Source organism: Arachis ipaensis, chromosome B1, assembly GCF_059453495.1.
Source record: "Arachis ipaensis isolate K30076 ecotype BB chromosome B1, ASM5945349v1, whole genome shotgun sequence".
Taxonomy (NCBI): Eukaryota; Viridiplantae; Streptophyta; class Magnoliopsida; order Fabales; family Fabaceae; genus Arachis; species Arachis ipaensis.
The window spans coordinates 119671675-119743763 of record NC_142436.1 but is presented as its reverse complement, the minus strand read 5'-3'; the positions used below and the strand labels follow the sequence as shown (position 1 = coordinate 119743763).

Sequence of the window (72089 nt, the reverse complement as noted above, 5' to 3'; positions counted from 1 at the left end):
AATTAATCAGTAATAAATCGATTACAAATTTAAAAATTTGGCCAAATAACTATTTAACCAATCAAATCGATTCAATTTTTTTATTGATTAGTTTAAAATAATAATATATACTTTTTTTAATTACATATTTTACACAAATATATTATTTTATTATATTCATTTCTGTCCGATTAAATTTGGATTGAAGTTTTAAATTTTTAAATTTTTAATTTTACTGGTTTGATCACTAATTCAATTTTTAAGACATTGATTTTTTTTAGCTTTTTTTTATGCCAAGATTTTTTTTAACAAGAGAACTCAATACAATAAGTAGAGCAAAAATAACAACAAACAAATAGAAAAATTAAAAAAAAGAAATTAAAAAAAAATTCATCAACTATTTTTTGTGCTCCTCTTTTTTATAGTATATTTTTGATTTTGTACTTCTAATTTTGTACTAATAGAAATATCTTCAACCATTCCAGTCTTATTAAAATTCTGTCAATTCAATTGCAAGATCGCTAAGCGGAAGTCCATTTGTATATCTTCTTTTATCCAATTCTTATTAAAACTCTGTTAATCTGACAGTATTCTTTCTCCCCTCCACTTGCACAATCTCGTTGAAATCTCCCATAAATGCTGACATAACTCTATAATATAACTCAATTTCTCTCACACAACAAATTTCTCTTCTCTTGTATGAATTCCATATACTACAGAAAGCATAATTGAAATTATTTTTAGTAAGACCCCTTCAACACACAACCAAAACTCCCCTTTATGACAACGACTCATTTTAAACATTATTTCATCCCAAATTAACAGTAAACCACTTGAGGCACTCTCTGACTCAACATATTCTCATCCCGTAGCATCACTCTCCCGAATTCTTATTACATCAAACTTCATCATTACCCGCCACTTAATCTCAAACAAACCCAACGTATTCAACTTAAATTTTTTCTTGAGGTTTTTGACCATACTCAATTTTCCATCACCCATTGACCCCCTAACATTCCAAGAACAAATTATTTTAATAAATTATTACACACTTTTTTTTGGGCATGCAGCGTCTTGCTTTCTCTTTCTGTTTTGCCAATCTTCTTTTTTGAGTAATTTCTTCATTATGTGCTTGGAGAATAGCTATAATATCATCTTCTTCATTGTATAAAATTGCACCTGATTCTAACTTGAGGTCCCAAGTTTTTCTATTTTCAAGCATCTGCTCCTCCAAAATATTATTTCTGTTTTCCTTACTTCCTTCGTTCTTGTCCGAACCACCATCATCAACCACCCTCTTCCCAACGACTTCTTCATCGTGTTCTGATAGCTCTCCCTGTCTCTTTGTCAATGTTATTTCCTTTGTGCCGAACCCATACTTCCCTATCTCTTTGTCAATGTTGTTTCTTTTGTGCCGAACCCATACCACCAGTGGCGGATCCAGAAATTTTATAAGAGGGGGTCAAATTAAATATAAAATAAATTAAAATATAACGTAATAAAAAATTAACAAAATATAATTTATAGTATATTGGTCAAATTAATAATTATATTATATAAGAATTAACATTCAACTATACATACTTTAAGATTTTGGTATTTTTGAATTTGGTCTGTGATATTTCATATAACTAAAATTATCAATTTATCATCTGAAAGTAAATTTTAAAACATTCTCTTTTTCAACCTATACAATCATATAATCTGCTAAAAATTTATCTTTTGTCTTATTTTAAAATATTATTTTAATAATTTTTATTGTTTAAAAAATCTATTCAATTATTTCTGTTAAACAAAAGTTTTTTTTATAATTATTACTTTTTACATTAATCTAAACCTAAATTTTTCAATAACTTTTCAATTATTTATATATTTATACGTTTTTATTATTTTTTAAATTTATTTGTTAATTATTACTAATATATTATAATACACGATATAATTTATACATATTAAATTACTAACTTATAAATTTCTTTTAGTATGTAATACATAAAAATATAGGAAAATTATTAGGTGTACCGGAGAATATCAGTGTTCCAGTTGTTTTAACCGTTGATTTCAATTAATATATATTATATATATTTTTTATAATTAAGATCAACGGTTAAAACAACTGGAACACCGATGTTCCTGGTACACCTGATAACCTTCCAAAAATATATTTAATCTATAATATATATATATATATATATATATAAAATAATAATAATAATAATAATAATAATAATAATAATAATAATAATAATAATAATAATAATAATAATAATAATAATAATAATAATAAAAATAAATTAATAGTGCTAATTTTTTAAAAAAAAAATTAGGGGGACCATGGCCACCTTAGGCCCCCTTGGATCCACCAGTGCATACCACTATTATTCACAATATCATCCCTATCACGCGTTTCTTCATCAACGTCTTTTGCACCATCATCATCAACATATACACCCAACCCACCAGTCCCTCCATTCAATATCACTGTCGGGAGAGTAGCGGCTTGGTTCTCCGCCACCAACTCTTCCTCAATCTCACGACCCAACATAGGTGGCATCAGGGTTACGCATTTTCCTTGCCACGTCGAACCTCCTTTACCGTGGCCAGTCTTTAGCTTTCCTCCTTCAACACCGATTCGGTCTCCCTCGATCTTCTCCGCGCCAGTTTCCAACGCAAGTTTTACAGATGCAGCTTCCTGCACACTTGTCGTAGACCCTTTTTTAGTGTGTCCATCCCTATCGTGAAAACTGTGCTCTATTTCCATCAAACCTGACTCAGATTCTAGACCCAACCCAATATCACTGAACCGGTTGATTGAGGAAGCCGGGTCCAAAGATCCTTCTCTATCTTTTTTGGACATCTTTGAATTGTTGGGCCTAGTACCAAGCCTACAAAAAACCTTCTTTTCCTTATTCCTTTTGCCCCTCCTTTCTAATCCATTAAAGTTACCTTCATAAATCTATGTTACTGTATCTTCAGAATCATCTTTATAATTAATATGATCACATCCCACACAATCCGCTCTCTTTTCAATTCCTTCATAAATTGGTTGATATGTTATCGTTTTTACCTGATTTTGTTTTGAATGATCATTAATCCACTCATTCAAAATAATTTCAGGAATTACCAACCTGCCCTTATCTTCTCCGTCTTTCCTCAGCTCCCCCATCACCACATCGGCTACCTGGTTGTTGAAAACCGCCGATTTTGTATCCCGTGCACTCCTTAAGTCCGTATCCGTACACTCTCTTTCCGCAACAGTTCTTCGTTGTTCACAACTGTAGTCACTTTTTTCATTAGCTTCTTCATAACAATTCAATCTAAAAGCCTCCCGTCCCACTTCTTTCATTAGCACATCGAATCTACTAATACCTATTGTGATATGGACCAATTCATTAATCATATCCATGATACAAGTATCAATTTGCACTCGTCCAACACTAAAAGACATGCACCATTCTGTCACTTTGTCACAACCGACTACTTCCTCCCATTGACCTCCTAACTTACTAAAGGTATCTGCTGACCATGCATGTAACGGAACCCTGTAACATTCTAACCACACTCTTCGAGTTTGATTACTCAATCCAAATAAAATTCATAACAAATAGTCACTTTTTTTTCTCAAGTTAATTATCTTTTTTATTTTTTAGATTTATTAAAAAATAAATGCAATTATATATATTTTGTCAAATATATTATTTTTAATGAATAAAAATAAAAGATAAAGTTGATTTAAAAAGGATTGAGAGAATATATATATATATATATATATATATATATATATATATAATATATATATATATATATATATACTTTATTCTTAAGTGAAAAAAATGAATAAAAATTCCTGATTTAACTGTGAATGGAAAAATAATTGTGACAGAAACTTAACAAATAATCAATTTTGAATAAATTAACTCGATTTTTTTCCTCCAAAATCATGAAGTCACATCTATATGACTTTACATGCATGAGAGTTCATCAACTATTTTTTAAAAGAAAATTAAATAACTATAATATATTAGTATTATATCAATCTCTCAACTATAATTCAGTTATAAGAGATTCATCAAAAAAAAAAAAGAAAATTTAAAACTTTGTATTTTTGTACACTACTTTAGCGTGCTTGATTGACATATAGATAAAGGAAATTCTTTAAAAGTTAATAAATATGTCCACTTTTTAAGTTTTAATTAGGTTATGCGTGAATCTATCTCGTTCTATTCAACACATCGAGTGGACCAAAACCAATCCCCATGCTTTTTATATGGGTGCTTTTGCATATTTAAGCATGAGATAGCATATCCATCCATATGATCTTTTTGACGATGAGTGATGAATCTACACGGTAAACTTTTTTTTTTTTTTTTTGGTGACTATCTACACGGTAAACTAAAGTATTATAAATGCTTTCTTAGTTGCAAAGAAAATGAGTTACACGTCCATATGGATTTGGTTTGACCTAACAATCTAACATACATGTTAAAGAAAAATAGTATTAATAACTAATGACGTTAAGTGTTGACCGATTGTTATATAGAAAGCTAGTCACTCACGTAAAAATTGTCTTTACCAATAATTAAGATAATATGCATTATATTAAATAATTTTATCAAATATTTTAAATTATTTAATAATATTATTTTTATATAAAAATATTTTCAACGAATATTTACCATATAAATAATAACTAATGGTAGCGTTATAAATATTGACTGATTGTTAAAAAGATGATCACTCGTGTAAAAATTATCTTTACGTAAAATAAAATAATAATTAAAAAACATATATTATATTAAATAGTTTTGTCAAATATTTTAAATTATTTAATAATATTATTTTTACATAAAAATATTTTCATGTAAATACTAGCTCATCATTATATAAAAATGTTAAGTTTTAAATTTTTTTCTAATTAAATTTAGTAACTTGAGTGTAAAATTTCTCTCTTGGAATAACTTTGTTTTACAAATCATCGTGTAAGGTACAAAAGAATATAAATTAATCTCAATATACACTAAAAATTAACTATTAAATTAGTTATTTGTATAAAATATTGTTTCAAATTGTTTTATAAGTCGAAATTCGTACTAACAATATTTTTAAGAAAAATTCGATAAATTAGGACTTTAACTATAGGAAAACAACACTTTCAACTACGATAAGAATGATAGTCGAGGTCGAGGACTTGACGATGAAAAATGAGTCGAAATCATAAAAATTATGTGGTTAAATACAAGCACGATAAAAAACATGGGGATTAAAGAGCATGGCAAGACAGGACGTGTGGGTGTCCACTATGAAGATTCTTTAAGATCAAGACAAGGTCGTGGCCTAAGAAAAAAGAGCAGAGGAACTAAGGTCGTGATCAAGATTTTTCATGAGCAGGTCACCTTTAAAATCTATAAATAAAAAAATTTAGAAGAGGAAAGGAGACTTCAATAAAGAATACTAGATCATCACACAAAACTCTACAAAAATTATTAAAAAGAGCTTATATTTTATTTTATTTTATTTCTTTCTTTTAATTTTTTTATTTTAATTATTTCTGTTATTTTTATTTTCTTTCAATTTGACGCATTCATTTATTTGAAACTTTTATTTATTTCACATATTTTTTTTATTTGCTATAATTTGCCACCAATAGTTTGACATAATTTGCTTCGACACTAACACTAAGTAATAATTTTCGGATTGAGCTCATTTTTTTTCAGATGAGTCATCCTGTCCAGTTGTTAAAAATGGAGTGAAACAAATATATATTAAAATATAAAATACACACTAATTAAAAATGAATTAAATAATAGATATATTTATCACAAATACATCATGCCTAATTTGATTCTTGATTTTTGTGTACAGATAATGTTTTTTAATACAAAAATCTACTTATAATAGTATCCAAATGTATTACTTTTTCTTAGTAATATTAGCTAACTAATTTTTTCGGGTAATATCAAATAATTTTTTAAAAATAATTTTATTTATATTAAATTTTAAACTCTAAATCATAAATCTTTAACTTTAAATTTTAAGTCATAACTCAAAATACTAAAATTGACCAACGATGATTAACTAAAAATTGGTTTCCTAAATCCAAATCCAAAGGCTTCAGTGTCTTAGCGCACCAAAAATACAAAGCAACATGCTTGGATGCTTGATCCCTTTATTTTTCTCTTCTCTAGTGGTAGACTGGTAGCTACTTTCAGAGTGCACAAGTCCTATTTGTACAAAAAAGAGGGTCTTTATAATGCTATTTGACATTTGGTTACCATTTTTCTCTTATCAAAAGAAGTTGTATCAAGTTATCAATGAGGAATCGAAATGTACGAGTTCACACTTCAGTTTTTTTTTTTTTTTTTTTTTTAAATCTAATCATATATTATATAATTAATTAATAAATTATTAGAGAAGTTTGAATATCACATTTACCGTAAAATAAAAATTGAACTGGATCTCTTATTATTAAATACTAGTAATGAAAAGTTGTATAACTAAAAAATAATAATGTAAACTATATAGGGTAAATTAGAATTAAAATTAAATTTTAAAAGTTGGGAGATGTTGATGGAAATGGCAATGCTTTCATTCCTTGTTTTCCAATTGAGTGTTAGGTCAAATTTTGTTGTGTGTCACCTTTACCTATTCGACAGGGGTTGAAGGAAAAAAGGAGACTTTAAGAAAGGGGGCTGAGGCTATCATCATATATATGCTTCTTTTGAGATCTCTTAATTTTTTCCCCCTTTTTATCTTTAAACATTCATCTTATGTGATAAAACTTAAAAGCCTAAGCGGATCAATGAAAGATTGACAGCTATCTCATCTTCAAACTGCTTTCTTATTCTTCAAATAGCCCTCAATTATTTTAAAGCAGTCAATTATAGTGCTTTTCAGTATTAACGATTGAACATGCTTCCGAACAAATGAAACTTTGGAATAATGTCTTCAATGCCTATAAACTAGGACATGTCTAGACTCTAGAGTCTTATGTTGTTCTTTTGTTGTATACTATTCCACAAGGGGAAGCTAGAATATGGTGTAAGGTAGTAAGGTACACACATGGTTGTGAATTGTGATAAAACTAATTAAATTAATTATTAAAAAGGACCCTGCTGGCCTCCACCACATTACAGAGTGCACGTGATGTGAGACAATATCGAACATTATCTACGTGAAAATCAAGCGATGGGCGAAGTTAAAAGTCTTCAAAAGATGCATATGGCCCATGCATCCACTTCTGCTGTCTTTCGCTAAAATAATAACGTATATCTTATCTTATTAGTTTAGCGCGCGTTCAAATATTGATCTATTATAAAAATTTATTGATATATGTTTATTGATATTAATAATTATTATTTTAATTTATAAAACTATTCTTGTAAAAAATTTATTATACAATATATAAGATTATTATATGATTTGCTTTTCAGAAGTCAAATAATTTTGTCTATATAAATAGATTTTACTTAAATATAAAAATTATTTTTTTAAAAAAGGAGAACTCAACACAACAAATGGAGCAAAAAGTACAAACAAAAACCACTAAACAAAGAAATAAACTATACGAAATTAGAACTTGATATCTCCTGTCATCTTCGGCAGTGTCATCAACAACAGAAAGGATCCACACCTATCCACTCCTTATAATTTATGGAGGACTGGTAGATGATATCATCAACCCCTTTTTCTTCATTCTGAAAAACCCGCTTATTCCTTTCTAGCCAAATATTCCAGATAACCGTACAGAAACATACCATCCACCTCTTACGTTCCTGCTTATTGGTTGATAACTCAGTTCAACTTTGAAAATATTCCTTTAGCATTCTCGGGCACGACCAATGCCTTCCAACAAAAGACAGCCATGCACACCAGACCTGCCAAGAAAATCTACAACCAAGAAACAAGTGGTAACCAGATTCAACACCTTCATTACACAAGACACAGACAACATCTTCCTGGTTAACCACTCCCAGCCGACTCAGCCTCTCCTTCGTATTGATCCTTCCAGTCAAAACGAACCAGATGAACAATTCAACTCTAGGTGGAACTAGACCCTTCCATACCGTCCTAGTAAAGCTGTAACTCGCTATATCCTCCAGAAGCGTTTCCACCTGCATCACCTGCACGAAGGAGTTAGTAGAAAATACATCATGTTTATCAAATTTTCACACAACCCTATCCTCTCTGTCACATACAAGATTAACCAGTCTTAATGTTTTATGTAACTGGTTCACTAAGTCCAACTCCCATTAGAAAAGTTGTCGCCTCCATTAGAAGTTCCATCTCCTATCTAACCCGTCCCAGAACCCACAATCCCCTATGACGGATCCTCTTTGGTTTGAAACTGAGAAGAGTCTCGGAAAAAGATCTTTAAGGGTCCCACCACGCAACCATACATCCTCCCAAAATCGAGTTCCTCTCCCAACGCCAATCTCCATAGACAGCCCATTAATCATCTTCTGTCTTACTTGTTGATCCTTGAACTGCAGTTGGCAGATATCTTTCCATGGCCCCCGGGTAGGTAACACCTGAGATGACAACATCACATTGGGGTTGAGATTGTTACACGAGCATACCACCTTCTTCCATAAGGGACAATTCTCCTTGGAAAAACGCCACCACCACTTAAAGAGAAGGGTTGTGTTACGCACCACGACATCCCCAACACCTAATCCCCCTAACTTTTTGGGAGCTTGCACCACCTCCCACCTAACTATTGCCATACCAAACATACCATCCTCCTTACTCCATAAAAACCTTCTCTGCAGGGAAATCAGTTTCTCTGCAACTGCCTTTGGCATTTTATACAAACTCAGATAATAGACTGGCAGGTTGTTCAAAACAGATTTAATAAGCACCAACTTACCAGCTTTATTGAGAACCTTAGCCTTCCACATACTCAACTTCTGCTCCACTTTGTCTATAATGAGCTTCCAGGTCCTCACCAACCTCGGGTTCACTCCTAGTTAGATTCCCAAGTATTTCACCAGAAGGGAGGCTACCTGACAGCCCAGCACTCTAGACATACGCTGTACCCACTGAACATCACAATTAATAGGAATCAGGCTAGACTTATCAAAATTAATAGACATCCCTGACATAAGCTCAAAATAACGCAGTAGCCTTTTGTAATTCTTTATAGTTTCTTCCTCCGGGAGACAGAACAGAACAGTATCGTCTGCAAACTGAAGATGTGACAGCTCGACATGATCTCTACCCACCAATAACGGCGAGATACGCCCATTTCTCACCGCCACCCCGAACATCCTATGTAGAACGTCAGCAACAAGAACAAATAGGAATGGAGACAATGGATCCCTCTGTCGCAAACCTCTTTCCATCTTAAACGGCTTAGATGGAAATCCATTTATCAACACTGACATAGAACTCGTATTTACACACTCCATAATCCAACTCCTCCATCTTTGTCCAAAGCCCATCTTTTACAGCACAAGGTTTACAAAACTCCATCTGACTCTATCATATACTTTCTGGAAGTCTAGCTTTATTATTATCCCTTCCTTCTTCGTCATTTTCCTCCATTGAACAGTTTCGCAAGCGATAAGAGCCCCATCATGAATCTTTCGTCCTTTGACATAAGCACTCTGAGTGTCACCTACCAGTCGTGGCATGATTACTCACATCCTCCTAACCAGCATTTTTGAGATGACTTTATACATACAACCTACCATACTGATCGGTCACAGGTCTTTAATTTCCTTCGCGCCAGTGAACTTAGGAGCGAACGCCACCCAAGTGAGATTCGCATCCACCGGTAACTTGGAAGTCAAGAAAAAATTCATCACCGCCGCCGTAAAATCAGAGCCAATTTCAGCCCAACACCTCTTTATAAAGTTCATATTGTATCCATCACTTCCTGGTGCCTTGCATGATTCACAATCTCACACTGCTTCTTTAATCTCTTCAGGAGTCGGTTGCACCTCTAGAGCCACATCATCATCCTCACCAATCATTTTCACCAAGCCGTCCCTGAATCTCACCAAAGGATACTGATAAACCCATATTTTATGATGTACTTTGTGCTTAATTTGAGTGATTTATTCAATCCTTCACCCACTTATTCATATTAATTGCATGGTTTTACTTTCCCTCCCTTATTATGTGATGTATGTGAAAAACATGTTTTCTAAGCTTTAAAATTAATTATTTTAATTGCCTTTATTTCCATTCGATGCCGTGATTAGTGTGTTGAGTAGTTTCAGATTTTCTAAGGCAGAATGACTTAAAGGATGGAAAAGGAAACATACAAAATGGAAGGAGAAAGCAAAACGGAGCTTTAAGGAAACTGGTATCCACGCGACCGCATGGACGACGCGATCGCGTGCTAGAAGCGAAGATGCAGCGACGCGGCCGCATGACTGACGCGACCGCGCGCCTTAAGCAGAACGCACATGACGCGGTCGCATGACTGACGCGACCGCGTGGCAAGGAAAAGCTCCGAATGACGCGACCGCGTGACTCACGCGGATGCGTGACAGAGGCCACGCACCAGAAATTGCAGAAAACGCTCAAAGCGGATTCTGAAGCCTTTTTGGCCCAGATCCAAGTACAAACAGCATAGACCAGAGGTTATAAAGTGTGGGAATGCACCCATTCAAAGGAGAGCTCGCATATATTTTATTTTTCAATGATTTAGATTTAGTTGAGAGGGAGATATTCCCCTCTCTCTCTCTTAGGATTTAGGATTTCTTCTTGCTTTAAGAGTGACTCTCAATCCAGGTTTTATATTTCTTTGTTTTAAACTTCTCTTTCACTTTATTTATTTATTTCAGTATCTGAGTTGGCTATTTACCTTTATAATTGGATCTATGAATTCTTCCATGTTACAGACTGTTATTTGAATTAATGATAATTGAGGTATTTTCAGTTTATGATTGTTCTCTTTGATTTAAATTACCATTGCTTCCCATCTAAGGACATTTTTATTATTCCAGTAATTTTACTTTTTTTTTTCCTTTGGTCCTGGTTAAGAATTCAGTAACTCAATAGTCATTAAACTCAACATAACTGATAATCGTTATCTTGCTAATTGAGCTGAACTTAAGTAATCTCAACCTTTTCTGAGGAAATAAACAGGATTCAAAGGTCAATTTAATTAGTCCCTTGACTTTCCTTTGCTTTAGTAAAGGTTGACCAAGTGGAATTTAGATTCAACTTTCATTATAGTTGAGAGAGATAACTAAGTTGGCCTCTAATTTCTCTTACCTTGCCAAAAGTTTGCTTTACAGTATTTATTTATTTTAATTGCCATTTACTTTACTTGTCATTCAAATTACTTGCTTCTCACCTTTTAAACCCCGCTTACAACCTTTATAGCTAATAATAAGAACATACTTCCTCGCAGTTCCTTGAGAAGACGACCCGAGGTTTGAATACTCGGTTAACAATTTTTAAAGGGGTTTGTTACTTGTGACACCCAACACGTTTGCACGAAGGGATTTTTGTCGGTTTAGAGACTATATCTACAACGCGACTGTTTTTATGACATTCTTTACTGGCAAAAATCCCAACGTCAAAATGGCGCCGTTGCTGGGGAACTGCTAACGTGTGCCTTATTATTGGTTATTGTAAATATTTTTCTTTTGCTTGTTTATTTATTTTTGTTTTTTTTCCTTTTTATCTTTATTTGCTACTATGAACTCTCACCCCTCTCACTTTGAGTTTGGTTCTAATATTGTTAAAGAAAATAGAAGTTACAGCAGGAATGTGTACCAAGGTCAGACCAATCAAGGATGGATGAAACCAAGAGAATCTAATCAACGCTTTTGGCAGCAACACCCTCTGAAATATCCTGGACAAAGACCATTCTACAGTGCATACCCAGCTGAAAGATATGGTGGACAACCTTGTAACTACCAACAAGCCCCACCCCGTGCATATAAACCATCCTTTCAACATAACCTCAAACCACCACACTCACAAGCTTCTCTTCACCATTCGCCACCATATGATCCTTCCTTACCCCAATACCAATCCAATCACTCCCAATCACCACCACTTTCCTTTGTATCATGTCCAAGTCCAGCAACCCAGGAAGCAGAGGCTCGCCTAAAGGAAACAGTAATTAAATTTCAAACAACCATTCAACAACTGGAGCAAGCGATAATTCAATGGGCTTCTAGGCGCTCAAATACACAAGGATCAGCCACAGCTCCATGTGGACAGCCCAATGAAGAGCGTAGCATGAAGGAGCTACCAGAAACTTCAGTGGACAAGACAGAGAATGAATTTGTACTAGAACAATTAGAAGAAGCTGTCTTTGTTCAAGAAGAAGAGTTGGTTGAAGACCTAGGAGATGCTGAACTTCCATGGGAATCCATAATTGAGGAAAACTTCGTCCAGGATGCTATAGTTGATGCTAAGGAGGATACTGTACAATCTCCAAGGCAAGTCGTTTATGAAGAATCAGACGGAATAATCCAAGAAGCAAATTCCCTTGATGATGATAGTCACAAGTCTAGCTCTCTTGGTGATGAACTTGCATCCGCAAGTGAATTCTCTGAGATCGAAGAATCTTCCCCAAGTGAATATGAAGATGATGCGGAGGTAGATTTCTCTCAACCTCCGATCTATGACTCAAGTGACGAGGAAGACACAGAAGACTTTGACCAGGACACAGATACAATTGAAGATCTTTGCAAAGAAGTGGAGGAATTCACAGAAGAGCACAAGGGAGAAGAACTTGCAGAACCTCCAAAAACACATACCCCAAGGCCATCACCGCCTAATACAAGCTTCAAGTGGGTACAATCCTTAACTTTTAACTTTACTTATTCACTTGAATATGGTTTACTTGAAACAGATGGCCAGCTTAGAGCTCTCTGCGGCTTTAAGAGTAAGCGGGAAATGCCTCGTGTTCAGAGCTGGTGTACAAGGTTCAATAAGATTCCACGCTTCAACTCGAAGTACATGGATTGGTATCATGCTCAATTGCATGGATCACGGAGAATGTTTGGTCACCATGGTGAGATTCTACTTTTTAAATCGCCCGGATGGAAACATATAGATCAAAACAGAGGCGGATTTAAAAGCAAGGCTTGGGATCCTGGAGTTTATTCTGACGTTTGTCACCCTGGGAGTCTAACAATCTGTTTGAAGCTGCTCAGAAGCTTCACATGCCTAGTTTGGGACCCCGGAGGCTGTTGGCATTCCAAGCACTGGTGGAGATTTCTGGATGAATTTAAACACAAGCCACCATAACAGGAAGCTCTTCCAATGTCCAATTTAAGGACTTTAACTAAAAGTGCTAGGTGGGAGACAACCCACCATGGTATGATCGTTCCTTTTGCAATTTTAATTTCATTTAGTTTAGTTTGTTTTTGAATTTTATTGAACCTGGAATCATGCATAGCATTCACATTAAGCACTTTTGCATCTGCATATTGCATCAAAAAAAAAAAGAAGAGAAAAGAGCCTGCGACGCGACACGACCGCATCAGCGACGCGTCCGCGTCGCAAGGAGATGGGAGACAATATTAATATGAACAGAGAGTTACGCAGGAGCAGCGCTGGAGGCGTGCCAATGGCACAAATCGTCCCACGCAGTCGCGTCGCTGACGCGACCGCGTCATATGGGAATAATGGCCCCCCACACGACCGCGTGCCCTCGATTTCGACGTAAAAGGGTGCACAACCAATTATTGTGCTAGAGTGGTGCTGGATTGGTGCTGAACGGACAATTCTACCCACGCGGCCACGTGACCCACGCGACCGCGTCACATTCTTCTAAAGCCCACTCATGCGATCGCATGCCCCATGCGATCGCGTCAATTAAAATTTGGCACTAACAATAATTTGAACAGAGAGTTGTGCGAGCGCGAGGCTGCCCTCGCGCCAGTAGCATGAATTGTGTCACGCGACCGCGTGACCGACGCGACCGCATCAATCCACTTCAGCGCAAGTCGCACGACCGCGTCCCCCACGCGTCCGCGTCGCTTGCGCCGCACAGCTCACCCTAATTTGCCAATTATCATATCTTTTTCTCCCCAAATCCTATTTTCTCTTTTCCCTCCTTATTTCTTCTATCTTCTTTCTTTCTTACTTTACTTCTTTCACTTCTCATCCCTTTTCACCTTCATTCTATTTTTTTTACTTAATCTATTTGCATATTTTATTCATTGCATCTTAATTTTGTGCATATTTTAATTTTTTCTTTTCTAAATTTATTATTGGTGTTAAATGTTCTTATTCAACTATCGCATCTTGAATTATTTTGGTGCTTAGTGACTTATTTTACACTATGGGATGATATTAATTATCTGCCAATACCAATCTTTTATGATACTTGCACTTCACTTGCATTGACATGAATTTATATTGTCTTACACTCTCTTCCCCATTGTTACAAATTTTGTACCACTGGCATGCCATGCCTTCTTTTGTTTTCTCAAAAGCATGTTGAAACTTCCATGTAATTGAGACCCTCATTTTTGGCATTAACCAACCCATGTTTTCTTTGTTTTCTATCTTTGCTTTGGGTTACTTTCCTTCCCTTTTTCTTTCAGGATGGCCACCAGGAAGAGAACTGGAAGACGTTTGCATGGGGGAGACACTCAAGTTCCTACGCACATTCCTTGATGAGAAAAGCATCAGTTGTAGCAGCCCATCCACTTGTACATCCCAACATGCACCGAGGACGGTGCAATCTTTAAGTGTGGGGAGGTCGATACCGATCTCCATGGGTTAGTTACTCTTCTATCTCAACACCAATGGTTTACTTTTTCATTGTTGCATTTGCATGATTGATTGCATATTTGTTTGATTTTTGTGCATATTTTACCACTTGGTTGAAGTAATATGTTCTCTTTCAAGAAACCTTTTAGAGCATTTCACTAATTTGAATAAAACTTAATGTTACACTTGTTTGAAGAAATATTATACTGGAACATGGTTTAGAGCTCGAACACACAAAACCTGTGAGATTTTGAGCCTATTTGAATTGGTTGTATTTTTCAACCAATATTTTATTTTTTATGTGTGTTTTTCTCTCTAAAATTGTGATCTTTGTCTTGCTTAATTCTATATTTCCATGGTTTGATGTATGCATACACTTATATGATTGAGGCCTTTGTTTCACTAAGCTTACATACCCATATGGCCTTACCTTGCATTATCCTTTGCAAACCAATTTGAGCCTATTTTACCCCTTTGTTCCTTACTTTAGCACATCATTAACTCTAAGTAGAAAATAATAATGTCCTTAATTTGAATCCTTGGTTAGCTTAGACTAGTGAAGGTGCTCATGAATTAAGTGTGGGGAAAAGTGGATTTGGAAACAATTGGTTTAAGAATTGGGTATTATATATCTTTATAAAAATATGAAAGAAATGTTTAGAACATGATTCATGCATTCAATATCTTAATCATATGCATCAAAAAAAAAGAGAGAGAAAAGAAAAATAGCAAATAATAAGGGGACAAAATGCCCCAAAGTAAGTAAAAGCAATGCATATGTACTATACTTGTAATTAGAATGCATGAATATGTGGAAAACATGGTTAATGGATAGTTAGATGTGGTATCATGATTACATGGATTGTCTAAAGTGAGGTGGAAAGTTTAAAGTTAATTGAGGATTCAGATTTTAGTCCACTTGGCCAAACACAATCCTACCTTGACTCTAACCCCATTACAACCCTTAAAAGACCTCTTGATATGTGTATCTGTGCATTAAATTTATGTTGATTGTTAGATGAAGAGCAAGCCTTAGAAAGCAAGGTTAAGTAGAGAATTGAGAGAATCGAACCTTAAACACTTGAGTGATTAGAGTGTATACACTATCAGTGAGGGTTCGATGCTCAATTCCTTGTTCCCTGCTTTCATGAGCTATTTTCTTCTTGCAAGTCTATTTGTACTTCATTTTCATGATTTGAATTAGTGAAATCCAGTTCATATTTCTTCTTGAAAGATTTGTTTACTTTTAACTAAGTAGGTAAAAATATTTTGCATGTAGTTGCATTCATTTAGATTAGATTGCATTGCATGACATTCCATTACTTTAACCTTACTTATTACCTTGGATTTAGCATGAGGACATGCTATTGTTTAAGTGTAGGGAGGTTGATAAACCCATATTTTATGATGTACTTTGAGCTTAATTTGAGTGATTTATTCAATCCTTCACCCACTTATTTATATTAATTGCATGGTTTTACTTTCCCTCCCTTATTATGTGATGTATGTGAAAAACATGTTTTCTAAGCTTTAAAATTAATTATTTTAATTGCCTTTATTTCCATTCGATACCGTGATTAGTGTGTTGAGTAGTTTCAGATTTTCTAAGGCAGAATGACTTAAAGGATGGAAAAGGAAACATACAAAATGGAAGGAGAAAGCAAAACGGAGCTTTAAGGATACTGGTATCCACGCGACCGCATGGACGACGCGATCGCGTGCCAGAAGCGAAGATGCAGCGACGCGGCCGCATGACTGACGCGACCGCGCGCCTTAAGCAGAACGCACATGACGCGGTCGCATGACTGACGCGACCGCGTGGCAAGGAAAAGCTCCGAATGACGCGACCGCGTGACTCACGCGGACGCGTGACAGAGGCCACGCACCAGAAATTACAGAAAACGCTCAAAGCGGATTCTGAAGCCTTTTTGGACCAGATCCAAGTACAGACAGCATAGACCAAAGGTTATAAAGTGTGGGAATGCACCCATTCAAAGGAGAGCTCGCATATATTTTATTTTTCAATGATTTAGATTTAGTTGAGAGGGAGATCTTCCCCTCTCTCTCTTAGGATTTAGGATTTCTTCTTGCTTTAAGAGTGACTCTCAATCCAGGTTTTATATTTCTTTGTTTTAAACTTCCCTTTCACTTTATTTATTTATTTCAGTATCTGAGTTGGCTATTTACCTTTATAATTGGATCTATGAATTCTTCCATGTTACAGACTGTTATTTGAATTAATGATAATTGAGGTATTTTCAGTTTATGATTGTTCTCTTTGATTTAAATTACCATTGCTTCCCATCTAAGGACATTTTTATTATTCCAGCAATTTTACTTTTTTTTCCTTTGGTCCTAGTTAAGAATTTAGTAACTCAACAGTCATTAAATTCAACATAACTGATAATCGTTATCTTGCTAATTGAGCTGAACTTAAGTAATCCCAACCTTTTCTGAGGAAATAAACAGGATTCAAAGGTCAATTTAATTAGTCCCTTGACTTTCCTTTGCTTTAGTAAAGGTTGACCAAGTGGAATTTAGATTCAACTTTCATTATAGTTGAGAGAGATAACTAAGTTGGACCTCTAATTTCTCTTACCTTGCCAAAAATTTGCTTTACAGTATTTATTTATTTTAATTGCCATTTACTTTACTTGTCATTCAAATTACTTGCTTCTCACCTTTTAAACCCCGCTTACAACCTTTATAGCAATAATAAGAACATACTTCCTCGCAGTTCCTTGAGAAGACGACCCGAGGTTTGAATACTCGGTTAACAATTTTTAAAGGGGTTTGTTACTTGTGACACCCAACACGTTTGCACGAAGGAATTTTTGTCGGTTTAGAGACTATATCTACAACGCGACTATTTTTATGACATTCTTTACTGGCAAAAATCCCAACGTCAGATACGCCTCCTGATGATACAAATTCTTGTAAAAGTCTCTTATCGCAATCTTAATCTGAGCTTGATTCTTTACCAATCTTATCGCAATCTCAGATAAAAGTCTCTTATAAAAATTATTATGTTTGTATATTTATATATAATCATATAATAACGAATATTAAGTTACATTTAGTTATAATTATTAGACCTTTAGTATATGGTTAAGCACAAATCATATATTTAATTTATTTTATTATAATTTGTTTACAAAATTATATGCATATTTAACACAAGTTTATAGCTAAGCAAAAATGGTGTATTTAATCTCTAAATAATGTTTAATCTATATATATCAATCATTTTTCGAATGTTTTTCCAACAAAAAAATTACGAATTATTTCTATTAGTCCTAATTAAAAATGCATTCAACAAAGTTAAAAATAATTACTCTAATAAAGCATAATTTATGAAAAAAAATAATAACAAACAATTAAAAAAACTAATATTAAGAATTTATTTCTCCATAAAAAACCATCACATCCACACCATGAATTTTGTCACTTATTCGAGTAAACATAATCACAGAAGCAAAATATTAGATAGGAATATGCAATCATATGTACAGATTTGGTATTATCTGCATTTTGTTGTATATTATTATCTTTTAAGACAAATTTTTGTAAGTTGTTTCATGGAATTCTTACTACTACTCTCCTTAGCAATATGATTTGTAGAACCACATTTGAAGCAACCACAACCTGAAATAATAAATTATGGCATTGAGATTACAAAGGAGAAGTTACAGTAGCAGAACACTATCGTAATGCTACCACAAAATAGAATTATATAAAACATATTCTTACATATCGTGACATGTTTATCATTTATCTTTGCCCTTCTAATTCTTCCTATATTGAAACCATAATTTTTCCATACTTTGACTCAAAATCTACATATATTATTTAATAAAAAATCAAGCATTATCAATTTATTATGGGGCAATAAAAGTAAAAGGATTAGGGAAAAAAGTTTTCTATTCATCTCAAATTGTATTTTTTAAGTATATATAGTTGATAATAAAAGTTTAAATGTATAACTGAAAAAGAAAAGAAGAACCCTACAACTCGATACATCTAAGAGGCCAATTAAAATCAAACCAAGGATGACTTATTAAGAAAAGAAAACAGGTAAACAAATTGATCTTTCCTTTTTAAAGAGCTAAGATGCAAGATCTCTTTATATAACAACCTCCGAATCTGAAATTATGAATGTACCAAATTAAAATAAAATTTTATTTGACAATCTATATATTTGTCTTCCAAATTCACATACGTAAGAATGGTCATAATTTACATATATAGAGGAATTCTGCCTATCCGAGTGAACTATTCACTGGAGGAATTGGCGAGACTGTACATAAAAGAGATTGTGAGGTTGCATGGTGTACCACGATGATAGTGTCGGATCGAGATCCCTGTTTTAAATCAAGGTTTTGGGAGTTCTTCAAAATGCTTTCGGTACGAGACTATGTCTCAGCACGACATATCATCCACAAACTGAAGGACAGTCGGAAAGGACTATTCAGACATTGGAGGATATGCTAAGGGTGTGTGTATTGGATCAATCGGGAAGTTGGGACCGTTATATGCCATTGGTGGAGTTTGCGTACAACAAGAACTTTCATACAAGCATTGGAATAGCTCCATATGAAGCTTTGTATGGACGAAAGTGCCAGTCTCTACTGTATTGGTATGAAACCGGTGAATCAAGTGTTTTGGGTTTGGATTTGGTAGCAGAGACCACTGAAAAGATCAAGCAAATTCGAGTTAGCATTCTAACTGCGCAAAGACGATAGAAGAGTTATGAGGATCAAAGAAGAAAGCCTTTATAATTTGAAAAGGGTGAACACGTATTTCTAAAAGTTACTCCAACAATTGGGATAAAAAAAACGATTAAAACAAAGAAGTTAAACGTACATTGGCCCTTTTGAGGTGTTAAGACGAGTCAGGCCGGTGGCTTATCAAATAGCCTTACCGCCACATCTTTCTAACTTACTTGACATATTCTATGTGTCACAATTTCGTAAATACACACCGGATATGACTCATGTGTTAGAGCCCGAATAGTTGAGTTGAAGGAGAACTTAACGTTTCAACTTTCAAGTTACACCTATGAGGATTGATTATACGAGTGTGAAGAAGTTGCGCGGGAAAGAAGTTTTATTGGTAAAGGTAGTTTGGAGTAGAGCCAAAACTGAAGATCATATATGGGAATTGGAGTTAGAGATGCAGAAGGATTATCCCGAGATATTCTCAGGTAATTCCTAAATTTTGGGGATAAAATTTTTAATTAGGAGGAGAGAATGTAAGAATCGGAAGTTTAATCAACTGATTAATTAAAATAAAATAATAATTTTTAATTATCCGGAATAGATTCAAAAATTTAGAAATATTAATTTAAAAATTTGAAGGTGACATTTGGATTCAGCAAATTTTTCCGAGTGAAAAACGTATTTTTCTGCGAAAAGTTGCGTAAAAATGCATATCGATAATTTAACTAGCAATATCGGATTAAGTCTGTCTGGTACTGTGTAAGAAAAATCAAAACTACAGAAAAACTTAAAAAGATATTTAGAATTGAAAATCAGACGATAATTTTAAAGGTTTTGGCCGAGGTTGGGCCAAACGAACCTAAAACGATAACTGATTGGGTCGGGTTTAAGTTGAACCCAAACCCAACATATAAATATCCTATTAATGAGCATTTAAGCTTATTTTCATTGCTGAAAGTGAGAGAGGGACGGTGAGAAGAGAAGAGAATAGGAGGTGATGGTTCCACTATTCATCATCTCCTTGTTTTGGTCATAACTTGAGCTAGGAAGCTCCGATTGGCGTGCTGTTTGTGGCCATGTAAAGTTTTCGCCGAGCTCTTTATTTCTAACTAAACAAAGTGGTAAGAAACTTTCAATTTTCTTACCCAATTCTCTACCCTAACATATTTTAAGTTTTTGGCTATGGTGATTGAGTGAGCTTTGTGATTTTAGTTGTTTATGTATCAACTAATATTGAAAAATTGTTGGGTTTTGCCCCAAATACTATTGGGTGAGGTAAGCCACTTTGAAATTCTTGTGGTTTGATGTATTTGTGAACCTTAGTGTTAATTTGGGTGTATTGTATGATATTAGAGTAAATTCATGTTGATTGGAGTTAATATTGGTGATTTAGATTGCTTGGAGTTGATTTTGGTGGCTGAGCATTGTTGAACTTGTTTGAGGATCAATTTGGTGATTTTTGTGCTTGTTTGGAATTTGGCCAAAGTATGGTTTCGGTTTTCTTTAAATAATATGTAATGTTGTGGGCAACTTAGGCTAGTGGACCTTAAGATAGGATTGAATTGAAGAAATTGCATGAATTGGTTAATTGTTGTTGAGTTTGTTGTGGTGATATGAAGTTAATGTTTATGATAATTTATGATGATTGTTGATGTTGATGAGGAGTTATGATGATTATTGATGTTAATAACAATTGATGATGATTATGAATTTTGATGATGATAAATTGATGAATAATGATTTTGATGGATATGGTTAATGGTTGATGGTGTTTGTTGATGATTATGTTGATAATGGTGTTGATGAGGATTAAAGAAATTAATGAGTATTGATATGAACTATGTTGAATTGAGAACTTTGAATGATCTAGATAGTTGAATGATTGAGAAATGGTTGAGAAATATTTGGTATGAACTTTTGGATTGTTTTGGAATTGTTTGGCCTGTGATTAAATTGGTTTGGTTTGTGAGTTTTGAAAACTAGAGGATTTGATAAAATTTGGTAAAACCTTATTTTTAGCCAATTTTGATGGGTCATAACTTAGTTTTCGGACCCTCAAATTTTGTGAAACTTATCTTGAATGAAAATTGGGTCCGTGTGGTTTATGCTGTTCAAAGGATGGGATGAAAATAATTTTTAATGAAAAAGTTATGCGCATTTAAAGTTTAGGGTAAAAAACTGAATTCTGCAGAAATTGCAGAATTTTAAGGTCATGCATATGCGAACGCATGATGGGCGTTACAGGAATGAAAGAGGCTTGTGCGAGTGTTGTGCGCATACCATGTGTATGTACAAGAGCAAGGTTATGCGTACGCATGACCCATGCATATGCGCGACTTGCTTTTCAGAATCAAATGTTTTTTGTGCGCATATAATGTGCACGCACAGAATAAGACTCGCGCGTACGCACGGATATCCTGTTTTACTGAAATATTTATTTTAACTATTTTTGCCTATCCACTCTGCTTTTTCACTTCTGTAACCCTTGTTTATGATCCCCATAGCTACTGTTTAGGCTTTGGGATGAGTAATAATGTGTTGGGTAAAATAAAAAGGTTATTTTGTTAGGAGTTTAGAGCCGGTGACCTAAGCTTGGAAAATTTTGTGGATGGGTTAACTTGTGTAGACATGGCAGAGTATTATGTTGATGATGATTGAGAAATGAATATGAATTGAGAAATGAATGAGGTTGAGCGATATCTTATTTAAATGGTTTATGAACTTGAAAGAACTTGAGAAATGAGGATGATTGTGATGAGTTGAGAAAATGAAAGTTATTGAGAAATTTTTGAAGATTGATGTTGATGAATTTGTTAAGTACGAGCAGTAATTACTGAATGATAATTATGATATGCATTGATTGGTAAGTCGTTATGCACCTGGCAAGGATGGTGGTTTAGTCCCGCTTGTCGAGGTAGCCGCACCGGCGTATGTGCTGTGGCAGTCTCCCGCCTACATTCAGATGTGAGGGCTGAGGTAGTATCCCACTCGCATAACCTTTCTTGCCATAAGAGTGAGTCGAGCACTTGATAAACCCCATTTTTAGGGTTTATCTTGTGCTTGATTTAGGAAATTTTATCACCTTTTACCCACATTTATCTAATGAAATAGCATGGTTTCATGATTGTCTCCTAATTTGTGCTTAAGTGTGAAAAACATGCTTTTTAGGCCCTTAATTGCTAATTTTGATTCACCTTTGATTCCACTAGATGCCTTGATGTGTTTGTTAGTAAATTCAGATTGGAAAGGCTAGGAATGGATCAAAGGGATAGAGAGGAAAAGCATGCAAATGGAGAAGTCATGAAGAAACAAGGATTTGGGATGCTGAGACCCACGCGCACGCGCAGCAGACGCGCACACGTGGATTGTGACGTCGCATGGCGACGCGTACGCGTGGATGGAAAATTGTTAAGCGACGCGTACGCGTGACCTGTGCGTACGCGTCGATGTTCGCACGTGACTCACTTAAAGGCAAAACGCTGGGGGCGAATTCTGGGCTTCCCAGGCCCAAATCCAACTCACTTCTGATACTATTTAACCCAAGGAATGAAGGGGAATCACAAGTCTAGTCACCATTAGTTTAGTTTTAGTTAAAGTTTTGGGGAGAAAGTTAGTTTTAGAGAGAGAAGCTCTCACTTCTCTCTAGAATTAGGATTAGGTTAGATCTAGAGGTTAATTTCATGCTTTGATTTACTTTTCCTTTGCAATTTCTTCCTCTTCTACCTTTCCTCTCTCTAGTTTAGCATTTAATTCTTATAATTCTCTACTTTTATGTTGATGCACTTTTGTTCTTCCATTTTCATTTTTATGCAATTTATGATTCATGTTCCTTTATTGTTGAATTGCTTAATTCATTTTACTTTTCTTTTATGCCTTCCATGTGTTTGATGAAATTCTTGGTTGGATTTTAGTATAGATTTTGTTCCTCTTGTCCTAGGTAGAGTAATTAGTGACTTTTGAGTTATCTAATGCCTTTGTTGATTGATAATTAGAAGTTGCTAATTGATTTGAATGCCACTAAGGCTAGTCTTTCATCTAGATTAGGCTAGGGCTTGTGGAATCAAGTTAGTTCATCCACTTGACTTTCCTCCATGGTTAGAGGTTAACTAAGTGGGAGCAAGGGACAATTCTCATCACAATTGAAGAGGATAACTAGGATATGACTTCCAATTCTCATACATTGTCAAGAGCTTTTCTAGTTGTTAGTTTAATTCTTTTGCCATTTACATATCTTGCTTCTTATTCCAAAAACCCCAAAATATGCCTCATAACCAATAACAAGAACACTTTATCGCAATTCCTAGGGAGAACGACCCGAGGTTCCAATACTTCGATTTATATTTTTAGGGATTTGTACTTGTGACAAAAAATCTTTTGTATGAAAGGATTATTTGTTGGTTTAGAAACTATACTTGCAACGAGAATTCAATTGTGAAATTCTAAATCGTCAAAAATCCATTCATCAGCACTATATCCCATAGTTAAGAGTAAGTCGGGCACTATATCTCAGGGAGCGCATAAAAGTGAGCTGGGCACTATATCATAGGGAGCGCATAAAAGTGAGCCGGGCACTATATCCTACAGGTGCACACAATGAGCCGGGCACTATATCCCAGGGACCTGGCAGAAAGACGATATCTAAAAGGATGTGTCGGGTTGGCAATTTGAACCGACAAGTGATATCACGAGCCAAATAAGATAGGCATTCATCATATGCATTTTCTATATGGTTGTTTGCTTTGATTAATTGAGTTATGTCTAAATGAATAATATGCCTAATTGCTAATCAATTTACCTACTATATATGTATATTACGTATGCTTTACTTGTTTGCATTATTTGTGTTTCACTGGGATTGAGGAGGATCGGTAGGCGGTGACGATGGGATCGCATGGAGGGTAAGTTGGTGAAGGCTGTAGGACAGCGGGGGGGGGGGGGGAGGGGTATAGTTATAATAGAAATTCTTAAGTTAGATTACCCTATTATGGTTAATTATGTAGTTCTTTAAGCTTGAATATTTGTATCGATGAGAAGCTCTAGGATTGCCTTTGGCTTCTGGAAACTTTATATCTTATCTATTGGCACTGTTACAATATTAAGAACCGCCGATTCTCATACCCTATATTGTTGTTGTTTTTCATATGCAGGTCGCAACCCACCTCGGTGAGTTTGCAGATGATGACAGAGCAGAGGATGGCTCAACTTTTATTTTGATTTACTTTAGTAATCTCTCACTTTTGTATATTTTTTTGCTTTAGAGGCTTGTATTTTGAAAACTTTGAGAGATAGAATGTTAGCGGTTTTAAACATCAAAACTCTGATGTAGTCTATTTTGGCTAGCTGGCCTAAACTCCACAGGCTATGACTAGTCCTCTTTTGTTTATATATATATATTATTTACTCTATATTTTCTGTTTATCTTTTGTGTACGCGTTTGGTTATCGTGTGTGAACGCTTTGCGCTTTTGTATCTCTGTATTTCCTGCGTCCTTGAGCTTTTATTCCTTCATCGGGCTTCTATTGTATGATATTTCTTGATTATATATTATTGTATGAGCTTTAGAATTGTCATGGCGCTTTGTCACCATTTGCTTTATGACTAGAGGTAAGGCTTATGGTGATAGGGTGTTACAAATCACATGAACAGAATAATGCACACAAAAAATGCTCTCAAGCTTATTCTCGATTAAATAGAAATTACCAGTGTTGGTTCCTGAAAATTTGTAAGAAAAAGTACTTGTTTACCCATCACAGTGTTAAACAACTAAGAATAGGAAATTGTTCAAATTAGTAGTGTGATGAGCGGATAATTTATACGCTTTTTGGCATTGTTTTTAAGTAGTTTTTAGTATAATTTAATTAGTTTTTACTATGTTTTTATTAGTTTTTATGCAAAATTCACATTTTTGGACTTTACTATGAGTTTGTGTATTTTTCTGTGATTTCAGGTTTTTTCTAGCTGAAATTGAAGGACCTGAGCAAAAATCTGATTTAGAGGCTGAAAAAGGACTGTAGATGCTGTTGGATTCTGACCTCCCTGCACTCGAAATAGATTTTCTGGATCTACAGAAACCTAATTGACGCAATCTCAATTGTGTTGGAAAGTAGACATCCAGGGCTTTCCAGCAATATATAATAGTCCATACTTTTCTCGAGTTTCGATGACGCAAACTGGCGTTCAAACGCCAACTTCCTGCCCTGTTCTGAAGTTAAACGCCAGAAACAGGTCACAAACCAGAGTTAAACGCCACAAACAGGCTGCAACCTGGCGTTTAACTCCAAGAGAAGTCTCTACACGTGTTAAGCTCAATGCTCAGCCTAAGCACACACCAGGTGGGCCCCGAAAGTAGATTTCTGCATCATTTACTTATTTTCTGTAACCCTAGCTACAAGTTTAGTATAAAAACTACTTTTAGTGATTTATTTTATATCTTTGGACGTTTAGTCCTCAGACCGAGGTCTTGCTCATTCTAGTTCCCCCTCTGGGGCCGAAGCCAATGAACACCATTATCACTTATGTATTTTCAACGGTGGAGTTTCTACACCCTATAGATTAAGGTGTGGAGCTCTGCTGTTCCTCATGAATTAATGCAAAGTACTATTGTTTTTCTATTCAATTCAAGCTTATTCTTATTCCAAGATATTCACTCGCACTTCAACCTGATGAATGTGATGATCCGTGACACTCATCATCATTCTCACCTATGAACGCGTACTTGACAACCACTTCCGTTCTATCTGCAATAGCTTGAGCGTGTATCTCTTAGCCTCCATTCTGAAAGATCGGAGTCTTCGTGGTATAAGCGAGAATTATTGGCGGTCATTCCTGAGATCCGAAAAGTCTAAACCTTGTCTGTGGTATTCCGAGTAGGATCTGGGAAGGGATGACTGTGACGAGCTTCAAACTCGCGAGTGTTGGGCGTAGTGACAGACGCAAAAGGATCAATGGATCCTATTCCAACATGATTGAGAACCGACAGATGATTAGCTGTGTGGTGACAGCGCATTTAGACCATTTTCACTGAGAGGACGGACGGTAGCCATTGACAACGGTGATCCCCCAACATACAGCTTGCCATGGAAAGGAGTATGAATGATTGAATGAAGGCAGTAGGAAAGCAGAGATTCAGAAGGAGCAAAGCATCTCCATACGCTTATCTGAAATTCTCACCAATGAATTACATAAGTATTTCTATCTTATTTTATATTTTATTTATATTTTAATTATCAAAACCTCATTACCATTTGAATATGCCTGACTGAGATTTACAAGATGACCATAGCTTACTTTAAGCCGACAATCTCCGTGGGATCGACCCTTACTCACGTAAGGTTTATTACTTGGACGACCCAGTGCACTTGCTGGTTAGTTGTGCGGAGTTGTGAAAAAGAATTGAGATTATGAACGTGCGTACCAAGTTTTTGGCGCCGTTGCTGGGGATTGTTCGAGTTTGGACAACTGACGGTTCATCTTGTTGCTCAGATTAGGTAATTTTATTTTATTTTTTTAGCTTTTTATTTTCGAAAAATTCAAAAAAAAAATTTAAATAAATTATTCTTTGACTTCAGAATTTTTAAGAATGAATTCTAGAGTTTCATGATGATCTGTTGAAATCTGGCTGGCTGTGAAGCCATGTCTAATCTTTTGGACCGAGGTTTCAACTCATCATCACAAGCGCTTGTTGATTTCTATCAATCTTGCTGTTGTATGTAATGTTCTGCTGAAGCGTGGCTAGCTATTAAGATATGTCTAAAATTTTGGACCGAAACTTTAGACTAACATTGCATGATTCCTGGAATTCTTATTAAAAATTTTTAAATTTTTATTTTACTCTTTCAAAATAATTTTCGAAAAATCCAAAAAAAAATTAATAAAATCATAAAAACAAAAAAATTTTTTTATGTTTCTTGTTAAAGTCTTGTGTCAAATTTTAAGTTTGGTGTCAATTGCATCTTTTTAATTTTTCTTTAAATTTTCAAAAACTCATGCATGTGTTCCTCATGATCTTCAAGTTGTTCTTGATAATCTTCTTTGTTTGATCTTTTCACTTTTTATGTTTTGTGTCTTTTCTTGTTTTTCTTATGCAATTTTGAATTATTAGTGTCTAAAGTTTAAAAATTTTTAAGCTTAGTGTCTTGCATGTTTTTCTTTTCTTAAAAATTTTCAAAAATAAGTCTTGATATTCATCTTGATCTTCAAAGTGTTCTTGGTGTTCATCTTGACATTCAAGGTGTTCTTGCATGCATCATGTGTTTTGATCTTGAATTTTCATGTTTTGCATCTTTTTTTTTTATGTTTTTCTCTCTCTTTACTTTAAATTCAAAAATAAAAAAATATCTTTCCCTTATTCTTCTCATAAATTTCAAAAATTTGGATTGATCTAGTCATAAAGTTTTAAAATTTAATTGTTTCTTATTAGTCGAATCAAATTTTCAATTTAAAAACTCTATCTTTTTCAAAACTTTTTTAAAAAAATCAAATCTTTTTCAATTTTATTCTTAATATTTTTGAAAACTTCAAAATGATTTTCAAAATCTTTTTCTTATTCTTACTTCATATTTTCAAAAATCTCACTAACATTTAATGTTTTAATTCAAAAATTTTTAAGTTGTTACTTGCCTATTAAGAAAGGTTCAATCTTTAAATTTTAAAAAAATCATATCTTTTAGTTTCTTGTTAGTCAAGTAATCAACTTTAATTTCAAAAATCAAATCTTTTTAATTTCCTTTTCAAATCTTTTTCAAAATAAATTTCAATCATATCTTTTTCAAAATTAATTTCAAAATCTTTTTCTAACTTCTTATCTTTTCAAAATTGATTTTCAAATCTTTTTCAATTAACTACTTAACTTTTTGTTTTGATTTTAAAATTCTTATCTTTTTCAAAACCATCTAACTACTTCTCTCTCTCATCATTTTCGAAAATAATTAACTTTTTTTTTCAAAAATCTTTTTAATTAACTAATTGTTTTAAATTTTAATTTTATTTCTTTTAATAAATTCAAATTCTAACTTAAAATTAAAATAAAAAAAATATTTTTCTTTTCTTAAAATTAAAATTTGAATTCTCTTCTTCTCTGTGTTCGAATTTTTTTCTTCTCTTTCTTCTATTCTTCTCTTCTTCTACTCACATAAAGGAATCTCTATACTATGACATAGATGATTCCTCTTCCTTTCTGTTCTCTTCTTTTTCATATGAGCAGGAACATGGATAAAGACATTCTTATTGAAGCTGATCCTGAACCTGAAAGGACTCTTAAGAGGAAACTAAGAGAAGCTAAAGCACAACACTCTGGAGAGGATCTGACAGAAATTTTCGAAAAAGAAGGAGACATGGCCAAAAATAACAACAATGCCAACAATGCAAGGAAGATATTTGGTGACTTTATTGCACCCTCTTCTGACTTCTATGGAAGAAGCATCTCAATTCCTGCCATTGGAGCAAACAATTTTGAGCTTAAGCCTCAATTAGTTTCTCTAATGCAACAGAATTGCAAGTTTCATGGACTTCCATTGGAAGATCCTCATCAGTTCTTAACTGATTTCTTGCAAATCTGTGACACTGTTAAGATCAATGGGGTTGATTCCGAGGTCTACAGGCTTATGCTTTTCCCTTTTGCTGTAAGAGACAGAGCTAGAACATGGTTGGATTCACAACCTAAGGAAAGCCTGAACTCTTGGGAAAAGCTGGTCAGTGCTTTCCTGGCCAAATTCTTTCTACCTCAAAAGATGAGCAAGCTTAGAGTGGAAATTCAAACCTTCAAACAGAAGGAAGGTGAGTCTCTCTATGAAGCTTGGGAAAGATATAAGCAATTGATCAAAAGGTGTCCTACTGACATGCTTCCAAAATGGAGCATCATATGTATATTCTATGATGGTCTGTCTGAGTTGTCAAAAATGTCATTGGACCATTCTGCAGCAGGATCTCTTCATCTGAAAACCCCTGCAGAAGCTCAGAAACTCATTGAAATGGTTGCAAATAACCAGTTCATGTACACCTCTGAAAGGAGTCCTGTGAACAATGGGACACCTCAGAAGAAGGGAGTTCTTGAAATTGATACTCTGAATGCCATATTGGCTCAGAACAAAATATTAACTCAGCAAATCAATATGATTTCTCAGAGTCTGAATGGATTGCAAGCTGCATCCAACAGTACTAAAGAAGCATCTTCTGAAGAAGAAGCTTATGATCCTGAGAATCCTGCAATGGCAGAGGTGAATTACATGGGAGAACCCTATGGAAACACCTATAATCCTTCATGGAGAAATTATTGATGATCGGATTTTTCTATCGGTAAAGAATAAAAGTAATCGCGTTGTAAGTATAGTTTCTAAACCAACAGAAAATCCTTTCGTACAAAAGTTTTGTTTGTCACTTAAGCAAACCCAATAAAATTGATAACCGAGTATTTAAACCTCGGGTCGTCTTCTCAAGGAATTGTAGGGAGGTATGACTTATTATTAGCTGTGGAAAAGGTAGAATTTTGGGTTTTTAAAAGGTTTGAACAAGTAATTTAATTGACAAGAAAAATAAATTAATAATTAATAAAACTCTTGGCAAGGTATGAGAACTGGAATTCCTATCCTAGTTATCCTTATCAATGGTGATGAGAATTGGATTTTAATCCCACTTAGTTAAGTCAAGTGGACTAATTAATTTCATCCTCAAGTCCTAGTCTTTCCTTTGGAAAGGCTAGAGTTATTGGAACTCAAATTAATCAGCAACTCCCAATTTCAACCATTGCTTTATTTGATAACTCAAGTATCACCAATTACTTAACCAGAGCCAAAAGGGAGAAAATATCTAAATTAAATTAAAAATATTCATATAAATAAAGCAAAGCAAAGTCAAATCTGAAATACCTCAAATTATATTAAATAAAACATTCAAATCTAAATACGAAGAATTCATAAAACTATGTGAATATGAATGTATATGAGTTCTTGTTGAATGGATGCATTCCTCCACTTTATAGCCTCTAATATGTGTTTTCTGGGCCGAAAACTGGGTTAAAAACAGCCCAAAAATCGCTGGGACCGAATTCAAACACGTGCAGATCGTTGGAATTTCTGCAGAACAACGCGTCCGCGTGATTCACACGTGCGTGTTGTTTTGCTATACGGCCACTATAACGAATTATATATCAAATCGAAGCCCCGAACGTTAGCTTTTCAACGCAACTGAAACCGCATCATTTGGACCTATGTAGCTCATGTTATGACTGTTTGAATGCGAAGAGGTCAGGCTGGACAGCTTAGCAATTTCTTCAACTTCTTGTATTCCTTCCACTTTTGCATGCTTTCTTTCCATCCTCTAAGCCATTCCTGCCCTATAAAGCCTGAAAGTACTCAACACACAGATCACGATATCAAATGGTAATAAAGGATAATTAAATTTAATATTTCTAAAGCATAGAAAACATGTTTTCACATATATCATATCATAAGGAAGGAATTATAAAACCATGCAAATTCATATGAATAAGTGGGTGAAGAATTGATAAAATCACTCAATTGAGCACAAGATAAATCACAAAATAGTGGTTTATCAACCTCCCCACACTTAAACATTAGCATGTCCTCATGCTAAACTCAAGAGAAGCTATAAAGGAGTGAAGAGGAATGATAGAGAGTATGCAATGCAACCTATCTATGTGGATGCAACTACATGCAAAATGTTTCTACCTACTTGGTTAAAAGCAAACAAGTTCTCTAAGACAAGTACAAACCAAATTCCACCAATTCAAATTATACAGTGAAAATAAGTAAACTTGTAAGAAGATAGCTCATGAAAGCAGGGAACATAGAATCAAGCACTGAACCCTTACTGGTAGTGTATATCACTCTAACTCTCAAGTGTCTAGGGTCAATCACTCTACTCTTCTCTAATCATGCTTTCTAAACTTTGTTCTTCATCTAACCAATCAACAAATATTTATCATACCAATGCAAACATCATGAGGTTTTTTCAGGGTTGTAATGGGGCTGAGGTAAAGGTATATATATATATATATATATATATATATATATATATATATATATATATATATATATATATATATATATATATAAGGCTAAGTGAGCTAACAAAGTGAATCCTTGATTAGTCTAAGATCTCACCTAATATATACATACTTTATATAATTTAAAATACTTTACCTAGCTACCCAAATTTTTTCCACTTTTGTATTACATGCTCATGTATCAAACTTATTTTTGAATTTTGTCCCATGTGCATTGATTCTTTTTATTTTGCATTTGGGGTAATATTTTTTTTATCCCCTTATTTAATTACTTAATAAATTTTTTTTTTATGCATATGGTAGTTTAATTTATTTTGATTTCACATGAGCATGCTTCTCAAATTTTTGAGATAACTTATTCAATTTAATTCCCTTCTCTCTTTTTTTTTCTATCATCCCATGTTCCCATAAAATTTTTCATTCTTAAATTTTACACAATATCTTAAGCTAACCAAGGATTCAACTTGGGATTTTTATTTTATTTTTCTGCTTAAAGCTAGTAATGTGGTTATAAAATAGAAGAGGGGGTAGAAAGGCTCAAGGGGGCTAACAAAGGTGATTGAAAGGGTAGGCTATTTGGGATAAGTGAGCAAAAACAAGTAATGGTCTCAATCATATGCAAGCATGTAAATACACTAAATAGTGGACATATAGAATGGAACAAAGTAAAGATTGCAATTATAGAGAAGAAAACACACAAGAATAAAAATTCATGGTTAAATAATGTAACCCTATAAATAAGCTCAAAATCTCATAGGTTGTGTGTTCTTTAGCTCAAAAACCATGTTCCAATTTACAATCTTCAAACAAATTTAACACATAGAAAATTTTAATTTTTTTAATTTAAATTAGTGAAATTTTTCAAAAATAGGGTCTTAAAAAGAAACTTATTATTTTTCAACCAAGTAGTATTTAAATGTAAACAATCAACTACACATGCAATCTATTATGCAATGCAACAATGAACTAATAAAGAAAACAAGACATTGGTGTTGAGAAGAGAATAACACACCCATGGAGATCGGTATCGACCTCCTCACACTTAAAGATTGCACGGTCCTCGGTGCGTGCTAAGATGTGCAAGTAGATGGGTTTCTCCAACTGACGCTTTTCTCCAAAGAATGTGCAGATGGACTGGTTTGTCTCCCCGCTTAGAAGCTTTTTCTCTCTCTTCATGGTGGCCATCCTGAAAGAAGAGAAAAAGGAAGGAAAGTAACCCAAAAATAAAGATAAGAACATAAATAAAATATGGGTGTTAATGCCAAATAATAAAGGTCTCAATTACATGGTAGCTACAACATGCAAGTGAGAAAATAGTGGAAGCAAATGGCATATCAACAGTGCAAAAGTTGTAACAATGGGAACAGAGTGTGGGTAATGCAAGATAGTTTAAGTGCATATCAATGCAAAAGGAATATCAGTATTATAAAAATTAGCATTGACTTATGAATAATAATACCCAATTAGAATAAAACAAGTCATGAAGCACTGGAATAATGCAAGAAAAGATGCAATAGTTGAAGAAGAGAATTTTAACACCAATGGAAAAGAAAAAGAAAGTAAGAAGGGAGGAAGAAAGAAATAAGAAGGTAAGAAAAGATTTAGATATGGGGAAGAAAAGATAAGATATTTGGCTGATCTGGATAAACTGTGCGCCGCTTGTGACGCGGAGGCGTGAGTGACGCGTTCGCGCGGATAGCGCTTCTATGAAATGACGCGGACGCGTCATCCACGTGGTCGCGTGGATCGATTTGTGCCATTAGTGCGAGGGTAGCCTCGCGGTCGCGCAACTCTCTGTTTGAAACTCATATTGCCAAATTTTAGGGTGATGCGGTCGCGTGGTTGGCCTTGTTTTGAAAAACGGCGCGGACGCGTGGGGCACGCGTTCGCGTGGTAGGGCTTGGGCTTCTAGCACGAGTCCAGCCCCACTCCATCACAACTTGCTGCCATACACCCTTTTTACGTCGATTTTTTTAGGGCACGCATTCGCGTGGGTGACGTGGACGCGTGGGAGGCATTTTTCCCACATGACGCGGACGCGTCAGTGACGCGGTCGCGTGGATCAATTTGTACCAAAGGCACGCCTCCAGCGACGCTTTCGCGTGACTTTCTGTTCAATCTTGTTTTCTTCCCAACGCACATATGACACGGACGCGTCGCGTGCGGTTTTTTTTTATTATATGCAGAATGCAATGCTAATGCGGATGTTATGAATAATTTCAGGTTCAATGAAATAAAATAAAATAAAATTCAAAAACAAACAAAACTAAATAAAATTGAAAATGGAACGATCATACCACGGTGGGTTGTCTCCCACCTAGCACTTTTAGTTAGAGTCCTTAAGTTGGACATTTGGTGAGCTCCCTGTTATGGTGGCTTATGCTTGTATTCATCCAGGAATCCCCACCAGTGTTTGTACTTCCAGTAACCTCCGGGATCCCAAACTAGGCGCAGAAAGCCTTCAAGTAAGTTAAAGCAAGTGACAAGGCCCCAAGAGTGTTGATTGCCAGAATGAATTTCGGGGTCCCAAATCTTGCTTTTGCACCCGTCTTCTTGTTGAGCAATATTTTCCATCCGGGTGGCAAGCATTCTGAATTCTCACTGAAGCGGCCAAACAACATCCTAGACCCATTCAATTGAGCTCTACACCAACCTTTGCACTTCAACTTGGAACATGCAACCATGTTGAACCTTGCTCGACAACTCCAACCACTAACCATTTTCCTCTTGCTCTTAATGCCACAAAGAGCTCTAAGTTGACCATCCGTCTCTAGTAGCCCATATTCAAGTGGGAAAGTAAAGGTCAAGGATGAGAATTTTACCCACTTGAATGTTGTGTTGGACGGTAATGGCCTTGGGGGAGGTGTCTCTAATGAATTTGCAAGCTCCACTTTCTTGTGCTCTTCTTTGACATCTTCCACCTCTTTGCAAGCTTCTTCAATTTCAACCTCTTCCTCTTGGTAGCTTTCTTCCAATTCAATCTCTTCTTCATTGCTCACCAAGGGCATGGGAGGTTGTGCCTCTTTTTCTTGAATCTCCATCTCTTGATCAACCTCTTCCAAGTCTTCAACCAGGGTATGCCTTGGAGGTTGTACACCTTCCTCAACAACAAATTCAAACTCCTTAGAAGGGGGTTCTATGACTGAGCTTTCCCATGGAGGTTCTGCATCTCCTAAGTCTTCAACCACTTCTTCCTCTTTAACGATTACGGCTTCCTCCAATTGTTCCAATACAAAGTCATGCTGTTCATTGTCCACTGGAGTTTCTAGCTTCTCCTTCATGCTGCGTTCTTCAATAGATTCTCCACATGAAGCCGTGGGAGTTCCTTGAGTGTCCAGATGTCGGGAGTCTAGTCAGCTTATTGCTTGGCCCAGTTGTTGAATGGTTGCATTGAGTCGATCCATTGTCTCCTTGAAACGATCCTTTGACTCTTGTTGCGCTCGGCTATCATAAGTAGGAGCATAGTGCTCTTGGATTGATGGATATGGATATGGTGAATATTGAGGTGGTGGTTCTTGGGAGTAATTGGGTTGGAATTGGGGTGGTTCTATATATGGTTCATATGGCTCATAAGGTGGTTGGTATGGTGGTTGAGGATTAGGGTCATATGGAGGTGAATGGCGGAAAGGGGCTTGTGAGTATGGTGATCCAAAGTCATATTGAGGAGGGGGTTCATAGGCATATGGTGGTGGTTGTTGGTATTAAAAGGTTACTCACCATAGCCATTGCCTTGATATGCATCACAGAATGGTTGTTGATAGTCCATTGGAGGTGGTTGTTGCCATGAGGGTTGATCAAGTCCTTATGGCTCTGCCCATCTTTGATTGTCCCATCCTTGATACAAGTTGTCATTATAATCTCCTCTTCCTGCAACATAATTGTAACCAGACTCATAGCCAAAGGGGTGAGAGTTCATAGTAGTAAGGAAAAATAAAGACAAAAACTAACAAAAAAAAAATATTTTGAAAAAGATATGATTTTTGAAAAAAAAATTGATTTTTGAAATTTAAAACTAAGATAAGATAAGATAAAAAATTTTAAAATAAAAATCTGAATATTTTTTTTTTCGAAAAAAATCAATTTAAAAGTAAATATTTACAATAACCAATAATAAGGCACACGTTTGCAATTCCCCGGCAACGGCGCCATTTTGACGATCGGATTTTTCTATCGGTAAAGAATAAAAGTAATCGCGTTGTAAGTATAGTTTCTAAACCAACAAAAATTCTTTCGTACAAAAGTTTTATTTGTCACTTAAGCAAACCCAATAAAATTGATAACCGAGTATTTAAACCTCGGGTTGTCTTCTCAAGGAATTGCAGGGAGGTATGACTTATTATTAGCTATGGAAAATGTAGAATTTTGGGTTTTTAAAAGGTTTGAACAAGTAATTTAATTGACAAGAAAAATATATTAATAATTAATAAAACTCTTGGAAAGGTATGAGAACTAAAATTCCTATCCTAGTTATCCTTATCAATGGTGATGAGAATTGGGTTTTAATCCCACTTAGTTAAGTCAAGTGGACTAATTAATTTCATCCTCAAGTCCTAGTCTTTCCTTTGGAAAGGCTAGAGTTATTGGAACTCAAATTAATCAGCAACTCCCAATTTCAACCACTGCTTTATTTGATAACTCAAGCGTCACCAATTACTTAACCAGATCCAAAAGGGAGAAAATATCTAAATTAAATTAAAAGCATTCATATAAATAAAGCAAAGCAAAGTCAAATCTAAAATACCTCAAATTATATTAAATAAAACATTCAAATCTAAATACGAAAAATTCATAAGCCAAATTGGTAACATGAGTCAGATAAGAATAAAAGTATTAGAATAAATAAAAATATAAAAAGAATATTGAACTTGAGAAGAAATTGAAATCCTAAATCCTAAGATAAATCCTAATCCTAATCCTAAGAGAGAGGATAGAACCTCTCTCTCTAAAAACTACATCTAATCCTAAAACTATGTGAATATGAATGTATATGAGTTCTTATTGAATGGATACATTTCTTCACTTTATAGCCTCTAATCTGTATTTTCTGGGTCGAAAACTGGGTTAAAAACAGCCCAGAAATCGCTGGGACCGAATTCAAACACGTGCAGGTCGCTGAAATTTCTGCAGAACGACGCATCTGCGTGATTCACGCGTGCGCGTCGTTTTTCTGTATGGCCACTATAGCGAATTATATATCAAATCAAAGCCCCGAACGTTAGCTTTCCAACGCAACTAAAACCGCATCATTTGGACCTCTGTAGCTCAAGTTATGACTGTTTGAATGCGAAGAGGTCAGGCTGGACAGCTTAGCAATTTCTTCAACTTCTTGTATTCCTTCCACTTTTGCATGCTTCCTTTCCATCCTCTAAGCCATTCCTGCCCTGTAAAGCCTGAAAGTACTCAACACATAGATCATGGCATCGAATGGTAACAAAGGATAATTAAATTTAATATTTCTAAAGCATAGAAAACATGTTTTCACATATATCATATCATAAAGAAGGAATTGTAAAACCATGCAAATTCATATGAATAAGTGGGCGAAGAATTGATAAAATCACTCAATTGAGCACAAGATAAATCACAAAATAGTGGTTTATCAATCATCCTAATCTCTCATGGAAGGATCAACAGAAGCCTCAACAAGGCTTCAATAATAATGGTGGAAGAAATAGGTTTAGCAATAGCAAGCCTTCTCCATCATCTTCTCAGCAACAGACAGAGAATTCTGAACAGAGCCATTCTGGCCTGGCAACCATAGTCTCTGTTCTATCCAAGACCACACTAAGTTTCATGAATGAAACAAGGTCCTCCATTAGAAATTTGGAGGCACAGGTGGGTCAGTTGAGTAAGAAGATTACTGAAACTCCTCCCAGTACTCTCCCAAGCAATACAGAAGAAAATCCCAAGAGAGAGTGCAAGGCCATAACCATGACAAACATGGCCGAACCTAGAGAGAGTGAGGAGGACGTGAGTCCCAGTGAGAAAAGCCTCATGGGACGTCCTCTAGACAGAAAGGAGTTTCCCTTTGAGGAACCAAAGGAATCTGAGGCTCATACAGAGACCATAGAGATTCCATTGAACTTCCTTCTGTCATTCATGAGCTCTGATGAATATTCTTCCTCTGAAGAGGATGAAGACATCACTGAAGAGCAAGTTGCTAAATATCTAGGAGCAATCATGAAGCTGAATGCCAAGTTGTTTGGTACTGAGACTTGGGAGGATGAACCCCCTTGTTCACCAATGAACTGAATGCATTAATGAGGCAGACATTACCTCAGAAGAAACCAGATCCCAGAAAATTCTTCATACCTTGTACCATAGGCACCATGACCTTTGAGAAGGCTCTGTGTGACCTGGGGTCTGGGATAAACCTCATGCCACTCTCTATAATGGAAAAACTGGGAATCTTTGAGGTACAAGCTGCAAGAATCTCACTAGAGATGGCAGACAAATCAATGAAACGGGCTTATGGACTAGTAGAGGACGTGCTAGTGAAGGTTAAAGGCCTTTACATCCCTGCTGATTTCATAATCCTAGATACTGGGAAGGATGAGGATGAATCCATCATCCTTGGCAGACCCTTCCTAACCACAGCAAAAGCTGTGATTGATGTTGACAGAGGAGAGTTGGTCCTTAAGTTGAATGAGGACTACCTTGTATTCAAGACTCAAGGTTCTCCTTCTGTAACCATGGAGAGGAAGCATGAAAGCTTCTCTCAATACAGAGTCAAACAAAATAAGTATGTTCTTATTATTGGTTATGAAGATTGTAAATTGGGGTTTTTAAGATGAGGAACAAGTAATTTAAATTGCAATTAAAATAAGTAAATGACTGTAAAATAAATAAATAACTGTAAAATAAACTTTTGGCAAGGTATGAGAAATTAGAGGTCTTATCCTAGCTATCCTTATCAATGATGATGAAAATTGAATCTTAATTCTACTTTGTTAACCTTTACTAAGACAAAGGAAGGTCAAGGGATTAATTGGTTTGATCTTCGGATCCTATTTATTTCCTAAGAAAAGATTGGGATTATTGAAGTTCGATTTAATTAACAAAGATAACAGTTATCAATCATGTTTGAGTTTGAGAACTCCTGAGTTACTGATTTCTTAACCAAGACCAAAAGGAGAAAAGTAAATCTACTGGAATAAAAATGTCTTCAGATGGGAATAACAATAATGTAAATAAAAGAAAGCAATAATAAACTGAAATACCTCAAATAACATTAATTCAAGGAGTAATCTGTAACATAGAAGAATTCATAAATAAAATTGGGAAAATAATAAAAAGGAATATTGAACCTGATAAAAAGAGATAATCCTGAAAGCGCATAAAATCCTAATTCTAAATCCTAATCCTAAAGAGAGGAGAGAGAGGAGAGAACCTCTCTCTAAACTAAATCTAAATCATGAAAAACTAACTAATTGCCGACTCTCCTCGAATGGATGCCTTCCCCCACTTCATAACCTCTGGTCTATGCTTTCTGGACTTGGATTTGGGCCAAAAAGGGCTTCAGAATTCGCTATGAGCGTTTTCTGCAATTTCTGGTGCGTGGCCTCTGTCACGCGTCCGCGTGGGTCACGCGGTCGCGTCATTCGGAGTTTTCCTTGTCACGCGGTCGCGTCAGTCATGCGACCGCGTCATATGTGTTTCGCTCGAGGCGCGCGGTTGCGTCAGTCATGCGGCCGCGTCAATGCCTTTTCGCGCTGGCATGCGGCCGCGTCGCCCATGCGATCGCGTGGCTGCCAGTTTCTTCAAAAACTCTGTTTTGTGCTTTTCTTCCATTTTTGTATATTTCCTTTCCATCCTTTAAGTCATTCTTGCCTTAGAAGATCTGAAACGACTCAACACACGAATCATGGCATCGAATGAAAATAAAGGGTAATCAAAATAATTATTTTTAAGCATAGGAAACATGTTTTTCACATACATCACATAATAAGGAAGGAAAAATAAAACCATGCAATTAATATGAATAAGTGGGTGAAGGATTGAATAAATCACTCAGATTAAGCACAAAATATATCATAAAATATGGGTTTATCAACCTCCCCACACTTAAACAATAGCATGTCCTCATGCTAAGTCCAAGAGTAATGTTGGGTTAAAGTGGTGGAATGCCATGCAATGCAATTTAATCTAAATGCAACTACCTAGATGCATCATGCAATTCTAATTTTTATTCACTTGTATATAAAGCTTGCATGTAGTTGAATTAATTCACATTCTCAAGGAGTCATATATATATATATATATAGCCAAACCTTAGATAGTTGATAAAGTGCCTTTACAATTGAAATGGGAGAGAAAAACATTTTATAAACTTGCAAGACAATTAATAATTTCCGCAGAGATATATGTTAATGAGCTATTGAACCCTCACTGGATTTTGTGTTTACTCTCTAGTCACTCAGTGTTTATTGGGTTAATTACTCTATTCTTCTTTTTATTCTTACTTTCTATAACTTTGTTCTTCATCTAACCAATCAACAATTATAGAATATAGACATACCAAAAATCATGAGGTCTTTAGTTAAGGTTGTAATGGGGCCAAGGTAAAGATAAGGGTATATGTATAAGGCTAAGTGAGCTAATAAGTGAATCCTTAATTAGTATAAGATCTCACCTAACATACATACTTTGTAAAGTAAAACTTCTTTACCTATGTTCCCACTTTTTCCCACTTTTGATGTTACATGCTCATACTTTAACTTTTGTCCCATGTGCATTTATTTTGCATTTGGGGAATCCTTTTGTGTCCCCTTTATTCCAATACTGAAAAATAATATTTTTTTTATTTTTTTATTGCACATGGTAATTCAATTATTTGATTTTACATGAGCATGATTCCCAAAATTTTTATTTGAATAATTTTATTCTTTTCAACTTTTCTACCTTTTATTTTTATCATCCATGTTCCCAATAGGTTTGCCACACTTAAACAATTACACACTTTCTATCTTAAGCTAACCAAGGATCCAACTTGGGATTTTTATTTTGTTTTTCTGCTTAAGGCTAGTATTGTGGCTTATAGAATAAGAGGGGATTTAAAGGCTCAAGAGGGCTAACAAGGGTGATGTAAAGGGTAGGCTAATTTGGGATAAGTGAGTTAAAATTAAACAATGGCCTCAATCACTCTCTTGGTATGTATTTCTATTCTATAATCGGACATATAGATTAAAACAAAGTAAAGAACATCAGAAAAAAAAGAAGGGCGGAAGACACAGGAATAAACATTATGGTTTGAATGTAACCATACAATTAATGCTCAAAACTCACAGGCTGTGTGTTCTCTAACTCAGAAATCATATATCAATTATGTATCTCATGCAAGTAAAATTAAAAGTTCCCATTATTCTCAATGTAAAATTTATTTTGAATGGCTTTAAAGTTTGTGTTTCTCCTTGATGAAATGTTGTTAACTAACTAACATATAATGCTATATATACAAGGTGTGGGTTGTTTCTATTATGTTCAAGTCTCTAGTTTACTTCCTTTTTATATTTTCAAATTAAACTAAGCTATCTTATGCTAAAAAGGGTAAACTATACTAATTAATCCACAATTTCTATAACTAATAAGTTAGAATTGCTACTAAACTAAATGGCTAAAATATGAACTGAAAATGCGAAATGCAGAAAATAGAGTATAAATACATGAAAATAGCAATGTATAAGTACTGGGAGAATAAAAATAAAAATAAAGAAAAAAATACAGAAAAATAGCAAAATAAAATAAAAAGAGTCTGTAGTGGTTCACCAAAAAAATACGCCAGAGATGGCGACCTCTCCACACTTAAAATGAAGCATCGTCCCTGATGCTCACTCAAGCAGGGTGTGAAGGGGTGTCATCACTGGAAGGACGGGTAGCTGGAGTCTCTGTGGTGGCGATCTGAAGATCTGCCTGCTGCAGAGGAGGTGCTGACTGGATAGGGATCTCTGGGTCTACAGCCTGAATATGAAGTGGAGCCTCCTGATGTGATGCGGCCTGCTCTGTGCCTGCCTGTGCAGCCTCGCTCTGTGGATGGGTCTCTGCCTCGTGATCATCCGCCTCCGCCTCAGATGCCTCGGATGGTGTGTCAGGCTCGGAGGGGATGTCGCCAGATCGTATCATCAGCTTCAGGTGCTCATAGCGTCGCTTGTTGCGATGCTCCATCTGGTCAAGCCGTCGAAATAGGCGGTGCACTAGGTGATAGATGGGCTCTGAGGCAGGTGGAGGTGCAGTGGTGGTAGCAGGGGTAGCTGTGGAAGAAGAGGGGCCGGCAGATGGTGTGACTGTCTCAGTAGTAGCAGTGAGGAATGGAGGTCTGTAGCCCAGAGCCAGAAAGTTCCTGCTGTGAGGGATAATCTTCTTGCATTCTGCAGCAGGTGGCTTCTCATCAACATCCTCCCAAGGCACGTCAGCTCGACGGCCTAGCTGTGTAATCAGATAAGGAAAGGGAAGAGTGCCTCGGACGTGGACCCTGGCCATATTGTACCGGATAAAGCTGGCAGGTACAGGTCCTTACCCTCCAACACACACCATAGGAGGGTGATCATAGCGGCAGGGATCTCTGTCTTATGGGTACTCGGCATGACAAAATTGCTCAGGATCTGGTGCCATAGCCGAGCCTCATCATTTAAGTAAATCCGCTTGATTCCCTTTGGCATGGTGGTGTTCTGACCCATAATCCAAGGAACAGTCGGGTCAAGGGCTATCCTGGCCTTGACTGCATCCCAATCAAACTTCATGAAGTGCATATCCTCCTCTGCTTTTTGATAACCATTCAGCTGATCAGATTTAGGAAGAAGTTTCAGAACATCCTCTATGGCCTCTTCAGTGACCAGAATCTGCTTCCCCCTAAGGTTCACTGCATCTAGGGAAGTCTTGAAGTAATTGCAGTAGAATTCCCTTACCCAAGATGCATTGACCTCAGTCAGGTTTCTCTCCAGGAAGAACCAGCCTCTTTGTTTGATCTGATTAGAGGTGTATTGATGGAGTTCTTCTGGGATCTTCAGAGTCCTCTCCAGGTACAGGTTCCTGGAGGTTGCAAACACCGGATGCTTCAGCTCACGGTATCAGTTTGCAAACTTTACTGGATCAGTAACAGGGAGTAGCTAGTCGGCCTTCTCCTGCGGGGTAAAGTTTTTCTCCCGCCAGGAGTCATCGTGCATGATATCCATGATGGACATAGTGGATTCTCCTCTTTTACATTTGCCAGTAGTAGCCTTTGCTTTTCCTATTCTTTGGCTGACAGACATCCTGAAAGACAGAAAACCAGGATATAAAAAAAACAGGAAAACAAATAGGCAAATAATCAAAAGAAACACAAAGTGGCAAAGTAGCAATAGAAGAGGATATTGAGTTAAGCAAATTTGTATTAAGGATTGTACAAGAGTTAGAATACTAAGAAGAAAAATGTCACAATCCAAAATGTACTTCAGTTCAAGTTAATTAGAAAAAGTATCATCATGCCTTGGTTAGAATGTTAAAAGAAAGTGAAAAACCAGAAGAAATTGTTTTGAAAGGTTAGGTTTGATTAGAAACGAAAAATAGTTTAGGAAGTTAAAATTAGTGAGTTAGTAAAAAGTGGGTAAAGTAAGTGGCATAATGATCATATTCCAAGTAACAGGCATTCACAAATAGAAGCTATAGGTAACTCATATCCAAACAAGGAAATTAAGTTGATGATGATTCAGATAGATATAGAAATAGCAAAAATTGGAATCTAAACATCAAAAATGCAGATTAAGAACCAGGAAATAAAAAAGAATAAGAAAGCTTGCCCTAGCATTTATGAATTGGTTTGGTAAAAGCAGAGTAAAGCAGAGTTTAAACAGCCAAGACCAAAACATGAATGAAAGTCAAAAACAGTTTATAAAAATTTGGGCAGCATTCCGGCTGAAATTGGATTGTCTCGGAAAATAAACAGCAATCAGAATAGTTCATGTGAATGAAAACAAATTGCAATTAAAGAGTATGAACAAGAATGAACTTGAAGAACAGCATATGAACATTATTGACATATAGCAACAGCAGAATTGCGAAAATTATAAAACAAGAAACACGAACATCGCAATTAAACAGGCCTAAATCCACTAACCACATCCTAGGCTACCTAACAACCTAAAATCCACTACAACATGCATAACTAACTAGCCTAAATATGAACATAAACAGAAAAATATGAATTAACTACAAATGGATAGAAGGGTGGCGTTCGTCGGAACCTGGTAGGCGAATTAAGGAGAGTGGGGCAGAGAGGTGGCTGGGGGATAGTGGCGGTGGCGTCGGGCGTGGCGGAGAAGGGTGGCGGAGGCAGCGGCGGTTGCTGTTTGGAGGCAGGGGCTTCGGGAAGGGAAATGGGGGTGGGGGGAAAGAGAGGGAAGGAAGGGAAGGGGGGCTTGGGTGGCGGATGGGGGCGCGGCGGTGACGGCGGCGCGGTGGGGTGGTGATCGCGGAGGAGGCGGTGGGGGTGGAGGGAGGAAGGAGAATGAAGAAGAAGAAAGAAGGGGAAGGAGGAAGGGGGTGGCGTGGCGACGGGGTCTAGGTAGTCGGTGGGGTGTTGGCGGTCGATGATGGTGGCTGGGTGGTTGGATAAGAGGAGAGGAAGGAGAAGGGTTTGGGGGGGCGCAAATGGTAGGGTTCGCGTGACTGGGGGGTTATAAATTTGAATCTACGCGATCGCGTGGGGCACACGGTCGCGTGGTTGGGCTGAAATGGTGGTTGACGCGATCGCGTGCGTGGCGCGATCGCATGGGATAGCTAAAAGAGTGAATGACGCGATCGCCTGGGGCATGCGATCGCGTCACTGGAAATTGTGCTAAACGCACGAATCCAGTGTCGTTTCAGCGCAACTCTATGTCTCTTTTAGGGGTGTTGTGTAATCCATGCGACGCGGTCGCGTCACTCACGCTGTCGCGTGGGATTGATGTTGTGTAAGTGACGCGATCGCGTCAGGGACACGATCGCGTCGGCATTTTGTGCAAAACGCACAATGGCCGCACGATTCCAGCCTAACTTTCTGGACGTTGGATCTTTACACCGATCTCCAGATCACGCGGCCACGTGAATGACGCGGTCGCATGGGAAGTGTTTTTCGCAACTTGACGCGATCGCATGAATGATGCAGTCACGTCGCACACCCTTTTTTTTTGTGCAAAATGCAAAATGCAAAATGCAATGCTAATATGAATGTTATGCATGATTCCAGGTTCAATGAAGTAAAATAAAATAAAACTCAAAAATAAACAAAACGGAATAAAATTAAAATTGAAAAAAAGAACGATCATACCATGGTGGGTTGTCTCCCACCTAGCACTTTTAGTTAAAGTCCTTAAGTTGGACATTGGATGAGCTTCCTGTTATGGTGGCTTGTGCTTAAATTCATCCAGAAATTTCCACCAACGCTTGGAATGCCAATAGCCTCTGGGGTCCCAAACTAGGCATGTAAAGCTTCTGAACAGCTTCAAATAGATTCTCAGGCTCCCGGGGTGACGAGTGTCAGAATAGATTCCAGGATCCCAAACTTGGCTTTTAAATCCGCCTTCGTCTTTATCTATATTTTTCTATCCGGGCGGTTTAGAAATTAGATTCTCACCAGAATAACCAAAGGTTTTCCGAGATCCATTTGATAGATCATGATGCCAATCCGCATACTTCGAGTCGAAGCGTGGAACCTTATTGAACCTTGTGCACCAGCTCTGAGTACGAGCCATTTCCCTTTTACTCTTAAAGCCGCAGAGAGCTCTAAGTTGGCCATCTGTTTCAAGCAAACCATATTCAAGTGGAAAAATAAAGCTAAAGGTTAAGGATTGTGCCCACTTGAAGCTTGTATTGGGTGGTAATGGCCTTGGGATAGGTGGTTCCTGTGGTTCTGTGAGTTTTACTCCCTTGTGCTCTTCTGTGAAATTCTTCACTTCTTTGCAAGATTCTTCAAATGTATCCATGTCCTGATCAAAGCCTTCTATGACTTCCTCGTCACTCAAGTCATAAACGGGAGGTTGGGAAAAATCTACCTCTGTATCATCTTCGTACTCGCTTGGGGAAGATTCTTCGATCTCAGAGAATTCACTCGCGGATGCAAGTTCATTACTAGAAGAACTGGACTTGTGACTATCATCATCAAGAGAATTTGCTTCTTGGGTCATTCCATCTAGTTCTTCATAAGAGACTTGCTTTGAGGGTTGTACACTATCCTCTTTAGCATCAATTGTAACGGCCTTGACAGAATTCTCCACAACTCTGGGTTCCCATGGAAGTTCAGCGTCTCCTAAGTCTTCAACCAACTCTTCTTCTTGTATAATGACAGCTTCCTCTGCTTGTTCTAGTACGAAGTCATGCTCTGTCTTGTCCACTGGAGTTTCTAATATCTCCTTCATGCTACGCCTTTCATTAGATTACCCATATGGGGCTCTGGGAGGCCCTTGAATGTTCGAACGTCTAGAAGATAATTGACTTATTGCTTGCTCTAGTTGATGAAGGGTTGTTTGAAGTTGATCTACTGTTCCCTTGAGGCGAACTTCTGATTCTCGTGGTGATAGATTTGGATGTGGTACATTGGGAAGTGGTGGTGTTTGGGAGTAATTGGATTGGAATCGGGGTAAATGAGGATTATATGGTGGCGAATGGTGAAAAGGAGCTTGTGAGTGTGGTGGTTCAAGGTTGTGTTGAGAGGATGGCCTATAAGCATAGGGTGGGGCTTGTTGGTAACTACGAGGTTGTCCACCATGTCCATTTCCTTGGTATGCATTGTAGAATGGTCTTTGTCCATGATATCTTGGAGGGTGTTGCTGCCAAAAGGGTTGATCAGATCCTCTTGGCTCCATCCATCTTTGATTGTTCTGACCTTGATGCATGTTCCTGTTATAACTTTCATTCCTTTCAACAATATTAGAACCAAACTCAAAGCGAGAAGGGTGAGAATTCATAGTAGCTAATGAAGATAAAAAAAGAAAATAAAAACAAATAAACACATAAAAGAAAAATATTTACAATAACCAATAATAAGGCACACGATTGCAATTCTCCGGCAACGGCGCCATTTTGACGTTGAACTAAAGATTGATGGTTTAGAGGTTATAGTAAACTCTCGTTGCAAGTATAGTTACTAAACCAAGCAATCAACCTTTCTTACAAAAGTTTTGGTTCTCACAAGTAACAAATCCCTTTTTTAAATTGATAACCGAGTATTTAAACCTCGGGTCGTCTTCTCAAGGAATTACAGGGAAGTATTTTCTTATTATTGGTTATGAAGATTGTAAATTGGGGTTTTTAAGATGAGGAACAAGTAATTTAAATTGCAATTAAAATAAGTAAATGACTGTAAAATAAATAAATAACTGTAAAATAAACTTTTGGCAAGGTATGAGAAATTAGAGGTCCTATCTTAGCTATCCTTATCAATGATGATGAAAATTGAATCTTAATTCCACTTTGTTAACCTTTACTAAGACAAAGGAAGGTCAAGGGATTAATTGGTTTGATCTTCGGATCCTATTTATTTCCTAAGAAAAGATTGGGATTATTGAAGTTCGATTTAATTAACAAAGATAACAATTATCAATCATATTTGAGTTTGAGAACTCCTGAGTTACTGATTTCTTAACCAAGACCAAAAGGAGAAAAGTAAATCTACTGGAATAAAAATGTCTTCAGATGGGAATAACAATAATGTAAATAAAAGAAAGCAATAATAAACTGAAATACCTCAAATAACATTAATTCAAGGAGTAATCTGTAACATAGAAGAATTCATAAATAAAATTGGGAAAATAATAAAAAGAAATATTGAACCTGATAAAAAGAGATAATCCTGAAAGCGCATAAAATCCTAATTCTAAATCCTAATCCTAAAGAGAGGAGAGAGAGGAGAGAACCTATCTCTAAACTAAATCTAAATCATGGAAAACTAACTAATTGCCGACTCTCCTCGAATGGATGCATTCCCCCACTTCATAACCTCTGGTCTATGCTTTCTGGACTTGGATTTGGGCCAAAAAGGGCTTCAGAATTCGCTATGAGCGTTTTCTGCAATTTTTGGTGCGTGGCCTCTGTCACGCGTCCGCGTGGGTCACACGGTCGCGTCATTTGGAGTTTTCCTTGTCACGCGGTCGCGTCAGTCATGCGACCGCGTCATATGTGTTTCGCTCGAGGCGCGCGGTCGCGTTAGTCATGCGGCCGCGTCAATGCCTTTTTGCGCTAGCATGCGGCCGCGTCGCCCATGCGATCGCGTGGCTGCCAGTTTCTTCAAAAACTCTGTTTTGTGCTTTCCTTCCATTTTTGTATGTTTTCTTTCCATCCTTTAAGTCATTCCTGCCTTAGAAGATCTGAAACTACTCAACACACGAATCACGGCATCGAATGGAAATAAAGGGTAATCAAAATAATTATTTTTAAGCATAGGAAACATGTTTTTCACATACATCACATAATGAGAAAGGGAAAGTAAAACCATGCAATTAATATGAATAAGTGGGTGAAGGATTGAATAAATCACTCAGATTAAGCATAAAATATATCATAAAATATGGGTTTATCAGAGGCCACAACCAAACTCTAAGTTTGGTGTTGAGAGGCCACAACCAAACTCTAAGTTTGGTGTTGAGAGGTCCCAACCTTACTCTGTTTATCTGTGAGGCTCCATGAGAGCTCACTATCAAGCTATTGACATTAAAGAAGTGCTTATTGGGAGGCAACCCAATGTTATTTAATTATATCTATTTATTTTCCATTGTTATTTTATGTTTTCTGTAGGTTGATGATCATGTGAAGTCACAAAAACAACTGAAAAATAAAAAATAGAATAAAAAACAGCATTAAAAACAGCTCACCCTGGAGGAAGAGCTTACTGGCGTTTAAACGCCAGTAAGAAGCATCAGACTGGCATTTAACGCCAGAAAAAAGCATCAAGCTGGCGTTAAACACCAGAAACAGGCACCAAGTTGGCATTTAATGCCAAGAAAGGGAGAAAAGCTGGCGTTTAACGCCAGAAACAAGCAGCCGTCTGGCGTTAAACGCCAGGATTGCACTCTAAGGGCGTTTACACGCCTAAATGGAGCAGGGATGCTAAGTCCTTGACCCCTCAGGATCTGTAGACCCCACAGGATCCCCACCTACCCCACATCTCTCTCTCTCTCTCTCTCTCTCTCTCTCTCTCTCTCTCTCTCTCTCTCTCTCTCTCCCACCTTTTCATAACACTCTTCCCTAAATACCCTTCACCAATCACCTCCATTACCCTTACCCATCATACAACCCACCTACACCCACCCACTCAAATTCAAACCATCACTCCTTCCTTTTCACACATCATAACCACCTAAAACCCTCCCTTGGCCGAACCATTCACACACCTCCATCTCCTCCATCTCTTATTCTTCTCCTCCTTTCTTTCTTCTTTTGCTCGAGGACGAGCAAACCTTCTAAGTTTTGTGTGGTAAAAGCATTGCTTTTTTTTTCCATAACCATTAATGACACCTAAGGCCGGAGAAACCTCTAGAAAGAGGAAAGGGAAGGCAATTGCTTCCACCTCCGAGTCATAGGAGAAGGAGAGATTCATCTCACAAGCCCATCACTAAGAAAAGGATGGAGCAAACAAGAGAGCCCACTTATGGACCTCAACAAGAGCATGAGGAAATTCCTCATCATGAAATCCCTGAGATACCTCAAGGGATGCACTTTCCTCCACAAAATTATTGGGAGCAAATTAACACCTCCCTAGGAGAATTAAGTTCCAACATGGGACAACTAAGGGTGGAGCACCAAAAGCATTCCATCCTCCTCCATGAAATTAGAGAAGACCAAAGAACCATGAGGGAGGAGCAACAAAGGCAAGGAAGAGACATAGAGGAGCTCAAGAGCATCATTGGTTCTTCAAGAAGAAGAAGACGCCACCATCACTAAGGTGGACCCATTCCTTAATCTCCTTGCTCTTATCTTTCTGTTTTTTGAAAATTATGCTTTATGTTTTATTTATGTTTGTGTCTTATTACATGATCACTAGTGTCTAAGTGTCTATGTCTTAAAGCTATGAATGTCCTATGAATCCATCATCTTTCTTAAATGAAAAATATTTTTAATCACAAAAGAACAAGAAGTACATGATTTCGAATTCATCCTTGAAATTAGTTTAATTATTTTGATGTGGTGGCAATACTTTTTGTTTTCTGAATGAATGCTTGAACAGTGCATATGTCTTTTGAATTTGTTGTTTATGAATGTTAAAATTGTTGGCTCTTAAAAGAATGATGAAAAAGAAGAAATATTATTTGATAATCTGAAAAATCATAAAATTGATTCTTGAAGCAAGAAAAAGCAGTGAATAACAAGGCTTGCGAAAAAAAATGGCGGAAATAAAAGAAAAAAAATAGAAAGAAAAAGAAAAAGCAAGCAGAAAAAGCCAATAGCTCTTTAAACCAAAAGGCAAGAGCAAAAAGCCAGTAACCCTTTAAAATAAAAGGCAAGGGTAAGAAAGGATCCAAGGCTTTGAGAATTAATGGATAGGAGGGCCCCAAGGAATAAAATCCTGGCCTAAGCGACTAAACCAAGCTGTCCCTAACCATGTGCTTGTGGTGTGAAGGTGTCAAGTAAAAAGCTTGAGACTGAGCGGTTAAAGTCGTGATCCAAAGCAAAAAGAGTGTGCTTTAGAACCCTGGACACCTCTAATTATAGACTCTAGCAAAGCTGAGTCACAATCTGAAAATGTTTACCCAGTTATGTGTCTGTGGCATTTATGTATCCGGTGGTAATACTGGAAAATAAAGTGCTTAGGGCCACGGCCAAGACTCATAAAGTAGCTGTCTTCAAGAATCAACATACTGAACTAGGAGAATCAATAACACTATCTGAATTCTAAGTTCTTATAGATGCCAATCATTCTGAACTCCAAAGGATAAAGTGAGATGCCAAAACTGTTCAGAGGCAAAAAGCTACTTGTCCTGCTCATCTAATTGGAGCTAAGTTTCATTGATATTTTGGAATTTATAGTATATTCTCTTCTTTTAATCCTATTTGATTTTCAGTTGCTTAGGGACAAGCAAAAATTTAAGTTTGGTGTTGTGATGAACGGATAATTTATACGCTTTTTGGCATTGTTTTTAAGTAGTTTTTAGTATAATTTAATTAGTTTTACTATGTTTTTATTAGTTTTTATGCAAAATTTACATTTCTGGACTTTACTATGAGTTTGTGTATTTTTCTGTAATTTCAGGTATTTTCTGGTTGAAATTGAAGGACCCGAGCAAAAATCTGATTTAGAGGCTGAAAAAGGACTGCAGATGCTGTTGGATTCTGACCTCCCTGCATCGAAATGGATTTTCTGGAGCTACAGAAACCCAATTGGCGCGCTCTCAATTGCGTTGGAAAGTAGACATCCAGGGATTTCCAGCAATATATAATATTCCATACTTTTCCTGAGTTTCGACGACGCAAACTGGCGTTCAAATGCCAACTTCCTGCCCTATTCTGAAGTTAAACGCTAGAAACAGGTCACAACCCAGAGTTAAACGCCACAAACAGGCTGCAACCTGGCGTTTAACTCCAAGAGAAGTCTCTACACGTGTAAATCTCAATGCTTAGCCCAAACACACACCAAGTGGGCCCCGGAAATGGATTTCTGCATCATTTACTTATTTTCTGTAACTCTAGCTACTAGTTTAGTATAAAAACTACTTTTAGTGATTTATTTTATATCTTTGGACGTTTAGTCCTCAGACCGAGGTCTTGGTTATTCTGGTTCCCCCTCTGGGGCCAAAGCCAATGAACACCATTATCACTTATGTATTTTCAACGGTGGAGTTTCTACACCCCATAGATTAAGGTGTTGAGCTCTGCTGTTCCTCATGAATTAATGCAAAGTACTATTGTTTTTCTATTCAATTCAAGCTTATTCTTATTCCAAGATATTCACTCGCACTTCAACCTGATGAATGTGATGATCCGTGACACTCATCATCATTCTCATCTATGAACGCGTACCTGACAACCACTTCCGTTCTATCTGCAATAGCTTGAGCGTGTATCTCTTAGCCTCCATTCTGAAAGATCGGAGTCTTCGTGGTATAAGCTAGAATTATTGGCGATCATTCCTGAGATCCGAAAATTCTAAACTTTGTCTGTGGTATTCCGAGTAGGATTTGGGAAGGGATTACTGTGACGAGCTTCAAACTCGCGAGTGTTGGGCGTAGTGACAGTCGCAAAAGGATCAATGGATCCTATTCCAACATGATCGAGAACCGACAGATGATTAGCCGTGCGGTGACAGCGCATTTGGACCATTTTCACTGAGAGGACGGACGGTAGCCATTGACAACGGTGATCCCCCAACATACAGTCTTCCATGGAAAGGAGTACGAATGATTGAATGAAGGCAGTAGGAAAGCAGAGATTCAGAAGGAGCAAAGCATCTCCATACGCTTATCTGAAATTTTCACCAATAAATTACATAAGTATTTCTATCTTATTTTATATTTTATTTATATTTTAATTATCAAAACCTCATTACCATTTGAATCTGCCTGACTGATATTTACAAGATGACCATAGCTTGCTTCAAGCCGACAATCTCCGTGGGATCGACCCTTTACTCACATAAGGTTTATTACTTAGACGACCCAGTGCACTTGCTGGTTAGTTGTGCGAAGTTGTGAAAAAGAATTGAGATTATGAACGTGCATACCAAGTTTTTGGAGCCGTTGCCAGGGAATGAACAATCACAATTTCGTGCACCATAGTGTCATGTAAGAATTTTCAAGTGAAAATCACAACATATAAGGCAAATCATTCATCCAAAAACATGCAGCTATTATATGTTTATTACGCAGCTAGAATTTCTAACACTTAATAATATTTTAAAACTATTGAAAAACCATGACTCGAATGTATGCACCAAAATTGGAGTTCAAAGACATCGCGAGCGAGTGAGAGTAAGAAGGATCGAATCAACTACTGAGTCAAAATTAAGGAACACGCTCCGATTCTACTATGACTTGTGAGCTAAGAATTGAACTAAGAAAGAAACAAATATGGGCAAAAGAGATATTGAAACCATAGATTTGAAATTCAAAAATTTTTTTTGTTGAAACTTCCCGCTCAATAAACATCATCTGAATATTTTGATATCAAAACTGGACACTTGTCATATATTTAAACTGAACACTTGTTGATCAATTAGCCTATATACTTGTCAAATACATCTTTGAATATGGGACTGCACCCAACAACAAAAATGGTAAACAACAACAAATACACTAAATCACTTGTTCAAACAAAGACAAAGCCTTTTCCAAATCATCATGAAGTTCCCACAACCCTACTGATGAGTGGATATTTTATACCCTTTTTCGTATCATTTTCTTAGTGTTTTCAGTTACATTTTATCAAGTTTTACTATGTTTTACTAGGTTTTAGTGCAAAATTCACCTTTTGGATGTTACTTTGAGTTTTTGTCTTTTTATTATGATTTTAGGTAATTTTTGGATGAAAATGGCAAGATTTGGCAAAGTCTTATTTAGAGGCAAAGAAAGGATAGCAGATGTTGTCAAATCCTGACCTCCGTGTATTCCAATGAGCATTTCTTGAACTACAGAGGTCCAATTAACGTGCTCTTAATGATGTTAGAAAGCTAACTTCCAGAGCTTTTCAGCAATATATAATAGTCTATACCTTTCTTTGGAAATGACTACCTAAAATGGGCGTTGAACGCCCAACTTACGCCCTTTCTGGCGTTCAACGCTCCAAAAGGACTAAGGCCAGTGTTGAACGCCCAAAACTGGTGTTCAATGCCACCAAGGGAGCAAGGAAGTAGCGTGGGCACTCCCTAGTGGGCGTTCTACGCCCACTCTTCCAAGCTAAACACCAGCTCAGCCCAAACACTCACCAAGTGGGCCCAAAAGTGGATTTTCGCACCTTTCTGCTTAGTTTATTTCATTTTTGTAATTTTTAATTACTAGATTAGTATATATAGGCGAAGATCACCCATGTTTAGGATCTTCAGCTTCTCAAAACTTATTTCACTTTATCTTTTGTAAAATATGAGCGGCTAAACCTCCTCGGTTAAGGATAGGAGCTCTGCTCATTCCAATGGATATATATTTTTACTTTTCTACTTTAATATATGTTTGATTCCATTCTATGATGTAGTGTCGTTCTTCATCTTTATGAATATGGGGTGGAACAAGAGTATGAGCCCTTATTATACATGAGTTCTTACGAGTCCTGATCTGGATAGTATTGAGCTACAGCTTGAGAGTACATCACAGGTTCCAACAAGATATTTGGGCTAATTGGGATACGTGACATGAAATCTCGTTAGTCATGGGTAATTGAGGTCCCTGTGGCGTTAAGGCTAGAATCATAAAGCTTCATTCTCTGATCCGGAAGATCCGACCTTGTCTGTGACATTTTGAGTAGGATCATCAGAGATTGAACTGCGTGAGCTTCACCTTCGTCCAAATTGACTGACCTATTCGGGCATTTGGTTTGGATCAGAGGAGACTAATGACCACTACCCCTGGCTTAATCACTTACGGCCTTACCATTAAATGAATCACTCATTGTTAAAGTAGTCAGTAAGAAGTATCAATCCGAAAGAACAAGCATCTCCGAGGCCTTAACTGATTTCTTACCATTGTTTCTACGTCAATTCTTTATCGCTTTCATTATTGTTTTGTTTATGCGCCTACAACAACAACAATCAACTTTCTATTCACCTGACTAAGATCTGCAGGATAACCACAACTTGCTCAATCTGGCAATCCTCGTGAGATCAAGCCTCACTCACCTAAGGTATTACTTGGACGACCCGGTACACTTGCCGGTTCAGTTGTGTGAATTCTAATTTCGCGCACCTCCTACCATGTATAAATATATAAAAAAGAAGCTATTAAATCGAAATTTTAGATTGAACAACAGGAACGTGTATGAGTTTCCTTTAGTCAAACTTTTCAATAATTATTTTAGAATTACACACAGATAGAACAAAGCATGGAATGCTTATTAAAGAAAATCATTCAAGGACCTTAAAGAAATACCAATATTATTGCTTATTAGAATGCTTTATGATAACTTTGCAAAAACCTATTAATAGCTGATTCTTTGCAAACACCAATATGTAATTAATTCATTGCATATGCATATATGTATAAAGGAAAAAAAGAACTACTTAGTTGGAGATTCTTTTTTTAATTCTTTTAAATTAAGATCCTGATATTACATATTTACATTCATAAACTGAAGTGGTGTAGTGCAGAGGAAATAAAAAAAATTCTTTAAGGTAAGTGTCTTTCTTAGATGTTTTCTTTTGAGAGTACGGGGAATACCACTTTGTGATCCTCACTTTGAAGAGTAAATTGTAATGCAATTATCTTTATAGGATACATCTAATTTTAAATAGAGATCATAATGAAATCATTCTAACCCTTTCAATATTCATAGTTCAGAAGAAAACTTGAATAGTACTTCTTTAAAAATAATCTTCCAATCTGCCTTGAATAATACCTCTTTAAAATAATCTTGCGATTTGCCACCATTACTTTCGATACATTACCAATATGTTCTAGATAAAGAAATGGAGGAACTTAAAAAATGCTAGATCTTTCAAAGAAACACTTTCCATGAATTGAATATGTAACATCTGAGTATTCGCAACCTATAGAAATTATACAATGATAAAAATGAAATTTTTGATGTATCAATATTCAAAGAATTGAAAAAGAAGCTCACACATTGTTGATTTAAAAAAGTAATGAACTTACCACAAAAGCAATCTCTTCAACAAACAAAGGTTCAATGCCAAACAATGTCTTTTCTCCAATGTTTTCTCCACTAATAGGATTTTCTTTACTTAAAATTACTACCCTCACTCCATCGAGTAGTATATCAGGTTTCACTTTTCCTATTCTATTAAGAAGCACAAAATGAATTTGAAAACAAATTTAAAGAAATTAAAAAGTAAAAAAATTAAAAATAAAAATAGAATCATACACACATGATATCCTTTTAAATCAAACCCTTCTTCTGAGAATCATTCACATATGATATCCTTTCAAGAAATGTGTTCTTGTTTTTCAAATCTATGAAATCCAATCTTTCGATGAAGTTTAATGCTCAAAGAAACATCTCATAAGTTTCATTTGTGTGATTATTCTATCCTTTAAAAGTAAATTACCTCCATAACACGGTGAATGACAGGATCTCAAATCTCTGCGTTCTCTTCATCGGTAAAGTCAACTTGCCGCTAGCTGCTCCTTCTTTAATGACGGGAGCAACACAACTCACAACTCATCGCTGCCACTATTCTTCGTCTCCGCTGCATCAACAACCATCGACGCCTCTGAATTGTGGTTTTTCATCACCATTGCTCAACAAAAATAGCTCTGGAGCATCTGCCACTATCTTTTCTTTTCTTTTTTTTTTTCGCCAGACGCTCTCCCAACTGCAACGAAAAAAGGATTCTCGTACTTCATTTCTAGAAAATAATGAAATTTAGCAAATAATAAAATCAAGTGAAAAGACAATAAACGTTAGACATAACAAAATAGACATTAAGAACTAACCTTGGGAAATTGAGTTATAAATTTTGCATCTTGTGGGAATCCTGTACTAAGCACTTGCTTCCTATAAAATAACCCTGCATTTTCCTAGTTGTAAGTTGTAAGCAAATTACAACAGAAGAGTCTCAGTTCTTAATTGATTTGGAATTAGCACGAATCGGATAAACTTATTTTTTTAGTGCCATTCAAGAGAAATGTATCAATATAAAGGTCATTTGATAAGATATTTCTTTGGTCCTGTTTAAGGACTATTGGAACAAAAGATCATATCTTGATCTTAATAAGACAATTTATGTAAAAAAGATTCATTGATTAATAAGTGTAAAAAACAGACCAATGATAATGTATGCTTTTTAGAAGCCTTAGAGAAATAAAGTTTACTTAAAATAGTGAAAATTTTAAGTGTTTATTACTATCTCCCATTCTCCATTCTCTCCAATAGAAACTAAATGTTACCTGTTAGAACTGAATCTTCCCACTAATAACTATCTTTCCCTTTTTTGCTTTACCCCTCTGGTCTCTGGATCCATGCATTTGGAAAAATCAGGGAGGATAAAAAATATAGTTGATGAGAGACTATATATACTCTATTCTAATGACATGTTATCACATCATGGATTACTATTGCATTATACAAATTCAAGATTCAAGAAGAATGCAAGCTTCTACTTTTTTGATAGGTCCAACAAATCCACCTAGGTCAAGAGATGTTATGCATTCTAATGATACAATGCTTTAGACTCTGATGTTATGAATGAAAAAACTAAAGCTAGAAAAGAAAAGGACAATAATAATGCATGAGATACACCTCATTAATTGAAAACTCCACAGTATTAGATCCTAGTTTCAACATCGTTATTTCCGAATTTACCATCTTTACTTTGCCCTCCATGCTTTACCATAAGTTGTGCAGCTATAATGGATCTAAAACTAATACAGAAAATGAAAATCAGATACACAAACACAGAAAAACTATAGTAACTAAGGAAGATAGTTCTCATCACCAGCCATTGAAATATTTTTGCTCCAAAAAATACAATTGAACTTCAGAATAAAAATAATTTATTAAAGCAAGATGATTGTCATTTACAAAAAACAAAACAATTTCCACTATCTACAAAAATAATTTTCACAGCTAACCCATTCACGGGGAAGATATTAACACGAAAAGCCATATTCAATTTCAATTAGCATTTCCAATGAAACAAATTGAGTGCAAGACAAAGAACTAACCATCCTGAGGATTACTATAATTAACGTAACTGAGCGATCGGCAAGTAGTCAAGTTGCATTCGCAGGATCCGCTGGCGGTGGCGGCAAAGGAGCGGCTAAGATACCGTTCTGCGATGGAAGCTGTTCTGCAGATCCAACAGCGGCGTGACCTCTGTCATCATTCTGCTTCGTTCTATCTTTCTCTCTCTCCCTTAACCCTCTTTTCTCTATGATGTTGCCGAAAAAGTCTTTTCCTACCGGTGCCATCTATTCCTTCCTATTGAGAAATGTATTTCTCTCTCATCTTCTCTTCCCGTTTTCTAAAAATTTTTGCCTTCTCGTTTTTTAAATTTCTGGAAGAAACATGTGAACATACAAACACATATAAGATAAGAGAGAGAATCAATAGTTTTAAAGTGATTTCAAAACATTTTGAATTTGAATTCAATTAAAATTTCCGCCCAACACTTTGTTCACAGAACTTTTTGAATTTGTATTATTTTATATTTTATTAATTTTTAATGTTGTGGCACATGTCTATTATATGAAACTCTACTTGTCGATTATACAAACTACCACTTGTCAAGCAACTAACCTATTACTATTCTCCTATTAATAGATATTAATAGATTAATAGATATTAATAGATATATACATAGATAGATTAATTTATGTGTTATAATGAACGTGTAAAAGACTTTGCCAGTTAGTTTCTAATCAAATAACAAAACCAACCAAGAAAGAAATGATTACAAGCTAAGATTCCGAATTTGAGCTTGGATATTTGAATAAAATTTTATTAGAGCTATAATAATTAGTGTATCTCTTTCTTTCAATTTAAATTTTTGTAATAAATAATTTTATGATATAATATTAAAACTTCTCTAACTAAAAAATTTAAAATTTAGTTTTTGTTATTCCCCCTAAAAAAATTAGCACAAGACAAAAAAAGGTCTATATAAATATTCACGTTAATCTAAATGCCAATAAATCGAAAACTACTTGTTATATCTCGAGAGAATAAGCCAAACGTTCGGATAACAGATCCAATTTAAAAAACAAATATATCTCCTACGTTCACGAATATACAATAACCACACAGACAGAAGGTGGCTCATGAACTTAATAAAAAGAGGACCATAAATACTAGGTGTTAGGTAGTGGAAAAAGGATGAGAGAAAAACATATCACTATTTTTATTCTTTTAAGATTTGGAAAGGCTATTGACTTGAATGTTAGAGTCTTTTTTGTAGGTACCACGTTCGATCCAAGTTTCTAGAAGACTAAAGCATAGCTCGTCTAGTAGGAGAAGAACGGAACACTCATCCCTTTCACACAGATGAGTTATAGGGTGGATTGTCATTCCATGTCGGAACATTTAGCACCCACTTTAGTATTACCCCGCATATTATTTTCCATGGCTATTTTATTTTGCAGATATCTCCAAGCATGACTGATGAACATGAGCAACCACCTCCCTTTCAGGCTGAGTTGTTATCCAAGAATGCTGCACTCGGAGCCGAGGTCCAGAGGATAATTGAGTTGCTGATGCAACAACAGAAGAACTCAATGGTGAGAGGGACCGTATGGATTCTCCCTAACACTACAAGAAATATGCCGAGTACCGTCATATTTATCGTTGAATTTAGCGTCTTGAGTTAGCATCAAATTTACTGACGGATTTATGGAGGGTTTTGTGATAGAATTCGTTACGTCAAATAGTTACCGACGGATTAACTTTTTGACAGTAAATTCGTGGGCAATACTTGGCAGGAAATGGGAGGGAATAGGCGCAAACTTTAGCGTCGGATTTACAGTTGGTAAAATCCGACGGTAAGCCATTTTAACAAAATTTTGCGGTTTGGAGACACTAAATCCGACAGTAATCAAACTTAAAATTAAGAGCGCAAATGCTCTCCTCTTTATTTTAAAAAGTCTCTCTCTCTCTCTCTCTCTCTCTCTCTCTCTCTCTCTCTCTCTCTCTCTCTCTCTCTCTCTCTCTCTCTCTCTCTCTCTCTCTCTCTCTCTCTAAGTCCCTCTTCAGGGGGTGAAGCTAGACAATATTTACCAGGGTGGCCAATATTTTTTTTAGTTTTTTATTTTAACAAAAAAAGTTAAAAATAACTCTATATAATTTTAATTAAAAATAACAACTAAAACTTAAAATTTACTTTGTATAAGATAACTGAACATATTGTATATTAAAATAATTAAATACAAATATCTCAAAACTAATTTCAAATATTGTAAATATAAGTTGTTACATACTTGTTTTTAGAATCTTCCAATACTATTCAATTCCTTTTTTAGACGTTTCCTGCAAAATTATTAAAAAAAATGTATTATGCTTCAACCTTCATATAAATAATTTAAATCACAACCATAACTTATGCAACAAAAAAATTAGTAACAATATTATTAGAGCTGAAATAAATTAAAATTTGCAACTTACATACACAATTGAGCTCAACGTTTTTTCCTTGATTCAAAGTCATCTATTATTGAATCTATACTGAAAGTAGCTGCAATTTCTTTTTCAATATAAATGACTAAATTATCTGTAAGAAATTCGTCTGCCATTTTACTCCGAAGCCTTATTTTAACAATTTTCATTGCCGAGAAAGCTCTTTCTGTTGTTGCTGTAGATACTGGAAGAGTCAAGACATTGCGAATTAGTCTATCAACCAAATGATAAGTTCTTGATTTTTCTGTTTCTTTCAATCTTTGACATAACTCAGAAAGTGTCCCAACATCTTTTAGATGATTCGGTATATCAAATGCATAATGTGCAATTGAGCATTCAAAAGAATCCTTTCATGATCAGAAAAATCTGAAGGATAAAACTTTTCAGCTAACTTGCATATATTCTGAATATTAAACAACTTAAAATTGTCTTTAGGGTCCAAAGAAGTACTTAAAGTCAAAAGCTCCATGGTTTCCTCATTGAATCTACTATTTAACTCTTGAATTTGAGAGTCAATTGCTGCCAAAAACACATCTACTCGATAATGATGCTCGATTATTATCTTTGGTTAACGAGATCGACCTCTTCTAACCGTGTATTGTGTACTCATATCAGGGATGTCAATTTCATGTTTCTCACAAAACTTCTTAACAATCTCAAGTAAATTGCACCAACCATTATCCCTCAATTTTTGAAGAAGTAGTTTTGATGTGGAAACAACATGCATTGCATTCAAAATATCTTGAGATTTTTGTTGTAATGCTTGGCACAAAATCTTAGTAATTCCCATAATTTCCTTCATCAAATGTAACGAAAAAATAAATTCAAACGAGGATAACACTTTGTTGACACCATAAGCCTCACCTCTTTGAGCAGAAGTTGTACCATCATCAGTAATGTTATTAAGAATGGTATGAGTAACTGTAAACATTCTTATCAAGCTACAAACAGAATGAAAGTGAGAACTCCATCTTGTATCTCCAGCTCTTTGTAAAGTGCCCATTTGATTTGCACCTTGACCTGTTTCTAGCTCATCATTAGCAATCAATTTTGCATTTTTAATTTCTTGAGCTTCTTGTAGTTGATCATGTCGTTTGCAAGATGTACCAACAATATTTACAATAGCAGTCAATTGTGTGAAAAACTCATGAATTTGAAGTACTTCCCTTGAAGCAGCCACCAGTGCTAACTACAATCTATGAGCAAAACAATAGACATAATATGCTTGTCGGCAATCATTGAGAAATAAGGCTTGTAAACCATTCCATACTCCTCTTATATTGCTAGCACCATCATACCCCTGACCTCGAATATTTTCAATTTGGAGATTATAAATAGAAAGCACAGACACCAACTCTTTTTTCAAAGTCAAGGCACTAGTATCACTAACATGTACAAAATCAAAGAAGCGTTCACGAACAAAACCATCCACATCAACAAATCTTAAAACAATAGCCATTTGCTCTTTTTTAGATTCATCACAAGCTTCATCAATGATAATACAAAATTTGGCATCTCTAATATCCTTTCTAATTGAGTTTCTTACCATTGTAGCAAGAACATGTAGAATTTCTTTCTGAATATCACTTGAAGTATATTTAGCAAATCTAGGAGCATTTTCCAAAACAAGCCTCTAAACACTACTATAGTAAGAACCCAAAAACTTTAACAATTCAATAAAGTTACCTCGATTATCCGAACTCGAGCTTTCATCATGGCCTCTATAAGTGCAACCTTGAAAAGTCAACCATCTAATACAATCAATAGATGCTCCAAGTCTACGTCGATTATTCTCAATTTTCTCTGATGTTTGTCATTTCATAAGTGTATCAACATGTTGTGATTGCTTCATCAATCATCACATGATTTCGTTGCCCTATGATGGAACGAATTGGGGGCCTTTGCCAATGTGATTCAAAAGAGGACAATCTTTTCCACTATTTACCTTCTTCCAATTCCTGAAGCCATTTTCAATGAAAGCATTTGAACCTGTATAGATTGAAGATTCCATAGCAAATAGGTAGCATGGTAAACAATACACAACATCATCTTCAATAAAATACTCTAACCATGAAGGATATAATTCAAACCAAGAAGCTTGAAAACGACGACGATGACTTGTATCGCTCGAGAATGGATACTTATCAAGTATTGGTTGATTTGGTCCAGCTTTAAGATAAGCTTGACAAATTTTATCTCTTTTACTTGGATGAAACTTCCAAATCATTGGTCGAATTTCTGGATCTCTTACCAAATGACATATTTTCATTTGTTCAGGATTAAGTCGTAGGCGCTTTGACTTTGAACTATCTTGTTGAGGAGCTAAAGTATTCATGTTTGATGCCTCAAGTATTGAAGAGGTTGCTGTTGATGTAACAACATTAGAAATATTTTCACTCTTCTGGCTAGTCTTTTTGAAAAAAATATCTATTGTTTTCATCTTGCTCATGATTCCACTAAATTTCTACAATTAAGAATTTACATAGATAATAAGATAAATATTATTCAACTTAACTAAACTCAATTTATTTTATTTTTTGCAAATTAGTAATATCAATGTCACAAATAATTAATAATGAGAAAAAAATTAAAAACAATACAAGGATAACATTATAATTACATGATTATCATTTTCAATTTTTTTCAAAAACGTAAATTATTATTATAATATTATAAACTAGATAAATAAATAAATAAATATATAAATTATTCATAAAAACAAATAAAATAAATAACTTACAAAAGAAAGAAGAAAGAAGGACGATAATGGAAGACCAAAGACTACTTGCTATCTTCTAAGTTGTAATGATAATGGAAATATGGAGTGATGTTTTGTTTTCTGATTGTAAGAAGAGGGAAGAATGGAAGAAGTGATCTGTTGACTTCTTGTTATTGCCTTTTCAGATTCCTCACTTTTAATATGGATTAGGACTTTTTTTTTAACTAAGCATATGACCCACTATTCATAGCCCAAATAATATACTACTTTCCAATCCATTTCTTGAATGGAATTATGGACAGCATATATTTTCTAAAGGGGGAGGCCTACTTGTTTTTTTTATGAGGGGGGGCACTCTTTGTTTTTTATTATTCTTGTAAACAAAATTTTTTTTGGGGGGGCCACTGCCTCCCCTACAATATACGAAGCTTCGCCCTTGCCCCTCTTCTCCGTTTCTCTCTCTACCCAGCCCCGCCACTGCCGCTCCATCCCCGGTCTCTCACCGTCGCCTCTCCCTCTCATGGAAACCAGTCAGTTCCTTGTCGTCACACCGCACCGCGCCGTCATCATCGCCCTCCAGCACCGCCGCCACTGCATCTCCCTCTGTCGCTGTCAGGTTTCATGCATCTACCTTTTATATAAATTATAATTTAAAATTTATTTACATGTTAATTTAGTGATTAGTTATATGTTAATTTAGGAATTTAGGATTTAATTATTATATGCTAATTTAGGGTTTAGGGTTAACTTAATGTACGATTTGTATTTTGGTTATCATACGGTATTTTAAGTTTTATTCGTATTTGTCGTTAGTTATTATAAAATAGAATTTGTGTTGATTATGTTAGATTTGTGTTGATTATTCTGGTTATTAAAATTGGATTGATGATGAAAAAATTAAAATAAATGATATAATTTAGTGTTTTTTTGTTTTATAAAGTTAGATTGCTTTGAATATCTATTAAATGTAATGTGCATTTAAGTTGATTAGTAAAAATGATTGAAGCATCTTGGTGGGTGGATTAGGATTTCAATCTTTGTATGTTAGTTTGGATGGATATTTTGCTCGAATGGAACCCTTGAGGGGTGGAGAAATCCAAATTTTAAGGGAGACTCTGTTGAAATATTTATAAGATTTAAAGTGAAATTGAATTAAAATTATGTTTTTGAAAGTCTTTTAGAATTATGTTAGGATTGATAGATATTTGTGTTTTGGATTATTTGTTATAATTATTTGTTATTCATACCTTTTCTCATATTCTTGAGTTTCTTCGTATGTTATTATTTATTGGTGTCTGTTATGTTAGTAATATGTTTACTATATTGAGTGTATTCATATGTTTAGAGTTGGTGAATTTAATTGTTTTGATTAGTGTTAGTAATATATTCGCTGTGCAGATATGACGGCAGGTAGCAGAGGTAGGTCGAGTGGGTCACATGATCGTGGTAGAGGGCAGGCTTCCACCGAATCCCCCAAGGTTGCCCAGTCATCGCCCTCTATCTTGGCTACCCCGTTGACCCCTGTGACGTTACATGCGGATCCATCGGACCAACAATTCATTATGGTCCTAAACCCGAACTGGGTGCCTCTTTCTGCTACGACGACGCCAACAGACCTCGCGTGGGTCAATGCCCCCGAGCAGGATGCCCCTCCATCACCGCCCGTCATCTGGCTAAGGATTTGGCCGATGACATGCAGTCGTGAGTTTAATTTTTTTAATATTAAGTTTGTTTATCTTAGGTTTGTTTATGTTAAGTTTGTTTATCTTAAGTTTGTTTACCTTATGTGTTTGTTAATGTGAGATTTTTTCTCTAACAAGTTTGCGCTAAACCCCATTGCGTGCACACAGGACATATCCAAGGTCATTAAGTCCATGTACGACCAACCGTGGCTGACCTACACGTAGATCCTAGCTGATGTGAGAAAGTGGTGGTTTCAGAAGTGGGCGGTAAGAACACAATTTCGTTTGAATTACTTAATTGTATAGAAACTGTATTTCATTCTGAAACCCTAATCTTGATGAATCACTTTGTGCAGTTAAAATTCATATGGGATGCAGAGCATAATGTCATGATCAAGAAGACCTATAACCACCACACTGCCAAGCGGTTTCAGCAGATGATGAACGACGTTCGTCAGGGAAAAGACCATCTGACATCATGGATCTGTCCAAATATCAAGCGTGACTTGAAGGCTTCTTTTAGAGATAACGAGGGGTTCAAGCATTGTCGTCTGACGAACGTTGTTAATAAGGCTTCACCCAGGTCGTCGAGGTATAGGGGTGGGTTGGTGACCTTCATGAAGATGAAAACCAAACTGGTAAGAATTTTGGCATTGTTTAATGTTTTAGTAGTTACTTGAATTAGTTTTTTACTTTCTTTTTTTATTATTAATTTAATTAATTAGTTAGTAGAGTAAATGTTAGTTTAATTTTCTGTTTTACTAGATTTATGTGGTTAGGATAGGTTAGAATAAGTTAGATTAGGCTCTGAGATTGTTGGAAAATGTTAGATGGAACCTTCAAGGGTGGCTAAATCCAAATTTTATGGGAGACTCTGTTGAAATTTTCATAACATTTTCAGTGAAATCAAAAAAATTAAAATTATGTTTTCGAAATTACAATTAAGATTTTGATTCATGCTTATATTTGTCTGTCATTGTTTAATTTGTTCGTTTATTTTATTGGTTGGTTGGTATATTAATTTGTAGTCTAAGTTGTTGGATCGTGAGGTGACACTGGCAGAGACCTTCAAGTATACCCATATTTTGAAGGCAAACAATGAGAGATTTACTAACGAGCGGTTTGCGGCCCATTATGTGAGTTTAAATTAATCTCAAGTTTTAACTTTATTCGGTTTAAAGTCAATTATTTATTATCCTAATCACAACTAACGTGTGTGGCGCAAGAGGATTATACGCAGAGGTTGGAGACCGCGACCCAGCAATCTCAGCCGCCTAGTAGGGCCGACAAAGCCGACTCCGAGACCACCATAGTAGATCCCGATAAGATTTGGCGTGCGACCACCTCTGAACCCCACAAGAATCGCCGCTTCAGGTTGGGGTTCTTCACCAGTGGCATCCACTTCTCTGCGTTGGCAGTTTCTTCTGCATCTGCCTCTCCCAAGAAGTTGTCGACCTGAGGGAGGAGATGCAAAAGCTAACACAGGAGCTTCACCAGTAGGCAGAGCAGTCTGACCAGAGGTATCGAGAGATTCTTGCACGCGTTGCCGTCAATTTCAACCTGACAGAGAAGCTGGAGCAACTCGATCAGTTGCGACAGCAGATCGAGGAGTACAGCCAGCAGATGCGCACTGGAGGCAGTAGTGCTGCTAGTTCCAGCGGCGACGCCAATTACTACGACGACAATGAGGATTACCAGGATCTGTTGGATTTGGGGTTGTATGCATTTTTGTTTGTCTACTTCATTGTATTCTATATTTGTGACATTTTATTTCATTCAGACCATTTATTTTTTAATAAAATAATTTTTTGATTTCTTGCGATGTTAAATTTAGGGTTATAAAATTAATATTTATTCTATTTGTGGCTTAACTGTGCCAAAACAAATTTAGGGTTTATAAAATTATCATTATCGTCGAATTTACCATCGAATAAATTCGACAGTAACATGGCGCCTAAACACGTGAAACAGCCCCAAAGTATTCGACAATAACTGTCAACACAATCTCACAAATCTATTAAAAAGACAAACAGAAAATCCGTCAGTAATTAGCGTGGGACAAAATAAATCCGACAGTAAGTAATTTTCGGCAACGTTTATACCGTCAACTCAACGACGACAATAAATCCGACAATATTCAGGATTTTCCTTGTAGTGAAAGAGGCTCACATCGATGATGACCCCACATCAGGAACAGGCACGGTGATAGAGATCACACCTTCAAAAATGCTGAGAAGACGCACTAATCCTTTCTTCGAAGAAATTATGAAATTTCAAATGCCAAAGAATTTTACTCTGCCGACCACTCTTAAACCATATGAAGGGATCGAAGACCCAAACATCCACATTACCAAATTTTATTCGATGATGTTTCTTAATGGTGCTTCGAACCTTATTTTATGTCATTCTTTTCCAACATTTTTAGATGGTGCTGCATTACTCTGGTTTTCTTATTTGCCTGCAAGTTTCATCTCTAGTTTTGAGGAATTTACCGAGCTTTTCATTAACAAATTTTGCAGCTTCAAAAATCTATATCCATGACTCAAACTACCTCAGCACAATCAAGTAAGGACAACACGAGAGAATGAAGGACAATATGTCAAGATTTTCGAAAATAGCGATGGAGATACCCGACCTCAACCTTAAGGTGCATTTGTACGCACTGAAAAGTGGTCTGTGTCCCAAAAAGTTCAAAAGACAATAGCAGTCGCTAAACCCAAGACCCTAGTAGAGTTTAAAGAAAAAGCCATAAGTCAGATGGAGATTGAAGAGTTTCGTAAAACTCAAAAGGCCGAAAAACAACCTACTCGTGCGTAATAAAGATAAGAATAACAAGGGACAAAATGGCAGAGATAACCGCAAATCTTTCACGCTGACACCTAGATTTGATTCTTATACACAATTAGGGGTGAAAACAGGCCAAGCTCCTAATAGAGTATATTGGCATAAGCCTGACTTGTAGCCTGGTATAGGCTTTTTAATGAGTACTGAGCTTGGCCTGTTATTAAAGATGACATGCCCTGAAGAATGTCAGTAGGCCTATTTTTTAATAAATAATTAAATTTAAGATATAATTTAATTTTTTTTTATGTACAATATTGATACAAAATAAAGACAAAATATTGATAAATAACTATCATTGATTAAAAAAAAAGACAATGCATAAATATATTCCCACTTGGCTACTTCCAAAATATGTAACATATCAAAATAAAGACTTCATCAATATCGAGAGTTGTAATAAACTAACTAAACATAACATCAAATAAAAGCTAATAACTACTTAAATCAAAACAAAGTAAAGGGAATGTTGCACAATTAATCGATTAACCCTCCAAGCTTAAAAGTGATTTAATCTTCTTGTTCCAATACCTTGAAAAAAAAAAGCACACATACACATATCATTAGATTTTTAAATAATGTAAATGCAACAAATACTTTTTTTTATTAGTACAAAAGAGAATGTTCAAAATAAAATTGTGGTCATAATCTTAATATAAATTATATGATACTTTATTTATATATCATGAAAATTCAACTTTATTATTCTAACTACTCAAATCATACCAATATCAATGTTCTCACATTTAAAAAGAGAAATATTTTCTATAACGTACATACTTAGTCAAAAAGAGAAATATTAGAAAGTTGATTTTATTTTTGTTTTTTTCTTCAAACCATACTTGTTGCGAAGCCAATCTCCTCCACAAATGAGAGCTTCAATGGACTCTTGATTTTCGAGAATAATATTCATCAATAACTCTGCTTTCAGTGCTAAATGAAGACTCTAAAGTCACCGTTGAGACAGAAATTGCTAATATGTTCGCTGCCATTTTGGATAAAACCTTGAATTTCAGGCTATTGTTTCTACCACTCCAAAGCACTAAAAAATTTTGAATTGCCTTCTGGAATGTAAGCACTCTTATCAAGATAAATATCTAATTCTAATTTTGTTAGATGAATGGTTTCTTTTTTTTGAACCATATTCAACATTTCATCAATTCTACTAATTTTAGAACCAACCACTTTAGAAGAAGCAACTGGATCATTAGTGTTAACTCCACTTATTATTGTCTCACCATGACACTTTTCAGCATATTCATCGTACATTTCTTACAATATATTATTCGCTTTATCAACATTTCTAGCAGCCACATGCTCAGGTTTGTAAATTATAAGAAAACAGAATTTAATAGCATATAATTTGCACCTAGAATCCAAAACACAAGCTAGAGATCTTACCATATTGCACTCTCCTAAGTATTTATCAAATTTTTCTTTCATTGAGGTTGTCGTTTCTCTCATGAAGGAATTTCTATCCACAATAGCATCATCAATTACTTGTTTCACCCTCCAAACTTCAGGAAGGTACAAATTTATAGTAGGATACTCACTATTAGAAATGACATGAATAGCAAGATTAAAAACTTTTAGAAATTTGCAAATCTTTTAAACTTTTCTCAAATCCTCTTACCATGGTTCGTAACTGTAATGGGGTTCTCTTTTTCTATATACAAAAAACACAAATTTAAACTTAAAAAACACAGATAACATATTGTAAGTAGAGTTTTATATTGTGGGACAATCAATGATGAGTTTTTTCTCCTTCAAACTCTTGTTCTCAGCAATCTCAACAAATATTTTAAATCTTAAATCATTAAAATTGACATACTTGACACTTTTACAAACTTTGTGAATAATACCTTTAATTTTACCTAGTTTATCTTGTATCAACAAGTTTAGAATGTGTGCACAGCACATAACATGAAACAAACTACCTCCAACAACTAATAAGTTGTTATCTGAAATAGTATCTTTACGAGCCCTTAGACGTGAATCATTATAAGAAGCATTGTCAACAAATACGGAGAAGAATTTGTTTTCAATTTTTCAAGTCTTCAAATACTTGAAAATAGCATCCACAACATCAATGCCATATCTAGGAGCATATACTTGGATAAAACTCAAAATTTTTTTTTGAAGATTCCACCCTACATCAATAAAGTGACCTGTGATAACCATATATTCATTAATTTGATGGCTTGATTTTCACATGTCTCTTGTCAAACTTAGCTTCCAAATATATATGAACGTGTATATGTTTGTTTCTTTATTAATGTGGAGGAAAAATTTTTAGAATTATTTTATTTGATTGGCTTTTGATATTTCAGTATAAATAATTAAAGATATTAAAAAAATATAAATACACATATATAATTAAAGAGATAAATGACTTAGTCAATAAAAATATTTTAATATCATAGAAAACCTAAATTCAAATCCTTTCAATTGTATTTTTACTAGCATAATAAAACTCTACATATATCTTTATAAGCTTATTCTGACCTAGCCCAAAATATAGGCTTTTTTAAATAGCATGAGTTGAGTCTATTTTTTATATAGACTTTTTTAATAGCATGAGTCTTGAGTCTATTTTCTATTAGGTTAGGCTGCAGGTCTTAACAAGCCGCTTGACCTTTTTCTACCCCTATGTACAGTTTAATACCAAATAGGAGGACATTATCCAAAAAATTCTTCATGTCAAGATAATCAAACTACCAAACATATAATTATTTAAAATATATTAAAATATAATTGTTTATATATTTTTTATTTAAATTTAAATAAAAATAGTTTGACGATATATTTTTATAGTAACCTCAAATACAAATTAAATTTATGAGGAGTGATAGGAGATCAGCAGATTTTGTGAGTTGTAGCCATCAATTAGCCATCAATAGTGTATTTAATAGTGTAAGATTTCATCTAATAATAAAGAATCACTCATTTTTCTTTTGTTGGCTAAGTACTTATCAGATTTTAATAAATATGCTGGCTTCCTAGACTTTTCTTAAATTTATTTATATACAATTAGAAGAAGTTATATATTATGTATGTGTAGATATATGTATTAAATAATAACAAGAATGATGCATTTTTACCGACCATATTAAATGTGGGACAAGGCTAGATAACTTCTAGGAATGAAACGACAATAATATCATATTATTAGGTTGCCCATAGTCCAATGTGGAATATGAAATTATATCATGCAAATTTTTCGCTGTCAATAGCGGAGTATGTATTTAGAATCAGATAAGTGGAGCCAGCTTGAGTTGAATTAAATTCAATCTTTTTGTTCGGTAACAAATTAAATTCATTACTTCCCTCAACCTCGCCTTGTAAAGAGGATGGGATTTGACTATATAAGTAGAAGGCACCGTCTTAGGTGCCATTTGTTGGTCAATTTACATAGTGATATGCCTCGAATCTGATAATGAAAATTGTAAGGTGTTTCAAAGCAATAATATTGATCTCAGATCATGGTCACTGGTCTCTGCTCTCATGTATATTGGAAATAGACAAGAAACTTAAATTAAATTTAATCTATCCTATTTTTGAAGCAGGTCTTTCACTCTTTTATTTATCTCAAAAGACAACCAATACGATCGAAGCATTTTTATATTAGATAATAATAATGATGAGAATCTCATCATCATCATGGATTTAGTTAAGCTTTTGAGAAGTCTCAAACTGTAATTTAGACAAAACTCTTTTTCTTCTATAATCGGCCCAAATTATGGATTGAAAATTAAAAAAATAATCTGTTCATAAAAATAAATAAATAAATAAATAAACAAAAATTGAGTGGCTTTTTTCTCTTTCGTACATGTTTTGGACAGGATTATTTTCCCCCCGAAAATACACTGCTTTGAAGTTACATTTCTATTGCATCCAAACATAAATTAATGATATCGTCAACAATTATTCAAACTCTATTTAATAAAATATGAGTAAAATTCCGTACTAGTCCCAAAAAAGAATTTTAGTAGGACAATTTGATTCTCAACATATGCTAAACATCAAATCTATAAAATTTTGATAGTGGAGACAAAATATATATAATATAAAAATAAGAGTAATTCTTGGCATACAAGCGATTAAGGCTTATAAGCCTTACAAGTTCAATTAAAACTAACGCTCAAAACATGCTTCGAACCATCGTCTTCTCCTTCTTCTTTTCTTTCGTTTCTTGCCTTCTCTTTCTCTTTCTTCTTCTTCTTCTTGCTGCACGTTCTTCTTCCTCTTACTCTTCTTCTTCTCCTTTTCTTTCGTTTCTGCACGTTCTTCTTCATCGTCTTCCTCTTCTTCTTCATTTACGTTCTTTCTCTCTGTTTTATCTTTTTTTTTTCGATTTTTCATGGTGAAATCGTTTTTGAAGAAGAAGAAGCAGTAGAAGATGAGGAGGAGAAAGAGAAAGAGTTCTGAATTATGCATAAGATGTATTTTAACAAATTTTGGGTGTATTTCTTTAAATCCTTTGGGTGTATTTTCTGTAATCCTTTGGGTGTATTTCTATAATCGTTTGGGTAAATTCCTGTAACCGTTTGGGTGTATTTCTGTAATCATTTTGGGTGTACTTTTGTAATCGTTTGGGAGTATTTCTGAAGTTCCATTATCTTCAAAAGGATTACAGAAATACACCCAAAGGATTACGAAAAATACACCCAAAGTATTTAAGAAATACACCCAAAATTCATTGCATAATTCAGAACTCTTTCTTTTTCTCCTCATCTTCTGCTGCTTCTTCTTCTTCAAAACGATTTCAAAGCTTGATTTCAGAAACTATGAAAATCGAAAAAAAAACGAAGAGAAAGAGGAAGAGGAAGAGGAAGAGGAAGAAGAAGAAGAACCGTTCTGAGTGTAGTGTTTTGAAAATAGGAAACGTTGAATAACGCATTAAAAGGCCTAGTAACTTGTAAGACTTGTAAGTCAAAAAGACTTGTATGTGTAGCACTCCTCTAAAAATAAAATAAAATTTTATAATAATTTAATACAATAGAGTCAAATTTAATAACACAATAAAATAAATAAATATTATTGTCATGTACTACTAAAATTTTTCAAATTCTAGTGAGAGCTTGCACTCATAATATATAACATAATTTCGTCCTTGGTCTCTAAATTTTTATTTTATTAGATATATCAATTCTTACTCGAATTGAAGTAAAAAGAAAAAAAAGGATAAATCCATTCCTATCATTATAATAAACACATAACTGTCC

At 35.4% G+C, this 72089-nt stretch overlaps 1 protein-coding gene, 1 long non-coding RNA gene, 1 other non-coding gene and 1 pseudogene across 3 annotated transcripts; 1 reads left to right on the top strand and 3 right to left on the bottom strand.

Moving 5' to 3' along the window:
* Window positions 1-29125: 29125 nt before the first annotated feature.
* LOC148578127 (small nucleolar RNA R71) lies at window positions 29126-29233 on the bottom strand. The gene has a single exon (XR_015903835.1). It is a non-coding gene; the product is annotated as a small nucleolar RNA R71 (small nucleolar RNA).
* Window positions 29234-59624: 30391 nt separating this feature from the next.
* On the bottom strand, window positions 59625-61957 carry LOC107610266 (uncharacterized). Its single transcript, XM_016312337.1, has 5 exons — window positions 61568-61957; window positions 61309-61356; window positions 61013-61198; window positions 60215-60811; window positions 59625-59969 (listed from the first exon to the last, which is right to left on the bottom strand). Exons 1-5 carry the CDS (start codon window positions 61955-61957, stop codon window positions 59625-59627), a joined length of 1566 nt encoding a protein of 521 aa, XP_016167823.1.
* A 1820-nt stretch (window positions 61958-63777) lies between these two features.
* LOC148578126 (uncharacterized) lies at window positions 63778-64493 on the top strand. The gene is made up of 3 exons (XR_015900062.1): window positions 63778-64042; window positions 64192-64290; window positions 64380-64493. It is a non-coding gene; the product is annotated as an uncharacterized LOC148578126 (long non-coding RNA).
* A 3170-nt stretch (window positions 64494-67663) lies between these two features.
* LOC148578125 (zinc finger BED domain-containing protein RICESLEEPER 2-like) lies at window positions 67664-69544 on the bottom strand (annotated as a pseudogene).
* Between the last annotated feature and the right edge of the window lie 2545 nt (window positions 69545-72089).

Coding starts and splice junctions, on each gene's coding strand:
- LOC107610266 (XM_016312337.1), bottom strand. CDS start 61,957: ATGAATACTTTAGCTCCTCAACAAGATAGTTCAAAGTCAAAGCGCCTA. Junction 60,812..61,012: donor GCTTCTTTGATTTTGTACAT/GTTAGTGATACT, acceptor CATAGATTGTAG/TTAGCACTGGTGGCTGCTTC. Junction 59,970..60,214: donor ATATGAGTACACAATACACG/GTTAGAAGAGGT, acceptor TGATCATGAAAG/GATTCTTTTGAATGCTCAAT.